This window comes from Mytilus edulis, chromosome 13 (assembly GCF_963676685.1).
Source record: "Mytilus edulis chromosome 13, xbMytEdul2.2, whole genome shotgun sequence".
Taxonomy (NCBI): Eukaryota; Metazoa; Mollusca; class Bivalvia; order Mytilida; family Mytilidae; genus Mytilus; species Mytilus edulis.
In genome coordinates this window covers 47,307,637-47,369,656 of record NC_092356.1, presented here as the reverse complement: position 1 = coordinate 47,369,656, position 62,020 = coordinate 47,307,637, and the positions used below count along the sequence as shown (strand labels likewise).

Genomic DNA, 62,020 nt, shown 5'->3' with positions numbered 1-62,020 from the left:
TTTTACAGTGTATCTTCACTTTGTTATTGTCTTTTTTTTAACTGGTTTCAACCGTAATATGTTTTATTCGTTAATTTCATTGTATTCCGAATGTTAAGTTTACAGTGCAACTGACGAAAGAGAAGTACATTTTTGAATTGTCCATTTCATATACATCATACGTACTTATTCCGATATCTCCTGGCAGAAATGGAAATACACATTATCAAAAGTTATAAAATACAAACAATCAAAAGACTTAAATCTGTAGACGAAACGCGCGTCTGGCGTAAATATTGAATTTTATTCTTGGTATCATTGATGAGTTTATATGCATATCATCAAAACCATTTTTCATCATAAATTTATAATTAATACGTTTTTGTCTCTACTAATTATTTAAACAACAGCTGGCCATGTCAAATAAGTTTCCTTCGTTTTTAGTAATTGACAGACAAATTCGAATTTTAACGGATCACTTCCAATTTCCCAATTACAGACGAATAATTACATAAACACAATGTTATATTTCCTTTTAATAACCGACGTATGACAATCTATCAGACAGGTATTGACGTTGCAGTGCAATTACAGTTTCATTAACATTGTTATCATGCCCATCCACGGAAAAATAAAAGATGTAAATGTTTTAATTGACAGGTGAAAATAATTTAGATAAAATTTTACGTTAATATTATCATCAACGGATATATCTATATTATAAACGAGAAAAACAACACAACAGTTGCTTTGTACTTTTCATCTAAACATTCTGCAATTTCACCAAATCGGACATTATTGAACAACTTCAACGCCATTACGGTTGCCTATGCTTAATTACATCCTCTGCATTTGATCTTTGGCGAATAAGTGTCGCATTGGCAATCATACCGCATCACCTTTTTCATATGATATGATATCCGTATGCACAGCACACGGGTTTTAAATAGTCCCCATACAGTATGTTGAATACTTAAATATACAACTTTCAAGAATTGTTACAGTAACAAAACACCCATTACTAATTCGTCACAGCATCATAATATTCCGCACTTAGGTTATTCAACAGAGGTTTGTCAATTGAGCATAGCGTTTACACTGTTTTAAACCAAATTTGCCTAAAAGAATCTCAACCTTTGTTTAGCACAGTAACTTTATTTTTTTGAATTGGTAATTCAAATGGGAAATTATTTAATTTTTGCTGGTAATGATAAATTATAGCCCTTCTGGTGGTGTATAAAACATATAATCAATTTCTAATCGTAAAGGAATTTCAAAACAAGAATGACATCCTTGGTACAACTGCATATAATCGTATGTTTTATATTTACGGACTTCAGACATTGGTACTTTCACCAAGAATCACTGTCATATATTTGTTTTCTAAATTTATAAATTGTGTAGAGGTAAATTGGATGATAAAAGCATTATGTTGATTATGCAATTGCAGAATTGTATTATCTTAAGATTCTTTCATGATAATTTTCAGCTAATTTTATGAAGGAATGGACAGGAAGACATATATTAAATAGTTACTAAAGTACCCAACAATTTCCATACGGCTTTCGTTGAATACAAAGACAGTATTGCTATACACTTTGGAACATTTATGTTTCTACATCACATCGGTATATTCTGTTGTTAATTGACTATTTTTAGATGAGGACGTTCCCTAAATAGCATTTAAAACCAAGCATTCCGAAAAGTGCCTTTTTAATCTAAGGCTAATGCATGAGGTATAACATGTTTTGAATAATTAATACATGCATAATAGTAACTTTACAGAAACTAAACATATGAATGAAACAGTTTTCGTAACATTTCCCTAACCCGGTCTGACGGTGTTATTATAGCTTAACTTATTCGATTCGCTCGTGTATAACATATTTTGTATTTGATTTACAATGGTTTTCGATATCACAAAGTTATCAAAACATTTATGAAATTTTATCATCGGTACAAGGAAATCAATCGTAATTATGAATCGACGTGCAGAAAACTTATATACGTTCAGGTATTTCACATCTAATCCTGTAACATAAAATTATATACAAAGCACAAACATGTCGTCATTGACCTCAAATACAAACCAATTTTTTTAACAAATTTTTTCAGAAGGGATATATGTACGATACTGTTATCAGGTCACTCAAACGGGGATTTGCATCGGAAACAAACACAGTTACTCTTATGTAAGAAATTAAGCTTAAAACTAATATGGTGGAGACCTACCACTTCAATCAATCAGTTACATTGATGTCTGAAGCTGTAGTAGTTCTATGTTGATTGATGTAGCATGGCCATTGTGCTTATTTATAACTGTTACCTATTCTATAATCGGAGTCGTACTTCTTTTAAACTGAGTGTATTGCTGTGTGTTTGTAACTTCTACATTGGCTAAAGGTATAGGGGAAGGGATTGAAATATCATAAAACATGTTTTACCCAATCGCATTGTATTCTGGTTATTCTACGGTTTCCATAGTTTAGAGTAAGGTATTTGCATATATGCAAAGTTCTGATTAGCACGGGGATATATAACAATTTATATATCAAGAACTTAAATTCAATGACAAACACGCTCGTGAGACTGTCATCAAAGTGAGAGGGTTAGCGCTATAAAACCAGGTTTAATCCACCATTTTCTACATTTGAAAATGCCTGTACCAAGTCAGGAATATGACAGTTCTTGTCCATTCGTTTTTTATGCGTTTTGCTATTTGATTTTGCCATGTGATTATGGACTTTCCGAATTGATTTTCCTTTAAGTACAGTATTTTTGTGATCTTACTTTTTGTATGATATATAACAATAAAACATACGAATATCATGAAAACATAATTCAGCAGTTCAGAAATCATGTCTAACATTATTAAAGGTCAGATATAAGCTTGCTGTGCAATATCATTCGTCGTAAACAAGAATATATCTTTTCGTTAAATCTGAAGTCTAGCATCGCCAGTTAAATTTCAAACATGAGAAGTTAGTTAAAAAATTTTCAAGTTGCTGGTTAGGAAAAAATGATAAATGTGAAAACAAAATCCTGATGCCGAAAAAAGAATAATGAGAACTATAACCATTGTCCCAGGTTAGGGTGATGATTTGGATCCCACTAACATGTTTAACCTCGTCACATAATATGTGTATGTGCCTGTTCCAAGTCAGGAGTCTGTAATTCAGTTGTTGTCGTTTGTTGATCTGTTACATATTTTTAGTTTGTTCATTTTTTGTGCATATATTATGCCGTTAGTTTTCTCGTTCGAATTGTAAGACATTTGTCATTTTGGGGCCTTGCATAGCTGACTTTGTGGTATTGGCTTTGCCCATTGTTGAAGGCTGTACGGTGACCTATAGTTGTTAATGTCTGTGTCATTTGGTCTCTTGTGGAGCGTTGTCTCATTGGCATTCATCCAACATCTTTTTTTTTCAATAACGTGCCTTCCTTGGAGGAAAAAAGACCCACAAGATTAGACAAAATTTAAAATTGCTATTAGATTAAAGTCAGCAGCTGATACCTCTTATAATTAAACACCAAGGTTTAAACATTTTGGAGCATATACAAGTTAATATTTTTAAAGGTTGCTAGTTAAAAACAAGATATGTTGTTAGCATGTTCTACAAAACTAAAGTTTTAATCATGGTCGTAGATTTGCAAATATTGTTGACAATAATATATCTGTTAATAAAACAGAAAATCAACAGCATCTCTTGTGGTTAATCCATTTATCATTGTTTACAGATCGTCTGCCTTCTTCTGTACAACTAGCCGAAGTATAGCTTTTGGAACTGTGAGTTCTGAAAAGAACATTTATTCAGATCAATAAGACAGAATAAAACATTTTGGAATATCTTAATTCTAAGAGTGGATTAAGATATAATTTATTTTTTATCAGGTTTACTTCTGCACGACGTCAATAACATTAAAATTTATAAAGGAAACCAATATAAAATATGGTCAGAATCATACATATTGTTTCTTTGTAAATTATTACTAATACATTACTTTACAAAAATCATCACTGTTTACATTTTATGCATGTATGTTTCCCTAAATTTTGATTTCTAACACTACTTGACTGTATACTGCAAACACTATCAGTAATGTAAGCCAACACATATTTAAATCGTTCTTTTTTGTTGTTTTTTTTTGCTTGCGAAGAGTTTATCTAGATATACGTTCATCAAAATCTCTTATACCTAAATATTTGATAGACAGGGAAAAATAATTAAGAAAATGAAAAACCGTTATGACAAACGATATTCGTTAATGGTCAACATTGCGTGAGGAATTTAAACCATTAGTTACCAGGTATATTGAATTTCTTCAGTACTAAAATAGTGTTGTCTTTTAATGTTTTTAATGTTGTTATAAGAACGACACGGGTAACACGGATAACACGCTGAGAAAAAGGACATTTAAATTGAAGGCAATCAGAAACAATAGTAGTAAACATGTCGACTTCCTGTCCAAACAAAAAATATATGATATTACAAATACTGACTAATACAATACATCAATGAACATGTTACCCACAGACACACACAAACAAACACGGATAACACGCTGTGAAAAAGGACATTTACATTGAAGGCACTCAGAAACAATAGTAGTAAACATGTCGACATCCTGTCCAAACAAAAAATACTGATATTCAGAGTTATCAGATAACTACACAGAACACTAAAGATTCAGGACTCCGAAAAAACAATTATAAATAGTAATGAACTCGTGAGTCGAAAGGAAACTGCACTATCTTTCTGTTTTTAAGTACTCACTGCATATAATTCTTGTCACGTGAACACTCAAAGTATGTTCTAGGTAACATATATCTGTCTATCCCGTTTTAAAATATAAAAAAAAAGTCTGAACGTTTTTTCATAGAGTGATCGTCATTCTGTTAATGTAAAATCAATATTCAAATGTGCAATGAAACTATAAAATGACAAGTTCAATGACGTATCAAACTTATCGAAGCATCCACTTAACAAGATGTATGTTATATACGGCAACAATGTCTCATTTTTTCTACTTCAAAGAAAATGAATACAGTTCATTAAGTTCTAATTATCTTAAGGCCTATCTTTCAGAAAGGTTATTAATCCCTGCATACTATGAGAATATGATTTGATTGTGTTTTCCTAACTATTTCATATGGTCGCCAAAGCAACACTTTTGTAACCCAGATTTATTAACCAATGAACAATTAACAACAATCAACCAAGATGTGTCGAAAGTCAGACACATTTCAAAATAAAAGAAAATATTGTTTTACATTATTTTGAATATCTTAATCGTATTTTATATTTTGTCTCAAAATAATTTTATTTATTCTAGGATAACAAATGGAATTTTATATATCACTATAATTTAGGAAGAACAATTGACAATACATCTTGAAAAATCAAGGCAAACTATATAAGTACAGATATAAATGCAAAAACAAAAGCATGTGTGTTTTGTTTTTAAGTGACTCAAATGTCGCAGGGCTATGCCAGAGTCTCATCAAGAATTAAGGTATTAATCCATAGAACTGAGGTCTAAAAAGTAGAACATATATTTTGAGTTTTGATATATATTGTTAATATAAATATTAGGAATTAAAAAGTAAAAATCAATATGACAGACGCTTAAATATGTTGAAGACGTTCACAAATTAACACACATATGTGCAACACTTCAACAAATTTGATATAAAGTAGTAATTTTGATCTGTTCAACTTATTCAAGACTATGTTATTTAGCTGTACCTCTTAACTTCATACTGAATTGTTTGAAAAGCCAAGAAACAATAAAAAATCGTCTGACGGTTGTAATTTGTATTTTCACAGAAAAGCCAAAGTGGATGAAGGGGTAGATCAAAACTTAGTATAATTATAAACTCTAACATAGAAGATCGCTGCATATAGATATTGGCAACATGACGCACAACCCTATATTTTGACCTGAGAAATAAAGGCAACAGTACTATACCGCTGTTCGAAATTCACAAATCGATTGAGAAAAAATTAAATCCAGGTTCAAACTAAAACTGACGGAAACTCATCAAATGTAAGAGAAGAACAACGACAAAACAGAAACACAACACTAAAATGCAACACACACAAAAACGAAATATAATATAACAATGGATATTTCCTGACTTGTTACAGGACATTTTAAGAAAAAAAATGGTGGGTTGAACCTGGTTTTGTGGCTAGCCAAAACTGCCTCTTTTATGGCAATTTTAAATATAACATTAAAATGACAAAATTACATGACAGGACTACAATACAAATAAATGGGAAAACATACAACAAAGTGAAACACAAATAATAGCTATCAAAAGGTACCAGGCTTATAATTTATTACGCCAGACGCGAGTTTAATCTACCAGAAAAAAATACTAGTGCATATAAGCTTGCCTTTCTAGGATATATTTCTTTACGAAATTTCATTGTAAAATTGATGTAGTGTTCGACATAAAAGATTTCTAATAGGAAAATGCATTGTTCAGATTGAATGAAATACAGCAGGAAAAGGTAATGAACAGTTCTGATTTGTCTGAAAACCAATGAACAGTACATACCGGTAAGGAGAGAAAGAAAGCAAAAGATGAACACAAAGAGTTCATGAAAAACTGTTGGAACATTTGTAAGGGCCAACTGAAGGTAAAGTTTTACAATTCTAACCTACCTGTTTAGAAAACTAGTATGCAGATCAAGATTAAACAATAAAACCCGTAGAACACTCAGTTAAAATTTCACAATAGGAAACGCAAGCTTGATTTGTAAAGATAAGGTGACTATTCTGGAATCTATAGATATGAGACCTTGAAAACAAGTCGAAAATAAACTGAAAACACTATGCCAAAAAAAACCAAAATATCAAAATGGCAAACAACAGTTGACAAAACAAAACTAAAGACCAAGCAAAGCACTAAGCAATTAAAAAGGTGAATGATCTCACTTGCTTCGGGAGGTAGATACAAACCCAGTGAAAAGTCTAATTTCGGAAGTTCACTTTCGAAGAAAAGATAACAAAAATAAAGTTTACGCCACTATGAACCTATCCGTCGTCATAAATGACACATAGACATACCGAATCGTTTATCAACTTGGTGACAACAACTTATATTAAAAGTAACATACTTAACAGAATAACTCGCTATGTTAACATATTTTGTTTTTGAGTATTGTTGTGTCGGCTACGGAGTTTTTCTCCTTGTCCAAAAACATCGATCAGCATCATTTTAAGTCGTCCATCTAACAATAAGTGCTGGAATATTTGCTACTCAAGAAAATAATTCTCGATTATTTTCATTTTCAAGAAAACTGTTCTGCCATGAAAAAGTAGGACAAACTCTAGAAGAAATCTTAACAATCAATCTTAATTATCAGTAAAAGATTGTTCAAACGACATCCTATTATTGATGTACAGTTTTCAACATTAAGAGAATTGTTTTTGTACAAAAATATCATGCTCTAAATCAGACATTACTATAAATATATAACAGGATCGATACCGCTGTTGATGCACATTCAGCTCCCGATGGTATCATCAGCTCAGTAGACCTTTTTTAAAACAATCCTTGCTTAGTATGTCGCTTTATTAATTTTTCAGGCAAAGTTGACCTACACTATATTTGATATCGTTTTAGGTCTTTGGTCATACAGCTCATCAACTTTTTCAGTTTTTCATCCTTGGCTTTCAAATATTCGACATTTTGATACATATGAATCCAAAAAAGCGCTCCGGTAGAATGTAAATTCAAACGTGTTGTTTTCAACTTTTACATCACTGGGTCTATACTTCTGCTAGTTCAGTCCCCCAAGTAATTATTAGCTCAAGACTGAGTACTTTGTACTAAACTAAAAAATTTACAACTTCAACTATTTTAAATTAACCTTTTATAAATGTTGGACTTTTAAAGAAAATAAAGTTATAACTGCACCCGGCAAATTTCACCTTTTGTATATCTGTCTACTTATTTTTTGTAAGTATACTTTTGAATTTGATCGACTGTCTCAGTTATATACACCCTTGGTTTTTACAGCTTTGGCTTTGAGAGTTTCTTATTAAGGGGAATGCTTTGGACGCATGACATTTATTATTGGATTTGTTTTAAGTTTCGGAATAATCATTATCCACTATAAGCATGGTGACAGGAATTCGAAAATGTGCATATAATATTAATAAAAAAAAACGCTTTGAAAATTGATATTTACTGCAAAAATGAAAGCTGCCGACGAATATACGCACACAGACCATGACAAGAGTAAGTACACACACATAAACATAGATCAATTCAAAATTACCAGATAAGGAGGTTAGCAAGAACGATGTGTTGGATGTGTACTGTTTGTGATATTTGTCTTAGAAACATGTTATAAATAAGGCCATTATTTTTCAAATGATTTTTTTTATATACTTAGTATATTATGTCGGGGTCTTTGATAGACGACTATACGGTATAGGTTTTTCTCATTGTTAAAGGACGTATGGTGGCCTATACTTGCTTACATACATTTCATTTGAGTTTTGGTGGATAGTTGTTTCATCGACAATCATACATAGTCGTGTTTGTAAAATTAAAGGACATTTATAACGCAAGGTATAAACATAGGACTTACAATTTTTGTCTTTTTATTAGTGTTTAGATGTGTTCTAGATACAATGCAACTGATTCCGAGTGAAATATTTCTGTTCTCTGTTACTTTACCAGAAAGTTAACACTGATATTTTAGGTGCATTCAAGAGAAGATAACTGACGGTTTTTTGTTCTTAAACCAATGTCTCAAACAAAGATCGCTCAGCTTCCAAAGTCGTTTTTAACATGATCTGTCCAAAGCTTGCATATACATGTAGTCGTAAATGCATACTTTTTTATTAGTTGTTAGTGGTTTTGAACTAGCTGTCAGGAGTATCTCATATCTGTACTTAGTGTCTTTTTATTGTTGAGATATATAAGTACCCTGCCACGTCCCCTCTGTGTTTTGTTATATGTATATATGTTTGTATCAATCAGATGAGTTATGCCTTTTTCAAGTGATTTTTATAATTCGTTTTAATGTTGAACTGTTACACTACTGTTCAAGGATGTGTTGCATATTTGTTTTTCGTTCATTTCTTTGGATGTAAATTACCCCGTTAGTTTTCTCGGTTGAATTTTTTTTACATTTGTAATTTCGGGCCTTTCATAGCTGACTTTGCGGTATGGGGTGATCTAAATTTGTTAGTTTCCGTGTCATTTTGGTCTGTTGTGGAGAATTGTCTCACTGACAATCATACCACATCTTCTGTTTTATAGATTGAATGAGACTTTCGCCTTGTATCATCTTAGTGAATATAAACAATTTGACAATTTGGACATTGGTAACCTGTTAAAGCCTCTAGTTTTTTATGGTCATTTGCTTACCTTGCGAATATATTACAAACCGTAATGTCTGGTTCATCAAACCCCTTTACATTGTGTGAATGCAAAACTTGATGTAAACAAATAGTGGTTATATTACCTTCATCTGTTCCGGAAAGCATATATTCAACAATATATCCTACAGAGAATAGCGCTACGACTAACGTAAACGTGATAACTGTTTTAGAAATGGTATCCATATCACCATGTTAAACGTTTCAAATTAAGAGGATATATGTTCATTTGTTCGTCTTTTTACCCCTTATGCCGTTCTTTACATTTACATTTTTCTTGTTTACAGAAGATAGCAATCATATATCCTTTACATGCATACGTCATTTTATTTTCGGAATCGTTTCTCTGTATTTTATTTCTATAAAACATATGTTTGTTCAATATGTGGTTTCTTGATATTCAACCCTTGGAATTATAATTACTCCACTGGGATTTATTTGCTGAACAAAAATAATACTATTCATATATTATTATATTGATTATTTTTATTCAAATCAATGATCAGATAATGTTTTATGACCTTAATTTTCAATTTATAATCGAAGACATATGGCGATTAACTTTATGATATGTTTAACAAAAAAACTTGAATATTTTATATAAGTAATTAATAAAATAAAGGACGTCTTAACGCGTTGGTTGACTGTTATGGAATGTCCGTCTCACAGATGATATCGTACAGGTTCCTTATGTCGTTCACTTTTTACGAATTTGAATACTTACCGGGTTTGTAATAACATAAGCAACACGCCGGTGCCATACATGTATGTGGAGCATGATCTGATTATCATTACTTGAGATCACCCGATTTTGGGGTGTTGTTTTTGAAACTTAGTGTCTAGTTTTCAATGTGATGTCGTATGTACTATTATATGCCTGTGTCTTTTCATTTTTAGCCCTGGCATTGTCAGTTTATTTTCAATCTATGAGTCTGATTGTCCTTCTTATAGAAACATCAGACCAAACCCTTAAAAGGGCATATCTGTGTGAATACAATGAACATTAAAAGGAATGGATGGAGCTAATATTTAGTTTATCAATTGAACAAACAATCTCCTTCTGTCATTGAAATGATAAAAGTTAATTTGAATTTCACAGTCAGCTGCATTTTACATTTACACTTTATTGCTAATTATAATGAAGTTGATCAAAAAACGAAAGTGTTAAAGGTTATGAGTAATCTATATGAAAATCTTACGCTGAAAAAAATTAAACAAAACCATTACACGCATTACAAATGAAATCACGCGGGGGAGTAACAATAACCTTGAAATAAAAAAAAAACATACATTTTGTTTAACGTATGGACACTAAAACAACAATAATAATGCTGTTTTTTTAGTTTTAATTTTATGCTGTTTATTTTGATTATCTTCTTATATTCTATTTTGTTATAAGAATAGACATTTACTACTAACCATGGTAACTCATAGTCAATACCGGTAACCTGCATATTGCTAGTTATTTCTTGAATTTTTTACTGGTTCACAAAACTTCTTTTGTTCATTGCAGATCTTTTATAGCTGCTGATGAATTTGATCTAGAAACTTACCGACAAAGAGCATGACGTGTTACATTTAGATAATATACATTACATGAACATTGTAAACTTCAACTTTATAAACCTTCCACATAGTTCTTATAACTATATAGTTAACTTAGTTCACAGATCAATTTAATCAATTCATTTTTTTCTCTCAATTTGATGTAAGTTCGTGTTTGTGCGTTGATATTGACAATATCATCACTTGCAGTTTGTATTGCTTTTTCCTTAATTTATATCATGCAAAATCCTAATTGATGTAAAAACCAACCTGATTTCAGCATTTAATATTGAAACTGAGGAACACACTTTTAAAATGATACACTATTTGATGCGCAACATATTTGTAGATTTTGTTCGAATGATATAACAAATGACAGTCGTTATTCCGGTGAGTATTAAATGTGCACCCCTTTTAACCAACTGATTTCTTTCTCATATAAATGACACTTAATTCAAGTAAACATCGTGCAAAGGCAAAATGAAAAGGCTTCTGACTTAATTTAATTGAAGTATATATTGAAGAATTCATATTTTAAAGAGATATGAACATGAATCAAATTTGTTAAAATGTGCATTTCGTTTTGTTTCAAGTGACAATTTAAATTTAAAATAAAAAATTTACCATTTGTAGGTCTTAAAATATTTCTAGTCAAAATTTCTTGACTGTAACTAAATGAAATCCAGACACAGAAACCTTGATGTCATTTTTTTAATTGATATATTGACCAATATTCTTCACAATACGATTGAGAGCTTAATTTAGCCAGTTCACAGAATCATAATAAGTCGTTGCTTTGTTGCTTTAAATAAACTATACATGAATTATCGTTTAGGAAACGAGACCAACACACATATTTCATAAATAACTCTTTTTTTTTCGCAGAAGGCGACTACATTTAGCTGGAATGTCAATTCTTTTGATACTTTTCAATTTTAATTTTGACCTAGTAGTCCTGCGCTCACAGTTTGTCAATCTTCCCATACATATTAGCCCCATTAGTATCACCAGATTTGTTCAGTTTAATCAATTCAACGTTATTTTCATCCGATTCTCCTTTCGTTTTAGCTGGTTTCCACATGGGGCTAGGTTTCAATGTAGAATGTAATCTCTACAATATAAAACAAATCAGACGATCATGAAAATGGTATAATCAGAATAGTAGACACACGTATTTCCTAGAAATACACATCAAATCAAGCTGCTCAACTTTCAGGTCACTAACAGCAAAATGATGTTTGCGTCTTATACCAAGGATTGTGGGGACCAAAACAAGTAAAATTCAGTAAGTGTACAGTTCTTTCGCATGAAAGGATTTTAAGTTTAACGTTTGATGTAACAACTGTTACTGTCTTTGCGATACACTATGTCATGTGTGTATCAAATTCGACTGATGTTACAACATTGTACCTGGTAAGGGGAAAGTGAGCACCCAGAAGTCTATCATCTAATTTAGTATTGTTATAATTTTTGTTGATATATTTTATTTTGATAATTTAAGTATAACAGTTTCATTCATATGTTTAGTTTCTGTAAAGTTACTATTATATATAAAAAAGAAGATGTGGTATGATGCATGTATTAATTATTTAAAACATGTTATACCTCATGCATGAGCCTTTGATTAAAAAGGCACTTTTCGGAACGCTTGGTTTTAAATGCTCTAGATTTTATACTTGTAATTTAAAAGCTTTGCATCTGTTTTGAATCGAACGCTGCTTATGAGTCTATGTACACGAAACGCTTATGACTTGACATGATTATTATCATCCAGAAAAGCTTTTCGATGCACGAAATTAATCGCTTTGTTTTAGTTTTAATTTTCAATGAAAATTTGACATTTTTTACAAGAAAAGCACTTGACAACATGTCAGCCTTATTGTTTTGTCATTTTTTCCTTTACAAACTCGACATTTAAGAAATATAAATGTAGTCCCGAATGATAAAGCGTCACTTGTACAATTACTTTCTACGGTAAACAACACTACCAACACTCATTATAGATACCAGTTGAATGATTCTGTCTACGTAGAACCACTTTGTGCAGTGCATTTATATTTGTTGGCTTGAATTATTACTTCTGTATGGGAAGTTTCATTATCGAGATTCGTTACATAGTTCTGGTTTGGTATAGATTTTATTTTTCATATTGCGTTTGTTTGTTCCTGTCTAGGACCCTAACAGCACCAAGAGTGCTACGAATAACCCTTTACATGTTTTATTAAATGGACTTTATACTATTTTTAAAAGCCAAGATACTGTGAATTCATTTATTTTCGTGGGTACTAACTTTCGTGGATTGAGGAAAACTTGCATGTTCGGTGATATTTTATTTCGTGGTTTTACCAAAATCTGTATATTACCTTATATAGAAATTTGTATTTCCTTTAATACTTAATTTAGTAGTTTAAATGTATCCACAAAATCCACCAAAATTAGTATCCAACGAATAATAATGAATCCACAGTATATAAAAACATTGCTTTCTCATGTTATATGGAAAATAACTGTTTTTCGTTATAATTGTTGACCTTCATAAAAAACTTACTTGAAATAAATCACCCTTTGCCGCCAGAAAAGATTGCACTATTCCTGCAGGAATCATGATGAGTGGCACGATAGCAATTATCCATCCAACACCAATAGCCCAGGAAGGATAACTCTTCTTTCCATACTTAATTGGTTCATGCTGAACATTATTTATAATCCATAAGGACTAGGAAAGAAAGAAAAAATCCAAAGGTAGAGTACTTTTGTATTAAAGTGTGTTAGTACAAAATTGTTTTATACATGTTGCGCTAATAAATAATATAACATATTATGAATCATTAATTACGCTGAGCGTTTGGCAATTAATCAAATATTATGTTGAAATAGAGATCAATTTAATTAATATTTATCGTAAAGTTTTATATTATAAACATTGAATACTCATTTATAATTTATACATATGTCAATGTTTAGAATAATTAGCTTACTGCGACTATTAACGGGCAAGTAACTCGCCAACAAAACTTCCAAATGAGACTCGGCTTGAACCCAATCATCATTTCAATGTCACAATACAATCTTTCTGTGGCTGAAAAAAAACCCCACTTAAATAGTGATATTTTGAAACATGTATTTGAAAAAATATATATAACAATGCATTGTTTATTTACCAAAAAAATAAAAGTAATTGGTCCAGTCACTGCAGTGTAGATATACACCCTTTTAGTTTCAATCTTCTTCAATTCTATTGATGTCATATAAATGTCAGAAAAGAATGTTTTATTTTGCTGCAAATAATATATTAAAAGAATAAAGTAAAATTATAACGAATATATGATTATTTCCAATAAAAAAACGCAGATGTGTTAACATTTTTATGAGGCTTTAATGTGTTTTGCCCAATCCAATGTCCTAAAAATTAGTCTTTAGAACCAACATATATTTATAATACTTTTAACATATATAGCTTAAGATTATAGAAACAGGTGTTTGATTAGTTCAACAGTTTGAACAAGAGATGTTAATTTTAGGCTTACTGTAAATCCACGCAAGTACTATAACTTCTAATAACAACAGAAACATTAACGATACACTTGCAGCATACCAATCAATTAGTTGTAGAATATATACACCACCCTGTAAAAGACAGAATACATTAAATATTTATATTATTTGTACAATTTGAATGACTATAGTATTGCTAAAATAATTAGGTTTTATGTACATTTATCAAAAGAACGTCTTCTAATTAGTACAGCTCCATGTAAGAATCATGCAGGGGGTGATTTACTGGGGGCATCAGAATTTTATATAACTTAACCATGTCATGTCCTACCATAAAGCGAATTTAGATTTCAAAAAGTTTTTTTTTCCCCAAATCGTCTTTGCACCTTATAGTATGCTTTGAGTAATACTAGTATAGCATTATAGGTTACTTTTATATAATGAAATATGATGCGGCTGTCATAAAAGTGAGAGGTTTGGCTAGCTATCAAACCAGATTTAATCCACCATTTTCTAAATAAGAAAACTCCTGTACCAAGTCATGAATATGACAGTTGTCATCAATTCGTTTGATTTTTGAGCTTCTGATTTTTCTATTTGGTAAGGGACTTTCCTTTTTGAATTTTCCTCGGAGTTGAGTATTTTTGTGAATTTACTTTTTTTATAAAGATACTGAATATTTTTGGAAAAATATTTATCTAAAGGTGCCAACACCCTTAGTAACTTTAGATATAATGCACACATGAACAAAAACGTTTTTTTTTTATAAATGTTTAATTCCCTATGATAAATATTAATTCTTTGCTCCTATGATATTTAACCTTTTGCATCTTTGGTTTTTTTTTAAATGTAATCGAGTTCAATTTTGAGTTCTCGGATACAGCTGTTCAATAAAGGCAACAGTAGTATACTGCTGTTCGAGATTCATTAATCGATAGAGAAAAAACAATGCTGGGCCACAAACCAAAACCGAGGAAAACGTATAAATTGATACTAAATTACACTTATCAACAGTGTTATTCAACTTTTTATCATTCTCATTCGGGAAGGGACTTTCCGTTTTGTCTTTTAATGAAGGTGTTCGGTATTTTTGTCATTTTACTTTTTCTGGTAACTTGATTTTCTTCGTTCTTTACTACATTCGTTGTTCTAAAAATGCAAGTTGTGTGAATTAAATACAGTACGTGATACCTTCAAGTGTGTGTATTGATTCCGTAATCAGCTGATTGAAATCTTCTTATGCAAATTGTTTTTTTTTATTGTCATTATGTTACATTGTATAATGACAAATTATCAGTAACGTTAATTAAAAATAAAACTTTACAACTGATAAAACTAAAGAATAATTTTAAGATAAAACAATGATGTACTCTAATGGAAAAATATATAATGATTTTATTTTAGAAGTTAAAGATTACAGTCCGTTTACACAGATTAATTAAAGATAAATCTTATTATTCATTTTCATGATATACATCTAAAATCGTTCATTGTTGAATTAGTTTCTGTATATAAAAATATAAAAATTTATTTCTGTGTATATAAAATGTACTTCTATCGTTTGTTTGCATACCAATACAAAACTACAATACTACAATATTTGTTCTCCAAAAACCAAGAAAATCAAAAGTAACGAGAATGCCATGCAAAAATATATACAATAACAAATAATATATATGAAAGAGGCAATGAAGTATGAAAACCAATATGAAACAAGAATGTGTCCAAAGTAAACGGATTCCCCACTCGTACTATCATTTTCCATGTTCAATGGACCGTGAAATTTGGTGAAAAATCTAATTTTATATTAAAATTAGAAAGATCATAACATACATTGTAGGGAACATGTGTACTAAGTTTCAAGTTGATTGGACTTCAACTTCATCAAAAACTACCTTGACCAAAAACTTTAACCTAAAGTGGGACAGACGGACAAACGAACAGACGGACGCACAGACCAGATAACATAATGCCCCTCTACTATCGAAGTTGGGGCATAAAAACTAAAAAAAACAAGAACTTATGGATGTTTATTAGTCAAGAGGACCGATGTTCTCGTTTATTATTTTTTCTTTGTGCTTAACAGTTTCTCAAGTTTTAATACATTTGAGTGACATATAATATTTGGGGTGCATAATTCCATTGTGTTTATGACCTCCAGCAAGCTATCCCCTTGAAATGAAAATAAAGTCACTTTTAGTTAGTTTACAATTAATTCAACGGAATACATGTACTTACCTGAGTGACACACATAAGTCCAAGTAGAAAACCAACAACACATACACATAGTCTTGTAAGTGTTTTTCCTCTCTGTACTAGGTTAGGAAAGTTGTCAAATATGCCTGTAGTTATTACTTGTACTTGGACAATCTGGATAGACAAAACTTTATATTTTAGTGTGTAGATATATATTTACTTTAAATTATATGAAATGAAGTTCTTTTAGTATAGTATCCTTTAAAGATCGAATTATCAACTTGTGATACAGTTACTCCTAAACAATCTGTTGTTGTTATATCATTTGAATAATCACTCTCGTAATCAATACTCGTGTGAGAGTACCTTTAGTTTCCCGACGTTTATGGTCGGCTGTATTATGTGTATATAGGTACAATGACAATACAAAATTATGTATTAGCATAAAAAATGCAAATTCTCTTTGAGAGTACATGATGGTGGTCTTAGTGGTAAAGCGGCTCGTGTGCCCAGAAACCAGTATCTGTACTTTTTACCTTTTTACAGTTTGTCAGAGTATGCTCAGCTTTCATTTTAATCTATTATTTTCGTAATTTGTTGTTTATCAAACAATGTTATTTAAAAGTGTTTTGACGGAAATAAAACAAAGGATAGTTTTGACTAACATATTACTGTACCCATGCTAACTTACCATAGTATTCAGGCCTATTGTAAATAACATCAAGAAAAAGAAGACGGACCATACTTGAGGTAGAGGTAGAGTTGCCAAGGCTTCTGGGTACACCATAAATGCAATACCAGGGCCTAGTGAAGTTATAACAATACCATTACTTTTATTTGATGACGTTTGGTTTGCATACAGATTACAACTTACGAATCGACAAGTTTGTCTCTGGTGTCATTCATAATATTTGTTTGTATATTACCAAAACATTTGGCCAGAAAATTATTGAAACAAATTGATTTCCAATTCATGACTTCCCATTAATTATATAAGAAAGAAAGAAATCTATTTTTGGTTGTTATAAACTGACAATCTATACGATATACCAACTATTAAATATCAACATATATATAGTACAAACTACTGATTAACTCTTTGATACTACGGAAATTTTTTGACTAAGACTTGGCTATTCGTCATAGATATACGAAGATTTGGTATTAGTCCCAATGAGACAATATTCGTTATGCCTATATACGCGTAGTTTTATCATTCTTGCGTAAAAACTCGACAAACTTAAGACATGGTTATAATTGTTCCTGTGTATTTATAACCGTATGATGTTAGTGAGGTGATGTTGCAATTCGTTATTTTGACAAAGTTAACTGTTTAGTATGTTTACAAAATAATGTTGCTTTCGAGTTAATTACATTTGTCACTTTTGCCTTTTTGAAAAATACATTACCTTGTTTTACAACATCATCAATTTGAACTTTTGAGGCCTCAGCCATGTAACCTAATGTGGAAAACACTACACATCCTGCAAACAAACTTGTAAATGTGTCCAAGACAGGCAAAATCATTGCATCTCTGAAAAAGTCATGATATACCATCTTGTTTTCTAGTTATGTAATTTAATAAAACAAACATTATGAAATTGTTTTTGGTACTATTGATATTGTGAGACTGGTAATTTACTCTGTAAATCTCTTGTCGTCACGAAAACAAATATATATAAGACATACGTCAATAATAGTGCAAGTAAACGGCACAAACACAAAAACGACATCAAAAGATAAACAAATATTCTAAACGATCTAATATGAGACAATGCGATGCCACTAATGAGACAACAGGAACAGTCAATAAGTCACCACGGACAGTCCACAAAGTTAACCCGCACAGCCTATAATCCTATAATGTCAACTCTGACAAAGTATAAAAAGAGATATATATTTGTCTTCGTGACGACAAGAGATTTACAGAGTAAATTATCAGAGTTTAGACAGTTATATATTACAATAAAGTATCCTTTATATAATGCTTGGTTTGCAATTGAAGAGAAGTATAAAAATAGTTTGTCTAATGCGGGGTTCACACATTGCCGATTATTGCTCCCGTTTGAGATCAGACAGCGATACGACACGAAAAGCGAAAAAGTCGGATTAGTATCCTCAATTATCTGGAATGTCCTATTATTGTCTGAATTCAGTCGTTTTAGTTCGTAACAGATTCCTACTGGTCGGGAATGGTCGAATAGTTCGGCAAAGCACCTCGACAGTTAGGTGCGTCCCGTACCATTCGGGGAAACTCAGCCGATTTTGTCTAGTCGGATTACAATCGTGCCTATGTCGTGACAGATTCTGCTGTATCGGATCGAATTCCTAACAATGTTCTGTGTATTCTGGACGGTGTCCTGTGGAACGGCAATGATCTGCAGAAATTTTTCATTGCTGTTTTTCTGCCGATTGAGTCCAGATTGCATCCAGATCTTGTCGATTGCGAACCGTTTTTGCCGAAACCGTTCCAAAACAGTCCCGTTATTAATTCTAAAATCGTCAATGATACCCACGTCAGAGTCCCGACAATTACAGAATACAATACGACTGAGACCAGACAAAGCTGTTTGCAATGCGATAGAGCGGACCGTGATAGGATTACGTTCCGACAGTACTTGATCATACCGAGTATGCCGACAGTTTTCGAACGGATAACTTCCGTCAGCGTCGGTTCACTGTCTTGTCATTATCTGATCTCTGTCGGATTACATTCGGTAGAATCGGGACGCAGTCGTGGCAGACTCGGTCGAGTTTTACCTGGCGAAAGATACAAATCAGATTAGAAGCGGATTTAGAACGGGATTATCGGGATACATTCGCTTGGAAACGGTTGAATATCGACGCTTCCTGAACAATATCTGATTGTTGTCGTGATTAAATATTTTTTTTTACAAATTTTAATTAAAGTTTGAATTTCAATCCACGATTCATAGGATCTTGATCAGACTTTTAATAAATTTTAATCGGGAATGGTCCTGTCAAGGACGGCAGTAAAAATCGTGAATGTGTGACCCCAGCTTAATGTGAATTCAAAATTCTAAACATTCTTAATTAACACTTCAGATAAAACAGATTACATCATCTTACAAACTTTATGTATCCAAAAGAAGAAAAAATCATATCAAGCTGAATACATACTGGAACGAAAAGCTGAATGGTGTTTTATTTTAACTTCCTTTTTTTCAGCAATCCCTCATGTGGGAAAATCTTCAATTAAACAAACATATATATGATACCTGTAGCAGTTGTTGTGGAATTTGTTGTAGCTGGCTAATGTTATTATACCACCTATACCAAGACCTGATGAATAGAACACTTGTATAGCAGCATCACTCCAAACCTGTTAAAATACCAAATGCAGATGTGTTAAAGCAATTTCCTCTTGAAGTTGATGTGTCTCCCTCGATTTTAGTTTGTGGCCTGGATTTTTCTATTTTTCTCCTAATCTACTTATAACTTTTAAACGGCGATAAAGTACTGTTGCCTCTATTGGTAAAATTAATTTACACTCCTACAGATTACAGGGATCTTTCATCAAGATGCAGGTAAAACCGACAGAAAATTAATCAACAGAAGAAAGATAACTCTACCTTATCTATTATTTTTATTTAGTAATCAACCATATCTTTTAGTTTATAAAAATACATTAAAGTGAAAAATCTAAGACGTTGACTATTTATGAAATTCACTGAAATTACTGATGTATAAATCATTTTTATTTTTATTTCAAGAATAAAAATAAAACCAACTATAATTTGATGCATAAATAAATTTCTTGCAATATTTTTTTTTCGATTTTTTGCCATGACATAAATATAAAATACTATCCATGTGGTCAAAAAGTAACCGGTTAGGAGAAGTTGAGTGCACACGAATGTGTTTAGTTTTGTGGCCTCTAATTCAGTAGTAAGCGTTGGTTGTTTTTTTGTTTATCTTATCAGAAGTCATCAACTTGTTGGCTTTTCCGTTAGAATTGTATCACATTTTACAATGCTGGGTCATGGCCTACATGTAAGCGCTCAAAATTTTTTTAAAAGATAAATATCTAATACATACTGAAAATTTAAGCAGATCACTCCATCTTGGAATAAAAAAATAAGCCAAACCACTGAATGCACCAGGCAAAAACAATGACCTGATTAGCAGTATCAGCAGGAAAACATATGGAATAGTAGATGCAACGTACATCACCTGGAATAAGAAAACAGAAGCATTTAACATATATATGTTGTATGTGTACAAACATGTATTTCTCATACACAAATGAACACACTTTGTTTAGATTGATTAGTTTACAGAGGTCGGTATTATTGTAAATATCTAACAGGGCTTGTATAATCAAGGAAGTCAAACGACTACAGTAGAATGTACTGTTCAACTCAGATTGTCATCTTTATGATTTTATTCAATGTTGTACTCTTAGTTTATTTTACAACTATGTAAGAAATATCAAAGTACGATTATTATGAGACATTTTCCTTGAATTTTATTATCTAAATCAGTGTAGAGATAATCATTTTGTCATTCTATTCAACACTTTAGTGTTTTGTTGAATTAACCTATCAATTATCATTCTGAAAGCTTTCATCGGGTATCTAATTTTCATTTAGAATATATAACGTTGTATAGTGGTATACTGCACTATTGCAAAAAACAGTCGTTATCTAGTGAAAATGCAAACTCATTTTAAAACATTACTCCTCACATATCCCTTTATCCTGTGGAAAGAGACGCAGTATTCATATAATACAGAGCTAATGTCTTGTTCTATAGATACACATATTGATTAGTACAAATACTAACCTTTCCTGAAGTTTTAATTCCTTTGAGTACAGAGAAAAATAATGCAGTCCAGGATGCCAGTAAACATAGCACTAGCTGCCATCGTAAATGCCCTTGATTCTCAATACCATCTGTCATATCTAGTACATGACGCCTATCAAAAAAGAATCCTTTTGAAGTTTGGTTGTACCTGTAGAAAACTTATTTCAAATGGGATAGCACATCCTCATTTTTACGGAAATGTTGTTAACCGTGCCCGGAAATTTAGAAATGATTCATGTAAACTTGTCGCTCCTTTAAATAAACTAATTCTTAAAGGTTACCTATTCAACACTGTAATAAGATCATAGAATATTGTTTTTATTGGTATAAATATTGATTTTGTTATCAGTAAATCAAAAGCTAACTAAATATTACTAGTTTGTTATATACATATACATATTCATGGATCTACAATTTGTCGATACCTATAACTTTGCATTGCACAAGGTCATGTTTTTCTCTGGCTGTTTATGACGTCTTTACACTAAATCAATTGGATGTTGGATGTGTACAGATTGATAGTTTAGTCTTAGTTGCATGATTTGTTTTTATTAGTTGTTAGTGGCTTTGAACTAGCTGTCAGATAACTGCGAGTACTCTCAGATCTGTTCATTGTTTCTTTTTGTGTCGGGATGTATAAATACCGGGCCACGTTCACTTGTATTTTTGTCAAACTGATGAGTTAAGCCTTTTTCAACTGATTTTTATAGTTCGTTCTTATGTTGTACTGCTATACCACTGTCCCAGGTTAGGGGAGGGTTGGGATCCCGCTAACGTGTTTAACCCCGCCATATTATTTCTGTATGTGCCTGTCCCAAGTCAGGAGCCTGTAATTCAGTGGTTGTCGTTTGTCTATGTGTTACATATTTGTTTTTCGTTCATTTTTTTTTACATAAATAAGGCCGTTAGTTTTCTAGTTTGAATTGTTTTACATTTTCTTATCGGGGCCTTTTATAGATAACTGTGCGGTATGGGCTTTGCTCATTGTTGAAGGCCGTACGGTGACCCATGGTTGTTAATGTCTGTGTCATTTTGGTCTTTTGTGGATAGTGGTCTCATTGGCAATCATACCACATCTTCTTTGTTATATTGTCTTACAATACTTTGAACACGTGGATTTTTGTTTTGTTTTGGTTTGTCGTTGCTTTTAGTTTTTGTCCTCATTCATTAAATATGAATTAGTCTGCACTGTTAGATCACATCAAGTGAAATTTTCAGGAATGATTATCATCCATCTATGTAATACAAAATGCTTTTTGTAAAGCTCTTTGGTACACATATGCGACTGGTCATAATATTTCAAATCTGATAGGGATACATAGTCTAAAATTAGTTTATTGTTTAAAAATCCAGTATATACCGAAACGAAATATCCATTGAAGTTATCATAACATATTTGACAAAATACTAGGGTGTGTGTGGTCTTTAGTAAATCGCCATGAGGAATATTCGATAGCAATCTTTTAATAACAAAAAACATTTACTTATAAAGCACTCATACAGTTGATCGGCACTTATTAATTTCTTACAGCCTATTTTATTACTAAATGCAAAGCGTACTTTATTTTGATTATTCAAACAGCTCTTTGCCTTTTTTGTAAAATTGAATAAGAATAATTTAACTTTGAATCAATGGAAGCTTGTTATACTTTGTTTACCCTTTTCTTTAAATTTTGACAATTTAACGATGGGTGTCATTACTACACAGCATGCGAAGAACAACAATTTTGAAGCAGTTTACAAACTTAGATCTAAAATATGCAGTTGAAACGGTGCATCCATATATAACATATTAGTGTAATAACTATCAAAACTCTATCGAGCAGAACATTTTGAATTTGAAACACATCTTTGCAGGATAAAGTAGTTTCCACTTCAAATAAAAACATTTGATTTTTTGACAGCAAACAATGAAACCAAAATAAAAGTGTTGAACCCCCTGAACACTTCGAAATTACCAAAAAAATCTAGAAGGAACTGTTTGAACTATCTGAAAACAGTCCTAAATTTTTAAATGTTTTATTTGCATTCAATTGATATATACTCGGTACAAAGCTCCAACTTATGAGATAAAATATATTTTAAATCTACCTACGTGTACCATATTATCATATCATACGACGTCTTATGAGTTCTATGTCTAGTTCTGTTTGTAATCTTACTCTACATGCTATACTAAAACGGGTATTTTGAAGACAAATGAAATATAAACTTGAATAAATATGAAATTATTATATGGTTAACAAAAATTACAGTCTCGAAGTTGATTGGTTCACACAGGGTCTAAATGCGTTACAGTAGTTCAACAATTGTCGAAGTCTCTTGCATTCAGTTCAAATTTTCAAATAAAACTGATGCTATAGTATAATGTAAAGGATATGATGAAAAAATAACCCTTCTTAGTACTACTATTCCACCTTTCTGCTTTCTGTCAAACGGTCAAATACTTGTCTATCAGACAGATGGCTGAATCCGATGACTTTTACTTAACAATTAATGCACCTGCGACAGGGATAGCTCACTTAATAGTCGGTACTTAATAACAATATATGCGGATGATTCCGGGATATTTTCATGGCATTCTGATTCGGAGTTTATGCAAAAAACGGATACATATATGACAAGGTTGATGTTGTACCAAAGTGAACCATTAACATCATTCGGATGACGAAATATGAAGACTTCAAGATTCGGCATGTAAGAATGATACTGTGGGATTTCACCCAATAATGCATACCATTTAGATGCAGATACAAAAGAAAGAAAAACCGGAAAACTAACGAGTGTCTAACACAAACTCATCATAATGTACTGGGATTAAAAAATTACACCAGACGAGCGTTTCGTCTACAAAACACTCATAAGGGACGCTCGAATAATAAAAAGTAAAAAGTAAAAATGAAGTAAACAAACGAAGAGCATATAACAAAAAAGGTAGTATATTCTTGGGTTAAAACAATGCTTAATATATCGAGAAATTCAACGTTTGGTGAATAATTAATTAGTGTAGCATGGCGGATTCTTCCACCAATATAAACCTCCTGCTTTAGAATGCAAGAGACACACGTGATGTATGCCGTAAGTCGCCATTAATAAAAATTATATGTTTATCTTGTTCAACTCATATTCAGTGCAACAAATCTCATCTTATACACTGCATGCGAAAAAACTTAAACTCTTCTATTTTGTTTAATTCACGGTTTTATTTCGTGATAGGTTTGGTTTCTTTTTTAATGTATTTAAATATAATTAAACTGTGTTTTGCTTCATAATAAATAAAATAAATTTTGACATTCTTAGATCAGGTCATATCATTAACGCATGGAATGTTATTATAAGAAGAAAGTTAATCTGAATTGACAAATTGCATCTCTCAATAACTTTGAATACAGTAGCAGTTACAAACATCTAAATTCTGTATATAATCTTGTCAGTTTTATACAATGCAACAAAAAAAGGTATAGTAATTGAATATCTTACAGGTGGGTGGATGAGATTCTCTGTCGTAAATTTTATGATTATAAAAGTATCCCGTTTCTTAACCTTAACAAATAGTTATATGTGTAAAGATCCTGGTATCGATATGCATGATGAGTTAATCTTAATACGGGAAAACTTTTTTGTCAAACAATTGTCTCGATTGTGTCCTGTCAGCACCTGTTAAACATTTAAACTTTTGATTAAACCTGAATTTTTCATTTTCTTTTAAAACTTTGACAAATTAAAACTTCTTAAAAATATAACTGTTTATCACACGAGTTGGTTTTGGAGTGCAAGCTATACGTACTTCATAGACAATAATAGTGCATTGACTTGACATATCAACGATATAATGATGAGGCTTAGAATCTGGGAAATGCGAGGCTCTCCGTTTCGGGCCGAATCCTTATATCGTTGATATGTCAAGTCATTGCACTATTATTGTCTTTATACTCCAATCTAAAAAAAAACATTTTCAATTGTTATTTAATGTGTTAATTTTATCATTTGATTTAAATATTGGGAAACTTCTCCCTTTTATAAAAAGGCCTCACATCATGCGGGCAGAGAAATAAGCAACACGATGAAATGTGCATTACGTGTTGAAATTCGCAATCGATGGTGAACGAATTTGTTTGAAAATGAACTAAATTATCAACAATAAGCATAAAACATAATGATTTATAGTTTGCACACCAAAAATAGTAACAAGTGAAAAATGTTCTTTTTTAATATAAATTGCACAAGAAATAAGTTTAAGTCGTTGTATACATTGAAAAGAAGGACAGGTTGAATAGGTCGTATAAATAATTTCGGCAATTTCTATTTAAATATTCATGAGGAAAAGTGATATCATGTCAGTGACTGTATATGACATAGAAATATACGGTCAACGCATTTTGACTGCTCGAATAGAGAGAATGCAGTATAAATACATTTATTTCACAACCGTTTTGTTTATAAATATAGAGGTTGTTTTAAAATAATGTATTTAGATATACATTATTAGCTTCTTTTATGTGTGTATATGGAGAGAGGAATAACACTTTATAATATAGGCAAGTCCGAAACGATATTCTGTTTGTATCTGCAAGTGAAATGCTCATAACCTGCTAGATGGAAGTCAAATAAAACATTACATTAGCGAAGCACTAACTACTGACTAATAATGCCTTTCGTATACCAACAGTTAGCTTACAGTGGTTCTGATAATTGAAAATTACATACATAGATAATAAATATGGTGTGTTCTAACCTCTTTCATGATTTTACCTTCACCGATTATTACCCTTTTACCTATCAATACACTAGCCTTGAACTTAATATTTTACCCATTTTACCCATTATTATACTGGCCTTGAAAACAATTTACAAACACTGCGAACGATTTAAAAAATGTATAGGCATTGATGAAAGTTCTCATGAATAAACGATAAAAATTATTTATAAAGGTTAAGCCCCGATTGATATTGACACATAAACTGAATTTAAAAATATATTTAGTGAAACTCTTTCTCGTTGATATGTACCTAAATAAATACAAATGTTAATTGAACATTTATATTTGATAGACGCAGTCTATTGCCGTTAACGTGGCATTTTTAATTTGTGAAAACTCACAAAACCATGTGAATTTAAACCTTAAAAAAAAACAGTTAGCAGCAAAAAACTGAGGAATATAAATTTTTGCGAAAAATGTACGCCTTTGCCTATTGCACTGTAGATATCGAGACATGATATTTCTACCTAAAAAAAACGCTACCATCTTTTTATTGATACATCAGTAAAATGGATATGTTCATAGCAGTAGCAATATTCTTAAAAATAATCACAATTTAAAGTAAAAATGACACTTATATGGCACTTTTTACACGACAGGAGCAACTTGTCGAGCAGGATCAGCTAACCCTTATTTACTGACGACACATTGGAAAGACTTTTTCAAACCTCATGTTTGAAACAGTGTTTTCGGTTATATTTCATTTTCAATTATCGTATGACAAAAGTCCATGTACATGTAGGCCTTTGTAAGCACATCAATCAATTGATACACATATAAATGCAACAGTAGTTTACATATGTTCAAATCTCGTTAATCGATATAGAAGACAAATCAATGTAACAAGCAAATACTGCGGTACTATCATAGACTACAAAAGGAGTGATAATGAAAGTGGAAAAGCCGTCTCACTCAGTCGTTAATTTGAAAGATTTGACATTAACTAGGGCTCATTTACAGTTGATCCCGTTTTTTTCGTGGGTACCAAGTTTCGTGGATTAAGGAAAATAAACATTTCGTGGATATTTGCTTTCGTGGTTTGCCAAAGTCTGCATACAAAACTATAGGAAATATGTAATATTCTTTGAACATTTGATTTCGTGGATCACCTGCAACAACGAAATCCACGCAAAATTCGTATCCCACGAATATAAATGAATCAACAGTATTTAGTTCTTCTGGATATGCTAAAGAAACCAAACAGTTATATTAAAAAAAAACAATATTTCTACTGATGTTATTGACACTTGGTATTTAACAGTTTTGGTCGTTTAATTGTAGTGATATTTCATTAAAAAAAAAAAAGAAAAACAAGTACAGATCAGCAAACTATGAACAATCGTTCGCGCAATATGCGCAATGGTAAAATCACAAAAATAACGAACTCAGAGGAAAATTCAAAATGAAATGTCCCTAAACAAATGTACATAAAAATTCCAAAGATTTTTTAGAGCACATACAAGCTAACTCTCTTTCATCTTGTAATAGTATTAAAACATTTGACTTTTCTACACTTTATACAAGTATTCCACATTCCAAACTAAAAGACAAATTGAAGGAGTTCGTATTGCTTTGTTTCGTAAAAAAGAATGGCCAACGAAGATACAAGTAACTTGCCTTAGAAAGGGATAAATCCTACTTTGTAAAGGATCACTCTGATTCAAACTAAAAAATTCTCTGAAACTGACATTATCAAGATGCTTGATTTCTTGATTGAAAACATATTTGTTACGTTCGGAGGACGTGTTTTTCAACACACTATCGGCATTCCAATAGGAACAAATTGTGCCCCTCTTCTTGCCGACTTGTTTCTTTATTATTATGAGGCCGAGTGCATACAGGAACTTCTTAGGAAGAAAGATAAGAAGTTAGCAATATCCTTTTACTTTACTTTCCGCTATATAGATGATGCTCTTTCACTAAATAATTCAAAATTTGGTGACTATGTCGAATGCATCTATCCCATTTAACTTTATATATAGGATACAACAGATACAGTTAAGTCGGCCTCATATCTTGACTTACATCTAGAAATTGATAATGAGGGTCGATTGAAAAGAAAACTTTACGACAAAGGAGATGATTTCAGCTTTCCAATTGTGAACTTTCCATTTCTAAGTAGTAACATTCCAGCAGCACCTGCATACGGTGTTTATATAACCAAATTAATACGATATTTCCGTGCTTGCATTTCCTATCATGATTTTCTTGATAAAGGGTTGTTGTTCACAAGGAAGCTATTAAATCAAGAGTTCCAAATAGTGAAATTAAAATAATTTCTCCGTAAATTTTACGGACGTCATCACGATTTGGTTGGCCGTTTCACAAATGATATCGGATATGTTCCTTACGTCGTAACTACAGTTCCCTTCCCTTTCATAAATATGACCTACCGAATTAGACTATTTACCTGATTTGTTATCGCATAAGCAACACGACGGGTGCCACATGGGGATCAGGATCTGCTTACCCTTCCGGAGCACCTGAGATCACCCCTAGTTTTTGGTGAGGTTCGTGTTGATTATTATTTAGTTTTCTATGTTGTGTTCTGTGTACTATTGTTTGTCTGTTTGTCCTTTTCATTGTTAGCCATGGCGTTGTCAGTTTATTGTCGATTTATGAGTTTGACTGTCCCTCTGGTATCTTTCGTCCCCTGTTCAAACGAGTGGATAACAATGACAATTTCCTGACTTGGTGCAGACGTTTTCTTATGTAGAAAATGGTAAATTAAACCTGGGTTTTGAGCTAGGCAAACCATTCACTTTTATCACAGTTGCATAAAATTCAATTATATTGACAACGATGTGTGAACATAACATATAGATACACTAGGTTAAAATGTCAGAATTGGAGTATATCAGTCAACATTATGTTTTAATCTTCATTACTATAGAATCGAACAAATATGTAACAACGAATCATAGTACTGACGGGAGTCTATTGTTATTTTACAACCGTACGTCGGCAGTTATAAACTAACGAGATAAAATACAGTGACATATATAACACACATTACATGGGGTTAATAGTGTACTTACTCCCAGAACTCCTCAGCACTTGTCTGTCTTGATACATTCAACATTGATATATTGGTAGAATATTGATGATCACTTCCATTTATCTGCATAGTGGTGATGTTCAACAGAGAGGTATTGAAAAAAGTGTTGTTTACATTTTGACCACGCATATAGCAATTGTCTGTATTCCATTCATTGTTACAGTCACCCCATGGGATTTTGTAGGAAAATGAATTCCAAAAGTAATATAAAGTCCAAGCAACAATCACATTATAGTAAATACCAGAAATAGCAACTAATGTCAACATCCCATAGCCAATCCCTACAAGATAAAGGAATACAAAAGAAATATATACTCTGGCTTTTGCATTATTGTTTGCGTACGTTTTTACTCTATTCTTCAAGATTAAAAATACATTCAGGATATTAATGCTTAATGGGTACTGCGTACAATTCAGTGTGTCTGCACTTTATGTTTGCTTTTACATAACTTGATTTGCATATTACTTGGTATATTTTGCAGTGTTTTTAGTACTGGTGTTTATGTTTTGCCTGTAGTGCCTGTTTGTTTTACGTGTTTTATGTCTTGTGTTATCAAATATGAATTCGGTTAAAATCTCTACAGAGTTAATGTTATATTGTTATATTATACCCTACTTTAAATAAATCGTTTATGCTTTATACTTTATGATAAATAAGACAAAAATTACATTAAAAAAATAGAACACTCGATGTATACAACAGTTCAACATCCATGCACAAGAAAGTGAAAATTCCATATTTTCTCTCAATTATAAATTGGATAAGAAGAGCTATAAATCTATCATTTCATACTGATAAAGAGACTGATATTATTACAACAAACAGATGTTTAAAACACAAAATTGTTAATTTCAAAGTTTTAGGAAAATGCACAGGGACATAAGGGTTGACCCTCCCCTTTTTTTTAATTTTTGGTGTTTAATTCTTGTTTTGGAAATATCCTTTGATGTTGTTTATCCTGACTTTCGAAATGCGCATCTGGTGCAAGAAAATTGGTACCGTTAATTTTATTACTACCACTGGGTCGATGCCTCTGCTGGTGGACTATTAGTCCCCGAGGGTATCACCAGCCCAGTAGCCAGTACTTCGGTACTGGCATGAAAATACGGATTTATTGCGTTATTAAAATTTGCTGTTACAAAATATTAGAAATTATTATAAATTAAGGAATGTATCTCCCTCATGCAAAGCTCTGATTCCTTTCACAGATTTGGCTATACTTTTTGGACCTTTTGGATTATAGCTTTTCATCTTTTCTATAAGCTTTGGATTGCAAATATTTTGGCCACGAGCATCACTGAAGAGACATGTATTGTCGAAATGCGCATCTGGTGCAAGAAAATTGGTACCGTTAATTTTATTACCACCACTGGGTCGATGCCTCTGCTGGTTGACTATTAGTCCCCGAGGGTATCACCAGCCCAGTAGCCAGTTCTTCGGTACTGGCATGAAAATACGGATTTATTGCGTTATTAAAATTTGCTGTTATAAAATATTAGAAATTATTATAAATTAAGGAATGTATCTCCCTCATGCAAAGCTCTGATTCCTTTCACGGATTTGGCTATACTTTTTGGACCTTTTGGATTATAGCTCTTCATCTTTTATATAAGCTTTGGATTCCAAATATTTTGGCCACGAGCATCACTGAAGAGACATGTATTGTCGAAATGCGCATCTGGTGCAAGGAAATTGGTACCGTTAATTTTATTAAGATTAATTTGAAAACCTAATTATTTTTAAATATGTTTCTTTTTAATATTTTAATCTTGCAATTTATTGAAAAATTTAAATTTGTAAAAAAAAATCAAAATCTCATATAAAGAAATAAAAGATACATTTCTTGATTGGTATTGTGTATTTTTTTTTTTTTTTTATCTCTTCTTGCCATTGTCACCTATCAATTGAGAAAGAAACCATGTGGCATCTGTGAACTAACATAATATAATTGATGTGACAGTTTAATTTGAAAATTTTGTGTTTTCTAAGCGATGCAGGAGATAAGTTCACTTTTTATTCAACATCATTTTGATGCAAATTCTTGGGCTTACATGTATAATGAAGACTGAGAAGTAAAAAAAAAGATTGTGCTCCACTTATTTGTAGATAATATTTGTAACAAATAGTTTATGATTGATGAAACAAACCTAGGGTTGAGACAAATTCACTTTATTTTACTTTACCACAGGGTTGAAAACTAATAGGGTCAGTGTAAGAATTTATTGTGAATTGCAGTGCTTGTAAACAAGGCCATGTGAATGAACTATAAATACCGCATAATCTTACGTTTTATTATAGCAATGAATAGGGCTAGAGTTATACTTTAATGAATATATAGAAGTTTCTGATTTCTAAAGGTAAACAAGGTATCAATTTCATTTACGAGATCGGTTTGCATTCAAGTCAATATGAGATTTGTTACTGAATTTATTACAATATGGGCGGGCTGGTACTTAAATTGAAAACCTATCAGGGGGCATTCCATAGAGTCAAATTCTAAACAAATTTAAATAAAAGGTAATCGTTTTGATACAAATGTATATAGAACTAAATATAGACGACGATTCCATTAATTATAACCAATGCCATTTGAATTAGGTTTAACAAACACATTTACTACTACATACTTAATCAAATTATTCCGTTCAACCTACATGACCTATATCAAATGTATAATTATAAAAAAAAATAGAAAAGAAAGATGTATGTATTGTCTGAATTATTTTAATGTAAAATGATTAAAAAAAAAAGGATAAAAGTTTTATGAATGATGAAAACATTATGATCATAAAAACAAAAAACTAACTGCTGAGACCATTTAGCTTTTATGGACATGTGTCCAACCGAATTAGACTATTGACCGGGTTTGTAATAACACGATGGGTGCCACATGTGGAGCACCTGAGATCACCCCAAGTTTTTGCTGGGGTTTGTGTAACAGTCTTTAGTTTTCTTCATGTATATTGTGTTTTGTTTACTACTATTTGTCCGTTTGTCTTTTTCATTTTTAGCTATGGTGTTGTCAGTTAGTTTTCGATCTATGAGTTTGAATGTCCCTGTTGTATCTTGTGCCCCTTACTTAATCGTACTTCTGTTGTTTGATTTAATGCAAAATGTCTATTAAGGGCCCATTACTGTAATATCAAAAGACTTTGACAGACGAATGCCATGCATTTCGTTACAGACATAAAGTATATTCCAAACTAAAACCAAACCCTCCCTTGATTAGAACTTTGTTACATATTTTAGATGGCAATTCATTCTTACAAACGAAATTTTACAGAACTTGTGAAACTGAATAAATGAAATATATGTGTACAATATTTTCTAAACTGGGACAGTCCCTGATTCTTGTTTTCCGATTTAATGATCGCTCGAAGTACCAGACCTTACATTTGTGCTGTTCATTTTCCTTCCTCATTTTCACATTTTTGTATGTCAATTTTTCTCACTGAATGATGCTACAATCATATTGTTTGCTAAGGCGATGACCTCAAAGATAAATATGTAAACATAAAAAGGAAAATTGTAACCTTAACCATTCAAAGGAAATGTATTGTGAATATTGATTTGAATGTTGTATTGAAATCTTAAAGGTTTTTAACGATTACGATGTAACGAATGTGGTATGATATTTCTGTAATTCTTTTGTATACATATACATGTATATCATTTTTGTTTCAATTTTACCTTTAAACAAAGGACAGCACAGCCATACTTTCCCTGGACCTAGGTTTGAATACTGTGCATAGGTAAACTCAAGGAAAACCAGAGGCATAGCCAATAGCATCATAAAGATTAAGTATGGCACAAGGAAAGCACCTATCAAATAAGAACATACATTATTTTCTATATATATTGTTTGATTAAAATTCGGTTACTAAATATATATCAAAGTTACATTCAAATTGTGTTCAGAGCTGCAACTTCAATATCATACATAGTTGTTTTGGAGAATATTGGTTGTAGTAAATCATACTCCCGTCGAGGTTACCTTAGGATTGCATGTATTTTTCAAGTTAAATGTAAAATATGTCTCTCTGTTTACAAGGTTTTTGGGAATAAAGTACGAACATATAAAATGAGCGAAAGTAAGTTTAAGAAATTGAATAAAATCTTTGAAAGGAATAAAGAAAAAATAACAAAATATCCACGCCCGAACGCATATGCTTTCCTGTAAAATATGTTTACACTATTGAATGTTGTAGAACATTGAAGTACTAAAGTACATTAATTGTATCATTCCGTATCCCATTTACTCTGATGCAAACGAACATGTTTTGTTATAAATAAGGCAGTAAATCTCATTTGAATTGTTTCATATTTTTCCTGTGGGGACCTTTTATAGCTGACCACACACTTTGGGTTTTTCTCATTGTCGAAGGCCGTACGATTGCCTATAATTGATTACAACATATTATTTGAACTTTGGTGGAGAGTTATCCCATTGTCAATCATGCCATATATCCATAATTTTATAATAAAATTGAGAAAGGAAATGGGGAATGTGTCAAAGCGACAACAACCCGACCATATAGACGACAACAGCCGAAGGCCACCAATGGGTTTTCAATGTAGCGAGAATTCCCGCACCCGTAGGTGTCCTTCAGCTGGCCCCTAAAATATGTATACTAGTACAGTGATAATGGACGTCGTACAAAACTCCGAATTATACACAAGAAACTAAAATTAAAAATCATACAAGACTAACAAATGCCAGAGGCTCCTGACTTGGGACAGGCGCAAAATTGCGGCGAGGTTAAACATGTTTATGAGATCTTAACCCTCCCCCTATACCTCTAGCCAATGAAGAAAAGTAAACGCATAACAATACGCATTAAAATTCAGTTCAAGAGAAGTCCTAGTTCGATGTCAAAAGATGTAACAAAAGAAAATAAATAAAATGACAAAAATACATAAATAACAACAGACTACTAGCAGTTAACTGACATGCCAGCAGTTCGTCTGAAACAGTGACAACTCTACAACAGATTTATCCATCGGATCACCAGCAGTGATGGTGATACATATGTGACTGTGTACATTATGTATATACAACTCGTCTAAACATCAACCCAACAATGTAAGATCTGTAGATTATCTTTCGCAATATATACAGATAATTTAAACGTTATACATGTATTACCTACCTCCACCATTCTTGAAGCAAATGTAAGGAAACCTCCATATGTTTCCTAATCCAACCATTTCTCCAATGCAAGAAAATAAGAATTCGAACCATGTTGACCAATTTCCTCGTGATGTTTCTGCCATAATTCTTCCTTTTTAGTTTCTACAAAAACATGAAAATTTCAACGAAATGAAATATTTAAATCCTTATTCATTCAAGCAGTACATTTCATTTTGAGCTGCACCACCATATTTTGACCACATGTCCTCAATGTATATTTGAATAATTTACATGTGAACTTATTATATTTAATCACCTTTCCGTGTGGAAAGACTTTTCGATATGTCTCCCGCTGTTTAATGTTCTTGAGATTTATGTGCTTCGATAAAAAAAAAAAAAAGCGAATTGTCGTAAGATGTTCAACAGTGATAACGCTGATGTCATTGACCCCTCTAACCAAGATCTTTTTTTTTCAACGAGATTTACCCCCTTAAAGTCTTAGTCTCTATTTCTCCTTTGGATTGTCATCGTTTTAAAGTGAATGTGGACATTATCAGAATTTATCAATCGCAACGTTGTAACTTATTGATACTATTTCTTCTTTTTGTTTTAGACACAAGTGGTACCGTACCTAAATTGACCTCATAACCAGAAGTCATAAAACTGATGTTTTTTTCTTCTAATTTCTAAAACATTTAATAGTATTTAAATTTCAAAGGTTTGTGGAGGTGGTGGGGATTTGGGGGGGGGGGGGGGGTTTCGGACGCTATCAATCGCTATCATTTCTTGATTATGAATAATTTTTTTGTCATCTGCTTGACCACAATATTTTGTTTTTCTCCATTAAATAATGGAGGTCAGAGTCTTTTTTAGGACATAAATGAAATTAAGAATTGAAATGGGCAATATTTCAAAGAGACAATAACCCGACCAAAGAGCAGACAACAGCCGAAGGCCACCAATGGGTCTTCAAAACAGCGAGAAAATCCCCCACCCGGAGGTGGTCCTCAGCTGGCCCGTAAATAAAATAGTGCATTATTTCAGTGAAAACATATATAAATGAACTAAACTTTAAAAAAAAAATACAAGACTAACTAAGGCCAGAGGCTCCTAACTTGAGACAGACGCAAAAACGCGGCGGGGTTAAACATGTTTTGTGAAACATAATCTTTAGAATTTGTCCTTCCTTTGTTTCAATAAAATTCGACCCCATTATTTCCAATTTTACTAAGAGCATTTCTGTTTTTATTCTTTAATTATATACAAAGTTATGACTCATATCTGTTATATTATAGTATACATACGACTTTTTCTTTAGACACAGCTGATTACCTAATTTCTAGATGCATTCGGGTAAAATACAACATTTGTTTTAGCCCCAGTCCCACTAGACAACGATTGCACGACGCTCATCGCGATCTAAAATAAATTCAGATCGTGGTGAGGTCTCGGTATGAGCGGCATGCAAAATGTTAATTTTCGTTGCTTTCACGATGCTACTACGTTCTCATTACGCTTTTACAACGATCCCGCTACGATTATACCACGTTCTCACCGCGCTTATTCTGCGACCTCACTACGCTTATCAAGACCTTTCTGCGCTCATCATGCTCTCACTAAGACCATACCACGAGTTATCCGATTGCAACACGATCTTAACACCCTTCTACTGCGATTATAGCACGTTCTTTCCCCGATTATATATATATATACTACGTTTATACCGCAATCTTACTACGTTCTCAGAAATAACGTCAACATCGTGTTCCATATAAATACGGTTCCATTCCTTATATTTCTGATTAATACATAGATTTCTCGGAAACAACACAGTCAAGCCACCAAAATCTACCAGAACACGTAGGCGTGTAGGGAGTAATAACAGTAGAGGCAGAGGGAGCTCTTATAGTAACAATCCTGATCTAGCAGAGATGTCGGACCGACCAATGCAACCTGAATCACAACCTACTGCTGGTCCATCAAGCTCAAATGACGATGTTATAGTGACCGATAGCAGGGATGACACAGATGTGTCAAGCATGGTTGAGCCGTTGGAGAAAAAGGATAAGAGGTCCAAATTACATACAGACAATCAAAACATGGCGAGCTTATACATATTTCATTTGAAAATGACAATGAACATGATGGTCGTAGTATGAACGTAGTCCGGTCGTAAGAAGAGCGTGCTGAGGACGGCATGGGCGTGCTAGATTCGTACTATGGTCTTGAACAGCGTGATGTAAACGTGGTATAGTCATAGTGGAAGCGTAGATGAGTCGCAATGAGAACGTGATGGTCGTAGTGAGGTCGTAGTAACGTCGCTGTGAGATCGTAGCGCAGTCTCTACGAAAATAAACACGCTTTCACTACGCTCTCGCTGCGATGGTACAGCAACCTTCGCGATCTTACCACGACCTTACTGCGCTCTCACTACGCTTCTACTACGACCTGATTTCGCCACGACCGCACCACGATTGTTTTGAACATGTTCAAAGTTGGCAACGCTCATCATGATCTTGAATACATCACCACGACCGTATTACGACCTTACTGCGATCTACACGATCGCACTACGGTCGTCAAAATTTGCATTTTTTTCAGAGATCGTAGTGCGATCGTGGCCTAGTGGGACTGTGGTATTAGCTGACGAGTATAGCGTATATTTAATACTGCAGTCCCACTAGGCCACGATCGCACTACGATCTGTGAAAAAAATGCAAATTTTGATGATCGTAGTACGATCGTGTAGATCGCAGTAAGGTCGTATCACGGTCGTGGTGAGGTCTTCAAGATCGTGATGAGCGTGGCCAACTTTGAACATGTTCAAAACAATCGTGGTGCGGTCGTGGCGAAGTCAGGTCGTAAAAGAAGCGTAGTGAGAGCACACTAAGATCGCTGTACCATCGTAGCGAGAGCGTAGCGAAAGCGTGATTCTATTCGGAGAGACTGTGCTACGATCTCACTGCGACGTTATTACGATCTCAGTACGACCATCACGTTCTCACCGCGAGCCAACTACGCTTCCACTATGACTATATCACGCTGATCACGACCATAGTACGATTCTAGCATGCCCTTGTCGTCCTCCTCACGCTTTTCTTGCGACCTGACTACGTTCATACTACCACCATCATTCTCATTTTCATTTTCATATAAAATATATAAAAAAGCTCCCTAGATTTTGTTTGTCTGTATGTAATTATCCATGCTTCTCGTTTTTATATAGATTAGACCGTTTGTTTTCCCGTTTAAATGGTTTTACACTAGTATTTTATGGGCCCTTTATAGCTTGCTGTTCGGTATGAGCCAAGGCTCCGTGTTGGAGGTCGTACCATGGCCTATAATTGGTTACTTTTATAAATTGTTACTTGGATGGGGAGTTGTCGCATTGGCACTCATACCACATCTTCCTATATCTATTGACACATCCGTGTCATCTCTGCTATTGTTCACTAAAATATCGTAATTTGAGCTTTGTGGACCAGCAATGGGTTGTAATTTAGGTTGGATTGGTCGGTCCGACATCTCTGCTTGATCAGGATTCGTTACTTTGCTCCCTCTGCCTCTACAACAACCCCCACCACAACCCCCACGTGTTCTCGTATATTTTGGTGGCATGACTGTATTGTTTCCGAGAAATCAACGTATTAATCAGAAATAGAACAAAAACACTGTATAATGTTGCTGAGAACGTAGTAAGATCGCGGTATGAATATCGAGTAGTATATAATCGTGGTAAGAACGTGCTATAAACGCAGTAGAAGCGTGGTAAGATCGTGTTGCAATCGGATAACTCGTGGTATGGTCGTAGTGAGAACGTGAAGAGCATAGAAAGATCTCGATAAGCGTAGTGAGGTCGCAGAATAAGCGCGGTGAGAACGTGGTATAATCGTAGCGGGATCGTTGAAGAAGCGTAATGAGGACGTATTAGCATCGTGAGAGCAACGAAAATTTGCATTTTCATGCCGCTTAAGCCCCAGTCCCACTAGACCACGATCGTACCACGCTCACCGCGATCTAAAATAAATTTAGATCGTGGTGAGGTCGCGGTATGAGCGGCATGAAAATGTAAATTTTCGTTGCTTTCACGATGCTACTACGTCCTCTCTACGCTTCTATAAAGATCCCGCTACGATTATACCACGTTCTCGCTGCGCTTATTCTGCGACCTCACTACGCTTATCAAGATCTTTCTACGCTCTTCACGTTCTTACTACGACCATACCACGAGTTATCCGATTGCAACACGATCTTACTGCGATTATTACACGTTCTTACCACGATTATACTACGTTCATAGCGCGATCTTACTACGTTCTCAGCAATAACGTCAACATCGTGTTTCATATCAATACAGTTCAATTCCTTCTATTTCTGATTAAATCGTAGATTTCTCGGAAACAATACAGTCATGCCACCAAAATCTGCCAGAACACGTGGGCATGGTGGTAGGAGTTGATGTAGAGGCAGAGGGAGCAAAGTAACGAATCCTGATCAAGCAGAGATGTCGGACCGACCAATCCAACCTAATTTACAACCTTTTGCTGGTCCATGAAGATCAATGACGATATTTTAGTGAACGATAGCAGAGATGACATAGATGTATCAATATATATAGGAAGATGTGGTATGTGTGCCAATGAGACAACTCTCCATCCAAGTAACAATTTATAAAAGAAAACCATTATAGGCTACGGTAAGGCCTTCAACACGGAGCCTTGGCTCACATCAATCAGCACGTTATAAAGGACCCAAAATATTACTAGTGTTAAACCATTTAAACGGGAAAACCAACGGTCTAATCTATATAAAAACGAGACGCATGGTTGAACCGTTAGAGCAAATGGATAATTACATTCAAACAAACAAAATCTATGGAGCATTTTTTATATATTTTATGTGAAAATGACAATGAGAATGATTGTCGTAGTGTGAACGTAGTCAGGTCGTAAGAAGAGCGTGATGAGGACGGCAAGGGCGTGCTAGAATCGTACTATGGTCGTGAACAGCGTGGTATAGTCGTAGTGGAAGCGTAGTTGGGTCGCAGTGAGAACGTGATGGTCGTAGTGAGGTCTTTATAACGTCGGTGTGCGATTGTAGCGCAGTCTCTCCGAATAGAATCACGCTTTCGCTACGCTCTCGCTACGATTGTACAGCGACCTTTGCGATCTTACTACGATCTTAGTGCGCTCTCACTACGCTTCTACTACGACCTGATTTCGCCACGACCGCACCACGATTGTTTTGAACATGTTCAAAGTTGGCCACGCTCCTCACGATCTTGAAGACCTCACCACGACCGTGATACGACCTTACTGCGATCTACACGATCGCACTACGATCATCAAAATTTGCATTTTTTTCACAGATCGTAGTGCGATCGTGGCCTAGTGGGACTAGGGTATTAAGGAATTATCAGGAAGAAATTACTTCACATTCTTTTCTTGTCAAGAATTTTACATTTAATTATTCAATACGGTAAAAAATGACAAACAATCCGATAAATTAATCTTATGCTAGGCAATAATATTCTTTACAGAGGATTCAACGCAATGACTTTTCTGAAATATAATTTAAGATTTAACCGAAAACTTGTGAGAAAATTAATTATAGCATTAAAGTTATACAAAAGAAAGAAAGTATACCTTCTCAGATTCTTTAAAATGTCATAGTTAATGCTACAAATTAGGTCAGCTTTCTCCTATCCGTCCGAAACCATAATTATTTGACATAACAATTACAAGTATGGCCGCAGTAATGCACCAGATGTGTTGCAACCTGACATAATAATGTTTAATTTATTGTATCAAAAAAATGTACTATTTTTGGAATGGTAAAATATGAACTTGTCCTAAAAGGCTTGTTTACACAATAGTGTATTACAGATTATCACACAGTGATCATGAATTAGTTACAGGAACATGTACATGTATATATTTGAAAATATTTGAAAAAGAAATATCAGAATGGATGACGAATATTTTTTTTTAAAGACCATGCAATTTCTTCTTAGACTGATATTTAAGTTTCGCCGAAGTCATATTACATTAAAAAGAGGTACATTATGAATATTGCCAAAGAGAACCCACATTAAGGCGTACATAGTCTTTAATTCAATGACTTACTTCAGCAGTATTATTGTTTCACAAGATGTCGCTGTGATATTTGGTATATATGATCATATATGATATCGAACAGACTATACGCTTTTGAAATTGACCCTGTTTAATCAACAACTGTTTCGTGTAGGAGTTTTCTACCCAAACACTTTTTTTTTTCTCGTGACCACTACTCCTTGGTAACCATAAAGGAAACTGACAAAATTATTTTACTAAATTCTTTGCTATGTCTTCAAGGTGAAGAATTTGGTTTTGACCGAAGCGTTCGGGAGACTCCATATGAGAGTTATTTCCCTTTATGCATTTGATTCAAGAGGTGTTCATTTGTTACTGGTAAATCATAAGTATAATAGAGACTTTCGTTTTTTTGATTTGAGGTCAATGGTAAAAAGTTAAAGATATTTGGTGAAGGTCAAAGGTCAAGGTCATCATATGGCTTATTTACCCTTCTTTTCCAAACCCGAGTAAGATATAAATCCTTATTTTTAGTAAATTTTAATTCAGTTAGTTGCGACACGCCATAACACATTTATTTCTGTTAAAATGATACGTTGACATTAAATTGAAGTTTCCTACCCTTTGATATTTTAAATACACTTTTGGTGATATAACTTATGAACCATATATAATAAAGAAATTTTTTTTATGACATTGAATTTGAGGTCAATGTCATTAGTAAATTTGAGTTATTAGATATTAACTTTTGCTTTTACTTCATACATGTATGTATACATGATAAAGCCATGGGACTCTTTGCATTAGGTTGTAATAATATGACCTTGAAAAAAGCAACCAGAAGTGACTTTAAGAAAACCAGAAATAGCTATGTTTTGTGCTTACTTAAAAGGTTTAGCTACATGTAGCTGTAAAACCAGGTTCAATCCACCATTTTCTACATAAGAAAATGCCTGTACCAAGTCAGGAATATGACAGTTGTTATCCGTTCGTTTGATGTGTTTGAACTTTTGATTTTGCCATTTGATTGGGGACTTTCCTTTTTGAATTTTCCTTGGAGTTCAGTAATTTTGTGATTTTACTTTTTAATGTAAAAGTATATAGAACCACATATTTTTAGAATCAGTGTCAAGTAAACTTATAACAAAAATAATGGAAATTCCATTTTTCAAACTAGAAGTAACATATCATCTCCCTTATTTCAAACAACAGTGCATATGTATAGGAACCATATATTTTCGGAATAAGTATACAATAATCTATCATTTGACACCGGAAATGACATGTTACAATGGACTCTTTTTTTGGAATATATGGTTTTGGGCGGAAAGACCTATGACTTTTTTTGTGTTTCTACGTGTGAATTACACTAACGCCGGCGTCACACATTGGCGTATAGACCGGCGTGCACCAAACGTACAGAGAAAATTGACAAAGTCAGTATACTTTAGTTGCTCGCCAGAGTAACGCTACGCAATCGTTAAACGCGTGTAGCATAAGTTTAAAGTACGTCGAAATACAAAGGTATACGCTTGGTGAACGCTACAACTCGAGGACATTTTTATGCAGCATAAACATTTTCATCCAGCTCAAGCGTGTGTCAAGCGTATACCTGTACGCTACACGCACGTTATACATACGCTACAAGCTAAACGCGCTAAAGATAAGCTTGAGACACGTTTAGGGCACGTTGTATACGCTTCGAGATCGCTTGACTTTAACTAAAACGTATGTGGGTGTGATTGTAACAAACATCCCATAAGAGAACGTCAAAGATACGACCGGGACGCGTCTCAAATACGTTCAAGAAACTTTTTTCCTTCGTAGCGTGCATTTCATCTACCTTAGACAAACGTTACAGATATGATTGACAGGTTGAATGCATACAAAATTACTAGCGTATTGGCAGCGTACATGACTTTTTAACACGCCCGGCGTACGTCGGGACTATACGCTGATGTGTGACGCCAGTATATTAACACAACACCGAGTTAATTATACCGGTATCGCATTTTAGCGTAAAGCTCAGACGTACGCAGGGTTTGGTAAAAAAAATCATGTACGCTGCCAATACGCTAGTAATTTTTGATACATCGAACCTGTCAATCATAAAATTATCCGTTTATCAGGCGTTCAAGAAATGTATGTTGGCGTATGTCTGCCGTTTGTCTAACGTAGATGGATTATACACTAAATTCTCTAGAACGTATTTGAGACGCGTCCTCGTCGTATCTGGGACAAAAATCTGTGCTTTTGCGTGTCTGGGACGTTTACTTATGGGGTGCTTGTTACGAACATAACGGCATACGTTTTAGTTAGAGTCGAACGATCTTGAAGCGTATACAACGTGTCCTAAACGTGTCTCAAACTTATCTGTAGCGTGTTCAACGCGCTTGTAGCGTATGTACTACGTGCGTGTAGCACAGGTATACGCTTGGCAACGCTTGAGCTGGGTCAAATTTTTTATGAGGCATACACATTTCTTAGAGTTATAGCGTTCACCGAGCGTATATCTTTGCATTTTGACGTACTTCAAACTTAAGGAACGCGCGTTTAACGATTGCTTAGCGTTCCTCTGGCGAGCAACTAACGTATACGGACTTATTAATTTTCTCTACACGTCTGGTGCACGCCGGTCTATACGCTAATGTGAGACGCCGACATAATCATCGGTGAACTTGGCCGAAGATTACGATCCCATAGTTACATGTTACAACATATGTTTTGAACGAAAAACAATTAATTATTGTTTAATATTGTTTTGTCCACTTAAATTATCATTTTATTTCGAGGCAATAGTGTCAAACTAATATATGTTTCATGCGAATATACTTGTAGCTGTAAGACGTTCTGAAAATTATACAAAAACTATTATATGTTATATTTTGTAGATCGTTGATTTATTTTGTAAACGTCTGATGAGTTTTTATTTTCCCTTTTTTATCTTCCGCCTCTACATTATGTGTATTACTGAGATCATACACTTAACCCACAAACACTTCAAGATGTGTTAACATTTTTCTTAGCACATAAATTCATTACATATCTAATAAAATGTGGCGAAAATGACTTAGTACTAATAAATAGATGATTACAATCACTTCAAATCAAAGGGTAATGCAGAACTGCAACAGTCATAATTATTAAGGAAAAAAATATAAACGCAAATAAAATGACCATCGGTATATTCAGCATAGACATTTATTATATTTTCCACAGTTTAACAAGTCACTCAGCTTCATGTGCAAAGTGTGTGATTTTATAAATGTATGATCATGATTTGTCTGTGATATTAACAAGGAGATTGGTATGATACCAATGATACATCTCCCCCTACCCCCCCCCCCCCCCCACCACTCCCGAGACTAAAGAACAACTACATTACATCATATGACATTTAAGAGAAAAAGGGATACCATACATATAATTTGATGATATGCACAAATGTATTAAGCTATACAAGGACCACAACATGATACAATGTTAAAATGTAAGGAAAAAAACTAACCGGCCTTATTAGTGTTACTAAGCAATAAATGAAAACAAACTACAGGCTTTCGACACGAGCCAAACCACCCCCTTACCCACGTTGGTGTAACAGGATTTGTCAGTAAACTTTCATTTTTTACAATCTCTTAAATCTATATATGATAGTTTTAATCGTTTTAATTTCTTCATTCATTCTAATTATCCTTTTTGCTCTACAATGGATTAAAAAAGGTGGCGGATTGGTTTGGGCATGCATTTGTTCTCTCATTATAGAATTTAATATAGAAAGAAGTCAAATGCAACTTGCACATGCACAACTTCTTTTATGGATAATTAGACCTAGACAGATAGCAAACATGAAATTTCTTGTCTATTGTTCATGTAAGATGATCCCATATGAAGTAAAGCTGTTTATTGTTAGTAAATGGATATTTTTTAGTTCTCGATACAATTACAATTGTCGAATTGGAACCGCGCTGAAGTACGTCCATTATTCATAAGTCATTATTTCAGCGCGGTCGAATTGGATAAGGATTCAATAATATATATCAAAAGGAATATGTAAGATAACAATAATCGCTGACTTTCTAAATGCCTCTTCTGTCATCGTTGAAACATGCATGAAAAACAAATAAATTAATATTGTTTGAAATCCTCTTATTCTTACACGTCATAAAAACAAAACAAAAAGTACAATTGAAACAATTCATTTTGATTAACTCCGTTATTTAATCTACGACTGGAAAATCATTGAAATAATTCTTTCATACTTCTATCTTCTTTTGAAGAAAATGAGAATTAACCTTAAATAAAAAGACCCTGTTAAAAGTACATTGGTTCAGATAATTTTGAGCAACTGAACTAGTGCTTTTTACATGTTTATTTCATCCTTTTCTTAAATGATAAAACTGATGTCTAACCTAATTACAAGTCAAGTTTCCATTTTAAAGTTACTATAACATCCTAAACATGCTAAAGGCAATACGTGGTTTTTCATAATGCATTTTCTGTCATTTGTTTTATCGGAAACTACAAATATTTATTTAGATTGTCTTTGATGCCTAAGATTCGTAGATAATAATAGATATGGCTTACAAACCTTTCATGAAGATAGGTGTGAAACTAGTCTCATTACAAAAGCATAGTATCCGGTCAGCGGACCAATCGCCAATGTGCAGCTTCACGCAAAACAAAACCAACGGATTAGATATTATACAGGAAACCGGACGAGACAAACTATAATGAAAATGCACTTCGGGATCTAGTAATTAGGCAGTTACCTTCGATTTCTTAGCCTTTCCAAACTCAGATTTTTTTTGTGCTAATACTGGAATCTAACTGGCACAAATACGTATGATTCATCGCAGGACCGAACAATTTTGAAGGCTGAAGACCTTTGATCTATACAATATAAAACACCCCGATAATAGTTACATCTCCATCAGGAACAAACAAAAAGAATTAGTTTTTTGGCATGGCACCAATAACAATGACATGTCTTCATTTGAAGTTATGTAATAAAACAGCATTGCACATCCTTTCAATCTTTATTGTTTATGAAATGTGACGGTAACTGTATTATGATTGAGCGTAAAACTAATACAAAAACATGTGAATATACATATACAAGTTGCACAAACGCAATGAATGTGCATCTAATTGAAACTACACATCTTTTCCTTCTGGTTCGGAGTTAATTTTCTAGACGAAAAGATTAAGTATTATTTTAAAAGACTGAATATAATTTTAAGGTTTTCTGCAATTTGATTTAATCTTATGGAAAAACAAAATTGCATGATGAATGCCGGATATCCAATTGTATTTAACAGCATCAGGGTGTAAATAGCTATTAACTTTAATTTTTTTTTTTTTTGTTATCGATATTTAAGAGTTATTTCACCGATATTTTAGAATATTGTCGTGAGCAAATTTAAAGATCATATACCACACGAGCTTGCGAATGCAATAGTATATATTAAACGCAAAGGACAATACTCCTCCATACTAGTGCATTTAAACTTAATTATATGGGGACGAAGTCCCCAATAACAGTAGAAAATTCAATAAAAAAAAAAATTCGGGAAAATTTCCCGAATTTTTCATTGTACTAATGAACTCAAAATCGTTCAATTTTTTTTATGTCATGTTTTGAAATCCCGGACCTGCGCAGCAATGTACAATATACTTCCTTTTTCCGGTCTCGTTTGTATGAAACTTTGAGTAAAATATATATTTATCAGTCTAGTATAAAATAGGAAGAAACGCGCAATACCAATTTCATTTTTAATAATTCCTTGATATGAAAAAACGTTACCTAATGATAGCGTTTCTTTGTTTACATTGCATATGACGTCATAATTTAAATAACGTCACAACTAAAATCCCTAACAACAGAACCAAACTCGAAAACGTTACGGTATTTCCGTTTCTTTTTTTTTGACAAATAATTAAGTTACAAAAAAATAATTCATACAGACTTCGTCCCCATTTACAGGTAATGCCTGCCTCATATTAACATATATACATGTGCATGTATAATATCAAATATGTCAGCAACATTGACGATAATTTGTCTTTCGTCTTATAACTGTAGTTCTGAGTGTCTTAAGAAAGTAATGTCTTTTCAGCCATCTTGTATATTTCCGATATGCTCAAGTTTCAAGATTTTATTGTACACTCTGACAGTTTACACTGTTACAAGAGGCTTGCATATAAAAAAAATACCATATTTGTTTTGATAAAACTATTATTAAAAGGTATAAAAACATAGAAAATTTACATTTTTGTGATGTAAAAATATCTACATAATTTATTTTATATGGGGACGAAGTCCCCAATAACAGTAGAAAATTCAATAAAAAAAAAATTCGGGAAAATTTCCCGAATTTTTCATTGTACTAATGAACTCAAAATCGTTCAATTTTTTTTATGTCATGTTTTGAAATCCCGGACATGCGCAGAAATGTACAATGTACTTTCTTTTTCCGGTCTCGTTTGTATGAAACTTTGAGTAAAATATATATTTATCAGTCAAGTATAAAATAGGAAGGAACGCGCAATACCAATTTCATTTTTAATAATTCCTTGATATGAAAAAACGTTACCTGATGATAGCGTTTCTTTGTTTACATTGCATATGACGTCATAATTTAAATAACGTCACAACTAAAATCCCTAACAACAGAACCAAAATCGGAAACGTTACGGTATTTCCGTTTCTTTTTTTTTTTAACAAATATTTAAGTTACAAAAAAATAATTCATACAGACTTCGTCCCCATTTACAGGTAATGCCTGCCTCATATTACTATACACATGTTTGTAACAGCATATATATTTAGCGCTGATAAATGAGGCCCCTCATGGGGGGTCCTAGTAATCACATAATCACCATTTTTTTGCCAATATAATCACATAATCATTAAATATTTGCTTATCTTTAGTAATCAAATAATCATAAACTAAAAATACAGTCCTAGGTAATCACATAATCATGAAATATTTGGCTTAATAATCAAATAATCATTAAAAAAACGGCCAAGTAATCACATTATCAAAAACCCCATGAGGGCCCTCATAAATGAAATGTTTCACGTGCGGTGGAAACATTTCAAGTGTTCAGGAAACACACATTCATCTGGTATGAAAAGTTAACCCACAAAAATGTCAAAAGGGGCTGGAAGAACTGAAAATTTTGCTATCCTGCAACATTTCCATACAAAATATTATGCTCAGAAGACAGAATATGCAAAAATACTGACATCTTGTAAAATTAGAAATTGTCTGTCCTTGACCTTTCATCGTGATTTAACGGAAACTGCAATATACGAATATTTGAAGACAGGATAAAAAAGATAGTACAGATGATGTGCTATAAGTTCGGAAAGTGTTGTGCTTAATAAAAGAGGGACGAAAGATACCAAAGGGACAGTCAAACTCATAAATCTAAAATAAACTGACAACGCCATGGCTAAAAATGAAAAAGACAAACAGACAAACAATAGTACACATTACAAAACATAGAAAACTAAAGAATAAACAACACAAACCCCACCAAAAACTAGGGGTGATATCAGGTGCTCCGGAAGGGTAAGCAGTTTCTGCTCCACATGTGACACCCGTCGTGATAACTTTCATCCGGATTCATACATGTACATTGTACATTTAGCAGCTAACTAGCTACATGTACATGTATATATGTATTAGTTATATTATTCAAACTCCTATCAACACCAGAATCTACAAGAACATTATATACCAAATAAAATAAATAGCGCACAACAGCTTACCATATAAAGCTTCAAAATTTCTTGTTTTTGCTACACATTTATAAAAAAATCTTGTATATTTTAGGCACAAACATGAAATCACTACAGACTAAAGAGAAATATTCGTTTTCATGGCGCAAAGGAGATTCCGCTAGAAAAAGTTTAATAAAAAAAAGTCTAAGACAACAGAATTAAGTTGTCATTGGGCATGACTTCGTTTTAGACACAGAAAATAGTATTTTTTTTATTTATTTTTTTTTTTTTTGGGGGGGGGGGGGGGGGGGGGCTGTCGTCGTTGGCGGTAACATGTGTTGTTGAAATGTCAAAAAAGAATTTTTTTTTCACAGAGTTTTGTATTTATGACTTTTAAAATTGTGACTCAAATCAGAATCTTTTGCAAAAAGTATTATGCAATAGAAATATTCACTCCAAAGAAATTAATGAAGATGGTGAGTGTATTTTTTTCCCTGTTGAGTATACAATAAAATAGAATTAAGAAAATGTGGAACAGGAGCAAATGAATCGACTTTGTATCAAAAACAAAACTTGTGTTTGTAACGTTTCTCTCTTATATGAACGACCTACTCTGTCGACTGTTCAACTTAAATCTAGAACGTTAGTATTTGAAACCAAAAAAAAATATATGTTGTATACTTTTTAAATCATGTTGTTGTTTGTTGATAAATATTCTTACCTATTTATGGCATTAACTAACATCAGTGGACCACCATTCCACGGACAAATGTTAACTAATATTTCCAAATTTTCGCATAATCTTTTATGTTGAGTATCAAAGTTTAACAGATCTTTTAAATGTTTTCTCAGATGTGAAATTTTACTGCACAGTTTCAATGCTCACGTCACACTTAGTAGAGTTGGTATAATGAACTTCATTTGAGAATATAAGTTATACAGATGCTTCTGAAATATCATAACATCGGAGGTAATCAAACAGAAAAACTTATTAACAATTCCATTTCTGTTTCATTTGAACCGTTAAGATTACGATGAAACAAAAAGAAATGTCAAAAGGTTATTAATAACCGCTCATTTCTTTAATAACTTTATAGAAGAATAATTACACACACGTGAACTCAATACGCAGCAAGGAGGAAAATGTATTTATACTTTACCGCAGAATGGGTGTAGCGCTATCAACAAAACAATAAAAGTTTTTGTATGCTTACTTAAGCTGCTTGTGCCATTCAATTCTATCCATTTTTATTTTTATTTTAGTCTAATCTCTCAATGATATTTATAATACAACAATTAGTATGTTATGAACAGAATTGTGAGATACTAGCTACAGTACAATACATAAGTAAAACATGATAAACTTTATAGAAAATTCAAAAATTATAGAACTTAGTTACATGTATATGCAGATTATTTACAGAACAACACATTAAAATAAGATACATTGATGTAACAGGCTTTTAGAACAGCTATGAGTTTTATAAATATCAGAATTAAAAAAAACCATTTATTTAATATGTTCATCTTCAAAACAGATTAAACCACTCTCAAATTGTGTTGCTTCGTCAACTATTTATTCACTATATTATATTTTTAAATATTCAAGACAACAAGCGTCGTTACAATATGCAATATTACTTATTATAATAATCGTATGCCAGCTAATGGTGAACACAAACTGATATGAATCAGTTTCTTGCATGCATGCCTACATTCTTTGAACTGCCAACAAAATACAATTTAGAATTTGTAAACACAGTTTGCAATTGAAATTAGTGTAGTAAAACAGAATAGTAATTAAAACGTATTGCAGGTCACCTCAGTCTTAGTATTTGAGGTCAGGGTAAGATTTTCTTCGTCTTAATTAGCTAGACCGTTATATCTACTGTTTATTTAGATGTTTATATTCTAAAATCCACATTGAAGTTGTCAGTATGTGGAGAAGAAATATTATAACATGTGTTTCAGCACTTCAATTCAAATACAGTCAATGACACCAATATGGTTTTTAATATGCAGCTCACAACTTTGAATGCCAGTCTTCTAGGATGTTAGTATTTTGCATCAATGTCCTTGGTTTGTCTGTCTTGTAGAATGTTAATATTTTGTATCAATGTCCTTGGTTCGCCTGTCTTTTAGAATGTTAGTAATTTACACCAGGGTCATTGGTTCGTTTGTTTTGTAGTGTATTGTCATAATTTGGCTACATACATGTACCAACATGATTATGTACTAGCAGTAACATACTCAGTCAATTTGCCAGTATCAATCTTTAGGGTGGATTTTGCCATGAACACACGTTCTTTTGGTGATATTGGTCTTTAAAGCTTATATATGATTACCCCGGGAAATAGTGTCATTTGTATGGACTTGTATCATACATGGTTAGTTTTATTTTTTTTTCAGATATTAGATTTATGAGTATGATTAAGGAGATATAAGTTTGTTTGTGTGTTTCTCTTATCTAAACAACCAGTGTTTTTTTTTTTTTTTTTTTTTTTCTATTTCACAAAAAATGTCCTTTTGAAGGTTTTTAAAAGTAAGCTATATTTTAGTTATTTTCTAAATGCAAAGGGAATTTTATCTTACAAGAAGATTCTCTGAATATGAGTTGGAATATATTTTGTGATCTCATTCAAATAATCCGTTACAATTTTATTTTATTCCAAAACGAATTGCTTATGATATTTCTTGTAAGTGCAAATCTTGATCCCATCAACTCAACTTTTATTATGTCTATGAAACAACTAATGCATGTTTTGTTTATTTTGTTTACATAATGTGCTATCATATATCACATTTCTTATCTTTGTACCACTAAAGATTAAAAGTACAAATCGTAATATCACGATTGACATCACTTTCATCTTTAGAAAAATAACAAGTGAACACTAAAGTATAAATAAATATTACTTTAATATAATCATTCAATTATAATTATTCTTGATAATTCAATTGACTAAAAATGCATTCATTCTTTTCACGTTAATTTTTTGACGATGACGGATAATATATTTTATGAAATAAAGGCATTGCAGAAAGAAACTCTTTGATCCGTATAACGACGAATCCAAGTAAATGAGGGTGTATATCTTCAAGACAGCTAATCAACGACAACAATCAAGCAAAATGTAAAATGTAATATATGTCAAGTCTTTATTTAGTTGTTATATAACTTGTTTTTCATTTTTGTTGATAACGTCCCCCAAACGAAGTATAAGAGATTAAAGTTTTGCTGCATATTTTCTTCGTCTTTAAATATAATTTTCTTCATAAAACTCTCCGAGGCATTTCTTTAAACTTATAAAGATTGATGACCTGCGAACCCTATTTAATGAGGTGTTCAAAAAGGAATCAATAAATCGTTGAATTATATATTCATCATCCTTATAGAATATGAAATGTTTTAAGTACATATTGGTATCAAGAATTTTACACTGAAAAAAGGGCACTAGTCATCAGAGAGTAAGATTTACAGTCCATAACGAGGCTTATCAGGGTCAGATATGTTATGAAATCTGACTCAAGGGTTTTCGACTTCCTATACATTGTAAAAATCGTGCTTAGAAATTAAACACTTGTGATACATGTCTAAATCTAAACGTGTTTAGAATTTTTAATTTTTGAACACATTTCTCATTAAGCATATAATATCTACACAAGACTTGCATTTAAACACTTTTAATTTGTTTAAAAAAGGAAAGTGTTTTGAAAAAAACTTTTATTTCTAAGCTAAAACGACTATTAACGCAATCATAAACACATTGTACTGATCGAGACACATGTAAAAAAAAAACGTGCACAAAATATGTGCTTAGAAATGTGTTTAGGATCTAAACACATATTTACATTGTTGTATTGCATCATTGACAATGTGTTTTTTTTCTTCCCCTCTATCCTTCAAATGGATGTAAAACGTCAAATATTAAGGGAAAATGTAGATGTACTCTGCCTCACTCAAGGGGTAATATTAGGCGGGAATGTTCAATAAAACCATACACTTGTCGACAAACAAATAAGAAACAAATATTGCGTAAAGAAATTATTGATCATATTATGCGACTAGTAGTCGGAATACTAATGTCTGGAAGGATGATATATAATGCCTTTGACTGTTACACTAAGGGAGTTATCATCTTTAAAATCGGTGTAGTACAATTCAGGATATATTCATGTGGAAATAAAGTTTTATTGTACTAACTAAGTCACTATTTATGTAATACTTGCTGCTGGTCATGAAACAGTAAACCAACAAATGACTGTTATTTCAATTTGTTTGGCTCATTTGATATAACTGTTTTAATCCCACCAATTTATGAAACATAAATAAAACTTGAGAATGATTTCAGAGGAGGATTAAGAGAGGAGCTCCCTTTTCTTGTTGATTATATAGGGAATCACTGAAGCACTTGGAAGTCAGTGGGCCTCAACTTATGAAAATTTCTTGATCCTCCTCTAGAATTTAACGCAAAAATTGAATAAAATTACAGATTCATAAGGGATGGCTACAAGTTCTAGTATAAATAGAATATATACATGTAGTAAAAATTTGCATAACTAGTCACGTTTTTATCATTAATAATATGTCCCGTATACAACATATGTCAAGGAACTTAGTAATTTGAATAAACAGGCAATCTAGTAACAATAAGTAATGCAGTTAAATAGGACATCGACTGTTGGAATGAGCCTAAAGAAATCCATTTCTATTATAATGACAATTAAATGCTTCATGTACAATATTTGTAACAAGTCTATGCCTAAGAAGTAAAGGTGGGAAGGGTAAACCTTATTAATTAACTATTTTTTGAATTATGACTATATATATATAATATATTTTATTTTATTTAAACGTCAACAGTATTGAATAGTCCCTTGTCAGTCGCAGTTTTGTTTACTTGTGCGACTTGCAGATTACAAGTTGTCTCCCGTATACCGATTTTGAAAGCGTAGAGCAGGATAAATGTGATGGTGAATAAAAATGTAACATGTCATGATCAGAAAAGGAATTTTCCATTTGTAACATCATTCAAATCAGATTGTAAATCTTTGTAGGGCGTCAATAATCCTAAATCTCATTCGTTGTATATGCAAAATGGATACCTGCCAATTTCGATTTACCTACACAAATTCTAAGATACTTTACCGATGAGCATTGTAAACGAAACGAGTGTCTGGCGTACAAAATTACATGTTTGGTATCTGTGATGAGTTTTTCGTTACATGCGATTGATCGTTGGTTCTGTTGAGATTTGGATAATCGACTCCCTGGATCAAATTTTATTTTAGATGAATTGAATGTTTTTCAGTCTCTTTATATATCATAAAATTGAGAATGGAAATAGAGACAACAACCCGACCAAAGAGTAGAAAACAGCAGAAGGTCACCAACTGGTCTTCAATTCAGCGAGAAATTCCCACACCCGGAGGCGTCCTTCAGCTGGCCCCTAAAAAAATATACATATATTAGTTCAGTGATAATGAACGCCATACTAAACTCCAAATTGTACACAAGAACCTAATATTAAAAATAAAACAAGACTAACTAAGGCCAGAGGCTCCTGACTTGGGACAGGTGCAAAAATGCAGAGAGGTTGAACATGTTTGTGAGATCTCAACCCTTCCCTATACCTCTAGCCAATGCAGAAAAGTAAACATACCTTCACGAATGTTGGTCTTGTACATCATTGGCAAAGGCAACATTAGTATACCGCTGTTCAAAAGTCAAACATCGATTGGGAGAAAACAAATCTGGGTTACAAACTAAAAACCGAGGAACACATCAACTTAAAGCAACAAACTACAGAACAGAGACTGGGATGAAGTGCAACAAAACAAACGTCAATACAACATACATAAAAACGAACTATAAGCATAGTAGATAACAACTGCCATATTCCTATCTTGGTACAGGACATTTTAAGAAATAAATGGAGGGGTTGAACCTGATTTTATGGCCAGAAATACCTTACGCTTTCAAATGTTGCAATGTTAAAAATAACGCTTAAATGACAACATTTCTTGACAGGAATACAGTCAAAAACTAATGCAAGAACACCCAGGACAGATAAATAGATCAATAAATTATATAATAGTTCATTTCGACATGTAAACAAAGTAACAACGAACAGCTAAAATTAATTTACGACAGTACACAAATACAGCATAATAGAATTATGAACTATATATATGCGTCATACGAATGTATTAAAGCCACAAAAAGTGACGTCACATGTGAATTCTGAAAATTGAAAAAAATAGGATTAAGATTGTTATGTAGTTATTTAAGGTATTTTCTAACAAAAAATCTAGAGAACGGTTAGGACGAATGAATTTAGTATTTGTTTGTATGTATTCCACGTTGTCTAAAAGTTTGAATTCAAATGTATTTTCTGTATATAGCAATCCATCTGTATTAAACATGTATATATTAAGCTAGATATATGTAAAGGTTAAGCAATGTATGTAGTTTGTACAGCCATTACATACCTACTTGATCACATCTATGTATACGTTTTAGCAATGCAGTTTATGACAGGTTGTAGATATTCTAATGGCATCAACAATCCTCCTTTCATAACATTCTTTTCCTGTATTGTTATTAAGAACATATGGCAAAACCCAGTAAAGATCAATGTAGGTTCAATTTATTGAGAAAAGAAGCAATAACACTTACCTTGACCTATGACATATTTGCGTGAGAAAAATCGAGAAGTATAAAACTTAAGAAGTTTACCTGAGGGAACTGACTTAATCATTAAATTAAGTTAAAACAATTGTGTCTTTTCTGTATTATTTCAATACCACACATACAAGTGTATAATACACTAATTTTCGACAAAAGAGACAATGTGTCGGTCCCCATTGTTGTTTTCACCTTTTTGATAATGAAAACAAGACGTATGGTCTTACATCTTGCTGGTATTTACTAGTTGGCTCTGTACAATGCCATGTTGTCCCCCCCCGACTATATATGACGTGTTAATGACTTAATATTGCCAGCAACTGCATCGACTATTTGATCTGTGATGTTTTATCTTGTATTTGTATAATTATGTTGTACGTCTTGGTGATCTGAATGATTTTAATCGTTTGTTATTTTGTTGAATTGGTACAACACTGACCAGGTTGGAGAAGGGTTGAACACTAATCGCTTCCTTTTGACCGTCTTAATAATATATCCGTTTCAAGTCCGACACCTTTAATTAAGATGCTGTTGGTTGTTGTCTGTCGTATTCGTTTTTCCGATTGCTTTTCACAACATTTTCATAATACAATCATTTTGGGTTGACAATATGTTATGGGTTTCGCTCATTGTTGCAATTCGTACAACTTGCTACCTATAGTTGCTGATATTCACGTATTTTAGTCCCTTGAGGATAGTTGTCCCATTGGAAATTATATGATATCTTTATCTTTCTACATCTCAGCTATTAATTGACATTATCTGTACCAAGTCAGGAATATGACAGTTGTTATCCATTCGTTTGATGCATTTCAGCTTTTGATTTTGTAATTTCCTTAGAGATTTTCCGTTTAGAATTTTCCTCGGAGTTTGATATTTTTCTTATTTTACTTCTAAAGGACTATTTATATATAAGTTTTTAAAGTATAACCTAAACGCATAATGTAAACAGTAAAACAATTTATGAAATAACAAAATAACCTGATTGTGTTAATGCTGTAATCTGTTGCCTGTGATCTCATCATGATGACATGTTGGATAATAAAGTACATATGACTAGTGATGGTATCATGGGTAATTGTCAAAACATTGTTAACAATAGGGTAATTCCTTAATTTGTCGGTACATACAAGTATGAAAGGAATGACATACACGTTGACCTGTCTAACACACTTTCTATCCAGAAAATGAACGATCTGACTATTGCACCCGAGTATGAAAAATATACTAGAGATGTGTAAAAGGTGTTACTAGACTAAGTACACAGTCTGTTAAATACCTCATCCAACCCACCAAAGTCCTTTTAAAAAGACATGTTCATTATTTTAGGGCTTCAAAATGTGTCTTCTGAAAATTCCAAATATCGTTAATTATAAACAAAAGTGGTTTACCCATGTTCCAATTTTTTAATTAGTTCAGAACATAAAAATCAAGGTAAAAAATCAGAATGAATAGAATTGTTCAAAAGAAAAAAAAACGGTCATGTCGAAGTACATGCATATAGGATAGGTGCATCCAGATATGCATGTAATTCCCACAATGAGAATAACACTTAGTTAAAATTAGAAAATAAGATTCAGTTCACTTAAAAATGTTATTGGATACCAAAAAGACCTTTCGCTAGCGAGATTAGACACATACGGTCGATGCCACTGCTGGTGGAGATATTTTTCCCCGATGCTCTTCAACTTCATACTTTATTTGGCATTTGATTTTCTTTATTCGAGTGCACTGATGAGTCTGTTGTAGACGAAACGCGCGTCTGGCATAAATATAAAATTTCATTCCTGGTATCTATGAGTTTATTTACAACCAATAGGTCGATGCCACTGCTGGTGGAGATTTATTTCCCTGAGGGTATCACCAGCCCAGTAGTCAGCACTTCTGTGTTGACTTTAGTTATAATTGAGATAATTGCAAATTAACTGTTAACAAAATTAAAAATTTTTGAAGTACTAAGGCTTTTCTACTTCAGGAATAGATTACCTTAGCCGTGTTTGGCCAAACTTTTTAAGAATTTTTTGTCCTCAATGCTTTTCAACTTCGTACTTTTTTTGGCATTTTAACATTTTTCTATTCGAGCGTCACTAATGAGTCGTTTGTAGACGAAGCGCGTCTGTCGTAAATGTTAAATTTCAATCCTGGTATTATCTATGACGAGTTTATATACATCTAAGTGGTAAACAAAATCGTGATCTAATTTTGTTTAAGGATGTGTCGATTTCAGTCGCCCTTTCTTATTTACCTGTTGGAGCAATCTTTGTGTAAGGTGACACTTCTGTAGGCCACAATGAGTACACATTAGAATACCGATTTTTTTCTTAACATATCGTTTGTCAAACTAAAATAAATGTATTGATGACAAAAATGTCCAACATTTTGATGACAACTGAACTGATTTTGTGTATATCATAATCGATCATAATCAGTGTAGTTTTAAAACAAAAACAAGGGTTGTGTGTCTTCAATGTCTGTTTGCTTAGAAAAAGTACTAGTTTATGTATAATGAAACTTTCAATTAAACAAGGAAGTAGTATTGATAGTATAAATCATGCAAATATGAATCGAATCTTCGAATGGCAGAGTTTTTATAGGAGTGACGTCATATTTCTCGATAGCTTATTTCCTTTACAAACTGTAATAACCTTTAATTTCCTGAAAGTAAACTACATGCATTACATTTTTGTAAATCTATCTACATACATATGTAGTGATCACGTTCTCTAAGACCTATTTACGGGTTGTTTGGTCATAAGGACAAACAGGTCAGTGGAAGAAGAAATAAGCCAAAAGAAGAATGAGTAGTTAACCAATTTAATCCGGGAAAAAATCATAGTTCTGGAGCACCTGATACCAACCCAGTTTTTGGTGGGGTTCTTGTTGCTAAGTCTTTATTTTTCTATGATGGTGTGTCTTGTGTGCTTTTATTTTTGTCCGTTTGGTTTTTTTCAGCGATGGCGTTGCCAGTTTATTTTAGATCCATGAGTTTGAATGTCCCTCTTGTAGTAAAAAAACTTAACGGTACCAATTTTCTTGAACCAGATGCGCATTTCGACAATACATGTCTCTTCAGTGATGCTCGTGGCCAAAATATTTGCAATCCAAAGCTTATACAAAAGATGAAGAGCTATAATCCAAAAGATTCAAAAAGTATAGCCAAATCCGTGGAAGGAATCAGAGCTTTGCATGAGGGAGATACATTTCTTAATTTATAATAATTTCTAATATTTTGTAACAGCAAATTTTAATAACACAATAAATCCGTATTTTCATGCCAGTACCGAAGTACTGGCTACTGGGCTGGTGATACCCTCGGGGACTAATAGTCCACCAGCAGAGGCATCGACCCAGTGGTAGTAATGAAATTAACGGTACCAATTTCCTAGCACCAGATGCGCATTTCAACAATACATGTCTCTTCAGTGATGCTCGTGGCCAAAATATTTGCAATCCAAAGCTTATATAAAAGATGAAGAGCTATAATCCAAAAGGTCCAAAAAGTATAGCCAAATCCGTGGAAGGAATCAGAGCTTTGCATGAGGGAGATACATTCCTTAATTTCTAATATTTTGTAACAGCAAATTTTAATAACACAATAAATCCGTATTTTCATGCCAGTACCCTATCGTCCGTCTTTGTAAGTTTATGCAATATTTTGTTCCTAATAACGTTACACCTCACATTGTTTCCTTGACACTGACAAAAATCATCTGAATCTTTGTGTCCAAATGAAAATCAATTCTGTGTTCTAAAAAAACCTCACCGTTGGAAGACCTTACCTATCTCATTAAGAACGGTCACCTGCAAGTATATGATGCAGTTAAATTTGAAACATTACTGTGCAGAATGACATAACTGATAAGTCTAAGATATGTTCTTGTTACAGCGGCCATCTGTCTACCTTCATAGAACAAATATAGTTTCCTTTTAAAGAAACGATAGTCAACTGATATCTGCGACTATTGTATTTAGATTTAGTTCCATATATAGTGAAAGATATTAGCAAGCAAGATCGAGAGAATTGTGAAAATGATGGTACAAGCATCAAAATGAGCACGAAGCATCATTATTATATATTTTTAAAGAAAAAACTGCTGGCCATGAAAAAAAAATAATTTCAAGATGGCCACGGCCTTTTTCAAAAATGGCTGTTTTTTTCAAGCTCGAAAATACTTATTTTTCTGGAAAACTTTTTCTTTGACCTTCTTTAAGTGAAAAATATTATCAGGTTTAGTGGCTACATTCCTTGCATGTGACGTATTTAATAGAAATAGCTATTTGACTCTTCAGGGTTTGCGCATGCGCGAAAATGTAACAAAATTTACACATAAACATTTGAACTATTTACTTGGTGCTTTTGGATTTTTAATGATATTATGAATTGGTTTGATAACATTTTTAAGGTAAGGAAAAATATGCGTTTTTAAATTTTGAACATGCGCAAACTATTAATAGACATACAGAGTGATTTGCACCCTCTACCAGGGCACAATGATGTAAACCGTAGTCCATCTTACAGACGAGGATTCGAATTTCGTAAACATATCTTGGTCGTCATTTAATTCCTCTAAAAATCTATGCTCTTCTATTCAAATAAGTCACTTCTATGATGCCATTGTTTGAAAACACGTTCAGTTGGTTGATTAGGCATTCAATGGATAAGATGAAAAACTTTCTAAATCCCGGCAAAATACAACATTGTTCAATACTGACATGCCAGCTCCAGACTTCAATTTCGCTAATTTTTGTTATACCCCTTCCAAATTTATTTCTCCATGTTTTATGCCTCATATAGCAAGTTAGGGGGGGGGTGGGGGTGAAATGACATTGTAAAAAAAATTGGGACATAAATATTAATGTAAAGTAGTGATTAGGTCCAGCTGAAAAAGGTAAAAAATTAGCACTTCGGAAGCTTTCAAAAGATTTCAAGTCCCCCTTTACATAAAATTGTCCATATTTTGAGTTAGTGCTGATGAAGTTTTTATTTAATTTTTATATAATTTGTCCTAAAAGTAGTACAACACTCTCTTGTCTACGAAATAACTGTGTACTCGGACCTAAGAAATGTCTGTGCTCAGCCTCTTTGGTCTCTTGTTGACGGTTGTCTCATTGGCAATCATACCGCATCTTCTTTTTTATATTATCATTCATGATACGGAATCCGAGAAAAAATAATTAATAGTTATATCAGTGACGGATTCAAGAAAAATGGGATCCGGCTGTTTGAAACCCTTTTTTAACTATCAATGCATTTGTATGGGAACATGTATTTGGAATCCTCTTTTCTCCTGGATTGGACCCCGTCTCCATTTAAAAATGTCTGGAAACCCCTATGTATATTAAGTGGTTTATGAGGAGATGCGCTTACAAAACCGGCGAAACATGTTGTACCGGTCCAACGGACGAACGGAAAGACGGACTTCATTATCACTATGCTCTTCTATTCAAATAAGTCACTTCTATGATGCCATTGTTTGAAAACACGTTCAGTTGGTTGATTAGGCATTCAATGGATAAGATGAAAAACTTTCTAAATCCCGGCCAAATACAACATTGTTCAATACTGACATGCCAGCTCCAGACTTCAATTAAACTGACTGAAAGATTATGATTTCATCATATGAACATCAGGCACAATCCTTCCCGTTAGGGGTTTAGTATTATACCATCATTGTATATTTCCTTGTCATACAATGTATACAGCCACTGACTCGATATCACTTTGCCTTCTGTATATTAAAATAGCACATTGTAGATACTATTCTGTACGCTATCCGGAAGTCTCGATTTTCGAAGCGAGGATTTCCAACTGGCTAACAGAACGGTTTTGTTTTGGGGCTTTTTCTCATCATTTGTTTACTCCTATATCTATAAAGTGCTTTGCACATCTTTAATGTATGTATAGCATCATAAATATGAGTAACTGTAATAAAAACATGCATTAGAATATAAAATATACGTGTGCATCACACCAACTTCATAGAAAAAAGTAAAACCGATGGACAATTTTTCTCTCGTAGTACAAAGCAAATAATCTTTTATTGCAAATATTTGCATCAGTTTACAGTTAAATATATACTGTTTCAATATTCTTACCGTATTTAAGTAGAATGTTCGTATTTCAAATAAAAAATATGTTTTTCTTGAGGATCCCAAAATAAATTACTGTACGATCAGTCTAGAACTGACTGTATTCTAGAAGCGATTTCAGATTTTTTGTCTGTATGACCAGTCGTGATTTTGAAGAAAAAAACCAACGGCAATTTAAAGGTATATACGTGTCTATGTGATATTATGAACTGTCTATGGAACGATAACGTGTAATTTCTTTCATCAGACAATACAAATATATTTCTGATGATTTTTGTAGACGGCAAAATAATTATATTTTTGTTCCGTCAGTCTTATTTAAAATCAAATGCCTAAAAAGCAATACATGATTCGCTTGTATATACTTTGTATTAGTGTGTCGTTGCAGTTATCTGTTTAACTATTACATTTTTAAAGACTATTTACACCGTCTGCCGTTGACCAATTAGTGATAACATACATCAAGCTTGTCTCTTTTAAAATTACAAAAAATATATAGAGAAAGCTTTGTTTAAAAACTTTAGGTATTGAGGAAAGAATTAACGAAATTATACCCCGCCACTTCTATAGTCCATAGTTTTTGGAAAAAAATAAACCACCAAAAAAACTAAATTATAGGTGCACATGCAGGGGCATCATTTAATAAAGAATATGAGGAAGTTTTATTAATATATGGTAAGTTTTTGAAAGTTGCGTATAGTAAATGGGTACCACCTAATACGGTAGTGGAAAAGTTCTTATCATGGAAATAGAAAACTGCTGAATTTTCGAAAAATCAAAATAAGAGGTGCACAATTGAATTAAATGATAAGGAATCTGAAAAAGATTCATCAAGTTATGACAAGTGTCTGAAGGAAGTTGTGGATACAAAATAGGTACGCCCAATATAAGGCTATGACAAAGTCCGTATTTTAGATATAGAAACATCAAAAATATGTTTACCAAAAATTCGAAATAGAAGGTCCATAAATACATTAATTGATAAAAAATGGAGCAATTTTAGAAAACTGTAACAATTGGTTTTGGAGGTCACGGTTGGAAAT

At 32.8% G+C, this 62,020-nt stretch overlaps 1 protein-coding gene across 4 annotated transcripts; it reads right to left on the bottom strand.

The window, feature by feature from the left end:
- Positions 1–11,785: 11,785 nt before the first annotated feature.
- On the bottom strand, positions 11,786–49,367 carry LOC139500584 (sodium- and chloride-dependent glycine transporter 2-like). 4 transcript variants are annotated; one of them, XM_071289335.1, is made up of 14 exons: positions 48,921–49,367; positions 34,416–34,558; positions 32,956–33,087; positions 29,245–29,545; positions 21,427–21,559; positions 20,680–20,814; positions 19,860–19,963; positions 18,030–18,154; positions 17,312–17,424; positions 16,663–16,794; positions 14,457–14,556; positions 13,908–14,008; positions 13,478–13,645; positions 11,786–12,040 (listed from the first exon to the last, which is right to left on the bottom strand). In XM_071289335.1, the coding sequence occupies exons 2-14, from the start codon at positions 34,537–34,539 to the stop codon at positions 11,891–11,893; spliced, it is 1,818 nt and encodes a 605-aa protein (XP_071145436.1). In that variant the 5' UTR covers positions 34,540–34,558; positions 48,921–49,367; the 3' UTR covers positions 11,786–11,890. The 4 variants fall into 4 exon arrangements, with proteins under 4 accessions (XP_071145436.1, XP_071145440.1, XP_071145437.1 ...); XM_071289339.1 differs by lacking the exon at positions 48,921–49,367 and adding an exon at positions 45,240–45,422; XM_071289336.1 differs by lacking the exon at positions 48,921–49,367 and adding an exon at positions 45,059–45,196.
- Between the last annotated feature and the right edge of the window lie 12,653 nt (positions 49,368–62,020).

Coding starts and splice junctions, on each gene's coding strand:
- LOC139500584 (XM_071289335.1), bottom strand. CDS start 34,539: ATGGCAGAAACATCACGAGGAAATTGGTCAACATGGTTCGAATTCTTA. Junction 19,964..20,679: donor GTGATCTGCTTAAATTTTCA/GTATGTATTAGA, acceptor GTATTTTAACAG/GTTTGGAGTGATGCTGCTAT. Junction 13,646..13,907: donor CTTGCCCGTTAATAGTCGCA/GTAAGCTAATTA, acceptor TTTCTTTCCTAG/TCCTTATGGATTATAAATAA.